This window comes from Callithrix jacchus, chromosome 3, assembly GCF_049354715.1.
Source record: "Callithrix jacchus isolate 240 chromosome 3, calJac240_pri, whole genome shotgun sequence".
NCBI lineage: Eukaryota > Metazoa > Chordata > Mammalia > Primates > Cebidae > Callithrix > Callithrix jacchus.
The window spans coordinates 134,577,508-134,649,596 of record NC_133504.1 but is presented as its reverse complement, the minus strand read 5'-3'; the positions used below and the strand labels follow the sequence as shown (position 1 = coordinate 134,649,596).

General features: G+C 34.9%; 1 long non-coding RNA gene across 1 annotated transcript; it reads right to left on the bottom strand.

Moving 5' to 3' along the window:
* Positions 1 to 30,870: 30,870 nt before the first annotated feature.
* LOC103792022 (uncharacterized) lies at positions 30,871 to 36,008 on the bottom strand. The gene is made up of 3 exons (XR_618627.5): positions 35,875 to 36,008; positions 34,114 to 34,296; positions 30,871 to 30,994 (listed from the first exon to the last, which is right to left on the bottom strand). It is a non-coding gene; the product is annotated as an uncharacterized LOC103792022 (long non-coding RNA).
* Between the last annotated feature and the right edge of the window lie 36,081 nt (positions 36,009 to 72,089).

Genomic DNA, 72,089 nt, shown 5'->3' with positions numbered 1-72,089 from the left:
TATATATGTCTGTGTGTGTGTGTGTGTGTATGTATATGCATATATACTATATATATTCATGAATCAGAGACTAGTTAGAGGAAATCAAACCAGTAGACATTAAGGAAATGGAAGAGATAGCAAGAGAAGAAAGAAAAGTATTTTAATGAAAGTTAGGGGAAAAAGTATCAATGGAGAATATTAGGAATGGTATTGAATTCTAAGAGAAGCCTACCAAGGAAAAGGTCTAGTGAACTTGGCCACTATGATATAAAAGGTGGGGAAACAATTCTAGGATAACTTATTTAAATAAATGTTTGAGGATTGTGATGATGTGAAATGCAAAGAAGTGGGAGTACTGAACTTGAGGCTAGTGTTTATTACACTTAATAGTGAAATAACGAAGTACATTAGGGTAATACTAGTGTTACTTGTTAAGGGTGTCCAGGTTCTTGGCATTTTGAACAAAGAATTGGACAAAATGCACAAACAAAACAAGGAAAGAATGAAGTCAATTATCTATCAGGCATTAAAGAATATTTTACTATCTGAACTTTTTCCACATCTTTCTCCCCTACTTACTGGTTTGTTATTACATTATTTCATAAATAACCTTTTCAAATCTGTAATTTGAACTAACTTTTAGGTAACTTCTGAATTAAACAAAATTATTCTTTTTCTCACTAATAACTCTTTCTGGGACACTGAATATATGGAATTATGTGTTAACTAGAATTCTTATTCTTGGTAACCTGTAAGTTTAGTGAAACCCTAAAAAGCAAGAAATCCTGAACTATCAGATTTCTGCATTTATATATAAGAACTATCAGATTTGAGCATTTATATATGAGAACAGTTCCACAATTTTAGCAACAAATTTCCCCATATCACAACTCTTTCTTAATTGGAAATGACCCAAATATTCAATGAGCATTAAAAATACCAAAGATTTTAATTTATATGAAAAGCTTACTGAAAACATTTATCCTATTCATTGAACTCAATTCTTTCACTTTCAACAGTTTTTCTAGACTAATTCTATGAACTGAGATATTAGACACTGTCATTTAAAGTTAGTTATTTCCTTGTTAACATATGTTGTTACTAGTCAGCCAACATCAGGTGCTCACCTAAACCTAAGTACTAGTCTCCAAGTTAAATACACAGGTATTTTTGCCAATAACTCAGGAGATTTAGCTAATATAAAATTACTCTCATTTGTTTAAAAAAAAACATGCAAAGCAATATTATTTTGTTTTGGCTGGGTTTATAGTTTCATTATCTTCTATGCCAAACCCTGACAATTCAAAATATCTAGCAGAAACAAATATAGAATCCAGACAAAAATGTCTGCTGATAATTCTGAAGGCATTTCTATTTATATTTTATCAATAATTTAATAACCAGCTTGTTTAGAAGTTATACTTAGTCATGTGAAAATTGGTGCACTCCCACCAAGGGTCCTGAGTTGGAAAGAAAAGAGAGAGAGAGAGAGAGAGAGAGAGAGAGAGAGAGAGAGAGAGAGAGAGAGAGAGAGAGAGAGGGAGATTGATTTTCCTGTAAGGAACAGAAAGAAAATGAAGAGAAAATAAATCTCAAACTTTGGGTTTATCTCCTAGTTGGCTTGCCAAAATATGTTACCAGTGGAGGGTGTTTAGTTTCATGGAGTTTTGAATGAATAATTGGAAAAAACATACAAACAAAGCAAGGAAAGAATGCCTCAACAAAAGCAGAGATTTATTGAAATGAAAGCACACTCCAATGGGTGGAAGTGGGCCCAAGCAAGTGGCTTAAGGTCCTACTTACAGAATTTTCTGAGGTTTAAATACCCTCTAGAGGTTTTCATTGGATACTTAGTGCATGCCCCATGTAAATAAAGAGGGTGAAATGAAGTCACAAAGTCATTTGCTCAGTGTATGCCCTATATAATGAAGAGAATATTTCCTGTCATAGCTGAAGTGTTTCCGTTTGATTCAGTTCTAGGGATGTCCTTAGGTTTCCTGCCTCCAGGCCCTATTCTCCTGCCTCACTAGCATCATCTGAAAGGACTTGAATGGTAAGAATTGGAAAGTGGCATGGTTTTGATGAGGAAGATAATGAATTGATAAATGATGCTTCTTTGGACAACACCCTAAGAAGGTGGCATATATTCAATGTGAGAGTTATTGGAATTAAGACCTAAAAGATTATTCATCTTTAGATCGGAAGTAGACAGATATATTTATGAAAATATATTTAGGGTTTATTCCTGAGCTTTAAGGGGTAAAATTAGTTTTATTGTTTTTGATTTGTCTAGGTATATTTGCTTTTCATTTTTTATGCAAATGTTTCCACTGTTGAACTGAATAGTAATCTAAATTCTCTGAAACAAATCACACTCAGAAGTATCAGAAATAAATGAGTACTGAACAAATTTATTAAATCAATTATGTTGTCTCAGAATAAAACTAAAAATTAGCTGCTTTGGGGAACTACACTGTGACCTCATAGCGCACAATGTAATTTTCACTTTTAGTCTATGACCCTGCATTTTATGTATTATCAGACTGATCTCTTTGAGGATAAAACTTTTCATTCATGATTTATAAAAGTAATAATTTGATTTTTAGTTCATCTATAAATATGAAGCAACAAGTGACACTTCAGCAAAAAATAGTAATTTTACTTTCGCCATATGTTAATATATACATTCAGAAAGTAAGTTATGACTTGATTTTTAAAATGATTATTCTCAGAAGCAGCATTGCTTAGTAGATTAGAAGGCAATAACAGCAGCGTTAGTAGGACAGGGTATGCTGTTGATATATTTACTCACTATAATGATCATAGCAAATTGTAAATAGACAAAACAAAAATCAGCCATAGGCTATTATGAAAATGTCACAAAATTTTAAAAAATACTTTTGGTTGAATCACAAAATATAATCTGTAAACCTAAAAGTATCTGGGATAAGTTGCAATCAATTTAGAAAGTTTATTTTGCCAAGGTTAAGGATGTGCCCTTTACACAGCCTCAGGAGATCCTGGTGACATATGCCCAAGCTGGTGGTGGTGGTGGATGGGCTTGCTTTTGCACTATTTAGTGAAACATATATCAATCAATACATGTAAGATTTACATTGGTTCAATCTGAAAAGGCAGAACCACTCAAAGCAGCAGTGTGGGGGTGGGGCAGTCAGGTCATAGGTAGATTTAAATATATTGTAATTGTCAGTTGGTTGAAAGAGTCATTATCTATACAAAGAAATGTCTAAGTTACAATAAGGGATTGTGGGGGCCTAGATTTTATCATGCAGATGAAACATCCAAGTAGCAGGCTTTAGATATAATAGTAAATATCTCTTATCAGACTTAATGACTGTGTTGATGTTAATGCTGAAGGGATATAATAAGGCATGTCCAACCCCCACTTCACCACATGGCCTGAACCAGCTTTTCAGGTTACATTTTAGGGTGCCCTGGTGGAGGAGGGGGTCCACTTAAATGGTTGTCTGGTGGAGGAAATTTGAATTTTGCTTTTGGTTTACAAATTTATGGATCTGGACTTCTCAATACTTAAAGACACATGGCTGTGTTAAGAGAAAGAGTCAGAGAGGAAGTTTGGAGGGAAGAAGAGACAAATGCCTAGGCTGTGCAATTTGCACTCTGGATCTAGGATGGACAGGGTTCTACCACTGTTCACAGCTCCTAAGACTAGGACTCCAGACAATTTATCAGGGTTATTCCTCCCTTAAACTTCCCAGTGAACAAGGACCAGTGCCTTTTTATGCCCATAGCACTAGTCTCCCGAAACGGCTAACTGCATAAATTACATGTCCTATTACCTTGTAATGTCAAAAAATCTTGTACCAGAATAAAACAAGTTAAATGTCTTATGTTATAAATGAGAATTAACAAGCTTAAAATGCAAATCTTCCCTGGGAAGACAACAATTAAACACCGATTATTATAAGATTTGCTTTTGTTTTGAAGCTGAAGATAAGTGGAATGGAGGACCGGCATATATTAGGTTCAGGAAATTAAGAATGATGACATAAAGCCAGAATTAGCCATCAGATAAGACAATTATACCTGGGTTCCCACTCAATTATACCTGGGTTCCCATTGAAATTCAGGTCAACAGAGCCAAACGTGAAAGTATTTTACCTTATAGAAGCAAAATGAGAAGGTCTTCATTCGATTTAAGATTTTTAAAAAATTTGCTTGCTGTTAACTGGTCTCATTTCATAATGAAGACCTTTTTATTCATACACTTGTCAATGTACAAAAGAAGTTATTATACAGACCTCCTAAAACCATATTTTATTTTGCATATCTGATGAAGTGAAAGTAACCATAAATACCTTGGTAATTTCATCCCTCTGTCAGTATAATAGGCCTTTTTTAGTTTGCTAATCTTCACACATTGAATTTAATAATGGTTATTTGCAAGGGAAGAACATACTATCCTGGTGTTAGAGGAACTTTTCCCACCTCTGGCCAGCTAGGGGTTTTTGTTTTCAGTTTTCCCACCTGTGGCTCTCAGGGCCTTTGTTTAAGGGAAGGAAGCTTTCCTGCCTCTGGACCCTAGAGGTGGAGGCTCTGTGACTCAGGGTTTGAAAATGGTAGCCAATCTGGTAAAGGACTCAAAAGATCAAGCCAGACAAAGGTTGAAAAAAATCCCTCCCATTGGACAAGAACAACAATTGGGAGGGAATAACTCAGGGGTATAATCTCCAGCACTGAGCCTGCAGTGGCACCCCTCCCAGTCCCCTTCCACGGTGTGGAAGCTGTCCTTTCACTCTGCCTACTAAACTGGACTACCAGACACTCTTTGGGTCCATGAGTTCTATCTGAGCTGTAACACCCACTGTGACATGGAGGCTCCCTTTCCCATTCTTTGGGCTTGGGAGGCCAAGAACCTGAAAATCCAGTTGCAGCCGATCAGGTTATAATCCCAAATGATCACAACTGAAATGCAAATATAGTTTTCTAATGTATAAGAGCAGACACTTCAGTGTCTCTTAATTCCATTTGCTCTTCTTACTACTTGTAAAACTTTAGGTAACTTGCAAATTGTAAGCTGTGGTTTTCATATACATTCAACAACACTTCATGGAGTTTTAATCAATATGAAATAATATTGTTGCAGAATTTTGCCCCATAGTTCAGTTAAAACCAGGATCTTGTCACACAACCAGGAAAATTTAGGCACAGGGACACATTGACGGGTGAGTAGAGTAGGATTTTATTGGATGAAAAGGAAAATAAAACTAAGGAAAGTGAAATGGAGTCCTGCTAACAGGTTGGGATTCCCAGGTCACCACATGAGCTCAAGAGAGTAGACTCCTTCCCTGCATAAAGCAGGAATTCCCCATGGCTCCACCCACTTCCTTCAGTGTGCTCCAGTCAGCTGTGGGTGTGTCCAGACAAGCCCTGAGCAGGTTCCCTCATATGCACAAAAAGCATCTTATATAAACACTTGTGGGGCAGGTTGGAGATTCTCTGGGGATCCCTTTTTATCTGCCTTAGCATTTGGCTGTCTCAATACAATGCATTGTAGTACACAGTGAATCCTTAGGAAATGTCAGTGAAGAAGAATCTTGACAATGATAAAGCAGTGAGTTGCTTGCCTTTTAATAATAGAGTAGCATGTATTGCTTATTAGAGTCATTTGGGAAATGACGTTTTTCTTGGTCTTAAAATACTTTTGAAAGAATAACTACAGAGTCAGTAAATTTTTGTACAATATATCTGCAGGTTATTTACACATGTGTATGTGGCACAGCTTTAGTGGCAGAAAATGCTGTTTCTACTAGATTCAAAACCTTGTTTTAACTAAGACATTATCTTTACCCTAAAATTCTATTTTCTACAAGCTGTTCTGTTTTTTAATAAATACTGATAGATAAATGGAAAAAGTCCACAACACTGGGCTTCTGGAAATAGGTGAGGTTAGTGAAAAGAACCCTTGAAAATTTTAAGTAGACAGTATTTGCGCCAACAAACTGGAATGGTGGGAGCCAAGGTTAGACATGCATAACATGCATGGAGTCAAAGTTCAGTGCTGAGCCCTTATCTATGTCCCATAAATTGTTAATACTACTTCTTAGATGTAGGAAGTGACAAGACTTCAAGTGATTATTGATGCCTACTTTCATAAAATCTACCAGCTTGGATAGGAAAACCAGACCTATATTATTTCAGAGAAATGAAAACCTATTGTTTTGCAATACCACTAGAGAATGTATACTATTTACAATAAACATTGTTGCAAGGAATTTATACTTCCAATATAACCAATGTGTTTCATAAATAATCATTTATTTATTATGTACTAGTTTCTGCACATTTTGTATCACAGTTTTATTACATCATCACTGTATCTCTGCAAGGGCAGATTTCTTAGTCTCATTTTGGTGATGAAGGCTTTGAAGCACAGACAGTTTAATGGTTTTGGCTGAGAATACACAACTGGTGGATGGCAAAGCACAATTCCATTGTTAATGAGTTATTGTGATTGTATATTCTTTCTTTATTCTCTCTGACAATAGGTAACTGATTGTATAAAACCACTTAATTAATCTTCTTATATGAGCTAAAGTCTCAGTCATTCTTCTTTCCTATCAAGGAGAATGCTTGCAATGCAAATAATTAAATATGAGTATTTTTATTTGTTTAATAAAATAATTACAATGGACTCATTCTCAGTGGGGCATTTAATTTGAACCTTACTCTTTACTTGGGATTATGTGTATTGATGACACATTTTATAGTTCAGCAGCAAAAGTATAACAACTCATTATAGTAGTTAAGAGTATAGCTTTGAAACTCAGCAGGGTCGAAATCAAGTATCATCTGCATTGCTTTCTATCTAGGTAAATGCTATTCTAAGTAAATTTCGCTCTAAGTTCTGAATCTCTCTAAACCATATTTTTCTCACATGTGAAAAAAGAAATATAATACCTGGACTATTGTTAAAAGTTTTGCATGCTGGATATGGTGGTTCACGCCTGTAATCCCAGCATTTTGGGAGACCGAGAGGAGTGGATCCACCTGAGATCAGAAGTTCAAGACCAGCCTGGGCAACATGGTGAAACACCATCCCTCCTAAAAATACAAAAATTAGCTGGGCATGATGGCAAGCACCTGTAATTCCAGCTATTCAGGAGGCTGAAACAGGAGAATTGCTTAAACCTGGAAGACTGAGATTGCAGTAAGCCGAAATGATGCTACTGCACTCCAGCCTGGGCAACAAGAGTGATACTCTGTCTCTAATAATAATAATAGTAATAATAAAGATTTTGCTAGAGGAGACACTAGGAAAACAAAAGGTAAGCATTTAACAAATGATACCATGCTTATTATTTTTAACAAATTGTTTGAAAGTGTTGTCGATTTGGTTAAAGACCAAGTCACATTTGTTTTTCTCTTATATTAATATATCTCATTTTCTAACAATGAAATAAAATGTATTCCATATTCCCAAGCTTGCCCAAGTGCCCAAATCGAATAGCCCGTGAATTAAAGTATTTGTTTTAAACAGGCATTGACAATTTTTTTTCTGTAAAGTTTATGTAAGTAAACATTTTAGGTTTGGTTGGTCAGGCAATCAGATCAGATGCAACTACTCATCCCATCACTGGCCTTATAGCCTGTAAGTAGCCAAAGATAATATATAAATAAAAGGTGTTGCTGTATTACAAGAAAAATTTATTTTCTTTCTTTTTTTTAAACTTTTATTTTAGGTTTGGAGGTTCATGTACAGGTTTGTTAAACAGGTAAACACATACCATTGAAGTTTGTGGTACATGATATTTCATCCCCCAGGTATTAAGCCCAGTACCCAAGATTTATCTTCTCTGATCTTCTCCCTTCTCCTAATCTCCCCCTTCAAGTAGATTCTGGTGTTTGTCGTTTCCTTCTTTGTGTTCATAAATTCTTATGATTTACTGCACACATTGTAAGTGAGAATATGCTGTATTTGTTTTTCTGTTCTTGGATTAGTTTGCTAAGGAAAATAACTTCCAGCTTCATTCATGTTCCCACTAAAGATTCGATCTCATTATTTTATATGGCTACATAATATTCAGTGGTATATATGTACCACATTTGATTTATCCAATTTGTCATTGATGGACCTTTAGGTTGATTCCATATCTTTGCTATTGTAAATAGTGCTGCAATGAACATTCATGTGCATGTGCCTTCATGGACTCCCACCAACCGTGTATGTTTCTTTTTCTCTTCAACCTCACCAGCGTTTGTTATTTTTAGATTTTTTAAGTAATAGCCATTCTGATTGATGTAAGATGGTACCTCATAATAGTTTTGATTTGCATTTCTGTAATGATCAGTGGTATTGAGTTTTTTTTAATATGCTTGTTGGCTGAAAGTATGTCATTTTCTTTTTCTTTTTTTTTTTTTTCCTTGAGACATGTCTATTCATGTCATTTGCCCACTTTTTAATGTAGTAGTTTGTTTCTTTCTTATAAAATTAAGTTTCTTATAGATGCTAGATAGTAGATTTATATATATGTATATAATTATAGTTTAGGTTCTGGGATACATGTGCAGATCATGCAAGACTGTTGCATAGGTACATACATGGCAATGTAGTTTGCTGCCTCCTTCCCCCCATCACCTGTATCTGGCATTTCTCCCCATGTAATCCCTCCCCAACCTCCCCACCCCCTGGTGTCTCTCCCCAGTTCCCCCCAACAGAACCCAGTGTGTGATGCTCCCCTTCCTGTGTCCATGTGTTTCGATTGTTCAACATCACCTATGAGTGAGAACATTCAGTGTTTGATTTTCTGTTCTTGTATCAGTTTGCTGAGAATGATGGTTTCCAGCTTCAGCCATGTCCCTACAAAGAACATGAACTCATCATTTTTTATGGTTGCATAGCATTCCATGGTGTATATGTGCCACATTTTCCTTTTCCAGTCTATCATTGATGGGCATTTGGGTTGGCTCCACATCTTTGCTGTTGTAAACGCTGCTGCAGTGAACGTAATGTGCATGTGTCTTTATAATAGAACAATTGATAATCCTTTTGATATATACCCAGTAAAGGGATTGCTGGGTCAAATGGAATTTCTATTTCTAGGTCCTTGAGGAATTGCCACACTGTCTTCCACAATGGTTGAACTAATTTACATTCCCACCAACAGTGTAAAAGTGTTCCTTTTCTCCACATCCTCTTCAGCATTTGTTGTCACCCAATTTTTTAATGATCGCCATTCTCGCGTGAGATGGTATCTCAATGTGGTTTTGATTTGCATTTCTCTAATGACCACTGATGATGAACATTTTTCCATATGTTTGTAGGCCTCATATATATCTTCTTTTGAAAAGTGTCTGTTCATGTCAGATTTTTGTAGATCTTTGTTGAATGCATAGTTTGCAAAAGTTTTCTCCCTTTCTGGAGGCTATTTACTCTGTTGATGTTTCTTTTGTTGTGCAGAAACTTTTCTTTTTCTTCTTAAGTTTAGTTGGATCCCATTTGTCAATTTTTGCTTTGATTGCAATTGTTTTTGATGTCTTTGTCATGAAATCTTTGCCCATTCCTAGGTCCAGAACAGTATTGCCTAGGTTGCCTTCCAGGTTTTTCATACTTTTGAGTTTTACATTTAAGGCTTAAATCCATGTTGAGTTGATTTTTATGGATGGTGTAAGGAAGGAAGGGGCCTAACTTCTCCCTGTTCAATAAATGGTGCTGGGCTAACTCACTAGCCTAGTTTTTTTGCTTTTTGTTTTTTTCCTATTGCTTGATTTTGTCAGCTTTAAGATCAGATGGTCATAGATGTGTGGCCTTATCTGGGTTCTCTATTTGGTTCCATTTGTCTATGCACCTGTTTTTGTACCAGTACCATGCTGTTTTGAAAGGTGATGCCTCCAACTTTGTTCTTCTCTGATTGGAGCAGTGTTTTGTAATTCTCTTTGTAGAGATTTTTCACCTCCCTCATTAGCTGTATTCCTTGAAATTTTATTCTTTTTTGTGGAAATTGTGAATGGGATTGCCTTTCAGATTTGGCTTTTTGTTTGGCTGTTGTTGTATAAGAATGCTAGTAATTTTTGTACATTGATTTTGTATCTTGCCACTTTGCTTAAGTTGTTTGTCAGCTGGAGAAGCTTTTAGGCTGAGACTCCGGAGTTTTCTAGATATAAAATCATGTCATTTGCAAACAAAGATAGTTTGACTTTCTCTCTTCCTATTTGGATGCACTTTATTTCTCTTGCCTGATTGCTCTGGCTAAGACTTCCAATACTATGTTGAATAGAGGTGGTGAGAAAGGGCATTCTATTTTATTTTCAAAAACAGACTGTAAGTAAATTTGGCCTGTAGGTCACAGTGGTTCATTCCTGTATAAATTATTGATAGTCATTGATTATCTACTGTTATTCAACATGTATCAGTAGAATCACCTTATATCTATGAACAATTAAATATCTAAAAATAAAATGTGTTTAAGAATTAAATTATGTATTTGTATATGTTTTAAAAATTAATTAACATATTTGCATTTGAGAATTGCTTATTTTATTGGCACCATTTCACATATTAGTGTCTTTCTATTTCTCCGTCTCTTTTTCTCAATCTTCTTTCTGGATTCAGAATAAAAAAAAGAAATAAGCTAAAAAACTTAAAAATATGTAATATATAAGTTAGCTGGCATAAAAAAAATTTTTTAGATCCGCAATAGTAATGCCTTTTGCAGCATAACCCAGCATTAAGTTACATACATACACACATGTGTGTGTGCATGTGTGTTAAACGTTGATCTATTTTATTTCATGCTATTACATTATATTCTTTTTTAACCAAAGATAACATAAAACTAGGTTCACTAAAATAATTCATGACCTGCTAATGAATTATAAACTATAGTTTAGAAAACTAAGATAAAGATCTAAAAACTAAAGGAGTAGACCTTTAGTGGATTCCTATCTTAAAGAAATATTTTCCCACACTGTGAAACAACAGCCGGGTTTCTGTGCCTGCTCCACAACAATAGACCAATACACCAAGACAACAGAGTTTGCAGCAGAGAAAGAGTTAATAATAGCCAGACCACTGAGTGAACAGAATCCTCAAATCCTGTGGTTTTTAAAGGGATTGTGGAGGATGAGGGGCTGGAAAATTGGGGTCATTGATTGGTTGGGACAAGGAAGATTAAATCATTAGGATGTGAAAGCTGTATTTCTTGCCACATGGAAAGAAGAAATGAGGAAGAAGCAAAAGTGGAAACTCCTGATAAATCCTTCAGATTTGTGAGACTTATTCACTTTCATGAGAATAGCATGGGAAAGACTGGCCCCCATGATTCAATTACCTTCCCTGGGGACACTCTCACAACATGTGGGAATTCTGGGCAATACAGTTCAAGTTGAGACTTTGGTGGTGATACAGCCAAACCATATCATTCAACCCCTTGCCCCTCCAAATCTCATGTCCTCACATTTCAAAACCAAGGATGCCTTTCCAACAGTCCCACAAAGTCTTAACTCTTTTTAGCATTAACTCCAAAGTCTATAGTCCAAAGTGTCATCTGAGAAAAGTCAAAGCCTTTCCACCTATGAACCTGTAAAATCAAAAGCAAGTGGCAAGGCATGGTGGCTACTGTAATCCCAGTACTTTAGAAGGCCAAGTCAGCTGGATCATGAGGTCAGAAGTTTGAGACCAGGCTGGGTGCGGTGGCTCACGCCTAGAATCACAGCACTTTGGAAGGCCGAGGTGGGTGGATCACAAGGTCAAGAGATCGAGACCATCCTGGTAAACATGGTGAAACCCCATCTCTACTGAAAATACACAAATTAGCTGGGCATGGTGGCGCAGCCTGTAGTCCCAGCTACTCAGGAGGCTGAGACAGGAGAATTGCTTAAACCCAGGAGGCAGAGGTTGTGGTGAGCCAAGATCATGCCATTGCACTCCAGCCTGGGTAATAAGAGTGAAACTCCATCTCAAAAAAAAAAGAAAGAAGTTTGAGATCAGCCTGGCCAACATGGTGAAACTCCATCTCTACTAAAAATAGAAAAATTAGCTGGATATGGTGGCACATGCCTGTAGTCCTAGCTGCTCAGGAGGCTGAGGCAGGAGAATTGATTGAACCCAGGAGATGGAGGTTGCAGTGAGCCAACATCATGCCACTGCATTCCAGCCTGGGTGACAGAGAAAGACTTCATCTCAAAAAAATAAAAAATCAAGAGCAAGCTAGTTACTTCCTATATCCAATGGGGAGACAGGTATTGGGTAAATATGGGTAAATACAACCATTCAAAACGGGAGAAATTGGCCAAAACAAATGGGTTACAGGACCAATGCGAGCCCAAAATCCAACAGGGCAGTCAAATTGTAAAACCTTAAAATGATCTCCTTTGACTCTAGGTGTCATATCTAGCTCATGCTGATGCAAATAGTGGATTCTCATGATCTTGGGCAGCTCTGTCCTTGTGGTTTTACAGGGGACAGACTCCTTCCTGGCTGACTTCACAGGCTGGCGTTGAATGTCTGTGGCTTTTCCAGGCACACCGTGCAAGCTGTCAGTGGATCTACCATTCTGGGGTCTGGAGGACATTAGACTTTTTCTCACAGCTTCACTAGGCAGTGCTCTTGTAGGGACTTTGTGTGGAGGCTCTGAGCCCACACTTTCCTTCTGTACTGCCCTATCAGAGGATCTCCATCAGAACCCTACTTCTGCAGCATACTTTTGCCTGGGTATCCAGGCATTATCACCATATATATTCTGAAATCTAGGTGGAGGTTCCCAAACTTCAATTTATGACTTTTGCGCACCCACAGGCTCAGCACCACTTGGAAGCTGCCAAGGCTTGAGGCTTGTACCCTCTGAAGCCATGATGTGAGCTCTATGTTGGCCCCTTTCTGCCATAGTTGGAGCATCTGGGACATAGGTCACCAAATCCCAAGGCTGCACACAGCCTGGGGGATGGGCCCACAAAACTTTTGCCTCCTGGGCATTCAGCACTGTGAAGTGAAGGGCTGCCATGAATTTTTGTGATATGGCCTGAAGACATATTTCCCATGGTCTTGGGGATTAACATTAGGCTCCTTGAGCTGGGCATGGTGGCTCATGCCTGTTATCACAGGATTTTGGGAGGTCAAGGTGGGTGGGTCATCTGAGGTCAGGAGTTCAAGAACAGCCTGACCAACATGATGGAATTCTGTCTCTACTAAAAATACAAAAATTAGGCAGGCATGGTGGCTCACACCTATAGTCTCAGCTTCTCAGGAGGCTAAGACAGGAGAATCACTTGAACCTGGGAAGTTGCGGTGAGTGGAGATCTTGCCACTGAGCTCCAGCCTGGGCGACAGAGTGAGAATTCATCTCAAAATAGATAAATAAATAAATAAAATTAGACTCCTTGCTACTCACACAAATTTCTGTAGCCAGCTTGAATTTCTCCTTAGAAAATGGGTTTTTCTTTTCTATTATATTGTCAGACTGCAAACTTTCTGACCTGTTATGTTCTGTTTTTATTTTAAAATGAAATGCTTTTAACTGCACCCAAGCCACCTTTTGAATGCTTTGCTGCTTAGAAATTTCCTTTGCCAGATACCCTAAATCATCTCTTTAAAGTTCAAAGTTCCACAAATCTCTAAGGCCGGTGCAAAATGCTGCCAGTCTCTTTGCTAAAACTTAACAAGAGTGACCTTTGTTCTAGTTCCCAACAATTTCCTCATCTTCATCTGAGACCACTTCAGCCTGGACCCTGTTGTTCTTATCACTATCAGCATTTTTGTCATAGCTATTTAACAAGTCTCTAGGAAGTTCTAAACTTTCCCACATTTTCCTGTCTTCGTCTAAGCCTTCCAGACTGTTCCAAACTATGCCTGTTACCCGGTTCCAAAGTCACTTCCACATATTCGGGCATCTTTTCAGCAATGTCCCACTCTACTGATACCAATTTACTGTATTAGTTCTTTTTCATGCTGCTGATAAAGACATACCTGAAACTGGAAAAAAAAAAAAAGGTTTAATTGGACTTATAATTCCACTTGGCAGGAGAGAACTCAGAATCATGCTGGGAGGTGAAAGGAACTTTGTATGTGGCGGTGGCATGAGAAAAATAAGGAAGAAGCAAAAGAAGAAACCTCTGATCAATCGAACTCATGAGACTTATTCACTATCAGGAGAATAGCAAGGGAAAGAGTGGCACCCATGATTCAATCACCTCCCCATGGTTCCCTCCCACAACACTGGGAATTCTGGGAGATACAATTGAAGTTAATATTTGGGTATAGACACAGCCAAATCGTATCAAACTGTTTGTGGAATCCTTAAGAAATTCATTTTTTTCTCTATTTTGAAATATAGAACTGATTCTCACTTGATATCAGAAATGCTATCTCTATTAATAAGTTGACAACTGTTCCAAAATACTTATTTTTGGAGAACATTTTTGAGTTGGAGAAATAGACAGGAAAAGAAACATAAACAAAACAAAAAGTAGAACATGAGCCATTTTTAAAATTTTTTTTTTTTTGCCTAGTGACAATAGGAAATTAGGCAGCAAATTTGTTTCTTTTCAAGAGTCTTTAGTCAAATGCATTTTTTTTTCCAAAATTTATAAAATTTCTTTCTCAGAGCATTTTTGTGTTTACACAGAAATTAAATTAAGTCCAGATAATTCACATATACTCTGCCCCAGACCACATTCCCTCTGTCCTCAACAGTTTTTATTAATATCTTGCAACAATGTGAAATACTTGTTACAAATGATGAACTTATATTGATATAATTAACTAAAGTCTGTAGTTTGTATTAGGACTCACTTTTGTGTTTATATAGTTCAATAGCTTTTGACAAATAAGCTTAAAGTCATGCATTCATCATTACAGCATAGCACAGAATGGTTTCACTGCTCTAAAAATATCCTGTGCTCTGCCCATTTATTTCTTCCTTTCTTCCCTCCCTAACCCCTGACAACTACTGACGTTTTTACTGTTTGTGTAGTTTTATCTTTTCCAGTATGTCATGTAGTTAGAACTGTATTGTATGTAGCTTTTTCAGACTGATTTCTCTTACTGAGAAATATGTATTTAAGGTTCATCCATGTTCTTTCATGACATGATAGCTCATTTACATTTATTACAAAATATGATTCCACTTACCATAATTTATTTATTTACATGCTGAAGGACATCTTGATTACATCCAAATTTTGGCAATTGTGAATAAAACTTAGATTAAAAATTGTATGTGGGTTTTGTGTGGATGCAAGTGTTCAACTTACTTGGCAAATACATAGAGTATGATTGCCTATTATATACTAAAACTATATTTAGTTTTGAAAAAACTGCCAAATTATTCAAAAGCAGTTAAACCATGTGCATTCCCAGCAACAAGGAATGAGAGTTTCTGCTTGTCTACATATTTATCTGCCTTTGGTGTTTTCAGGAATTTAGATATTAGCCACCTTAATAGGTATGTTGTGCATGACATTGTTTTTAATTCACCATTTCCTAATGACATATGATGTTGAGTGTCTTTTCATATGTTAATTTGCCATCTGTGTATACTATCAGCTGAGATGATTGCTCAGATATTTTGCCTACTTTTCAATTGGATTGTTTCTTTTCCTATTTTGAGTTTTAAAAATTCTTGCATATTTTGTATACAACCTTTTATCAAATATGTGTTGTGCAAATATTTTCTCCCAGTCTATACCTCATCTTTTATTTCCTTAACAGTGTTCTTCTGAGTAGTTTTAAATTTTAGTATAGTTCAGCTTATTAAGCTTTTCTTTCATGAATCTTGCTTTTGACGTCGTATCTAAAATCTCATTGCTAAACTCAAGTTTACCTAAATTTTCTCCCATTTTATCTTTTAGAAGCTGCATATTATCTGTAATAGTCTATTACATATTATCTGTGAATGAAGACTATTACATATTTTTATATTATCTGTGAATGAAGACAGTTTTATTTCATTCCTTCCATTTGCATGCCTTTCCCTTTTCTTGTCTTATTGCATTAGCTAGGACTTCCAGTATGATGTTGAATAGGAGACGTGAGAGGCATATCCTTGCCTTTTTCTCCTGATCTTAGGGATAAATTCCTTCGTTTGTCACAATTAAATGTGATGTCAGTTGTAGAAATTTTTTGTTTAGTTTTGTTTTTTGATTTTTTTGTGTTTTGTAGATACTCTTTATCAAGTTGAGGCTTCTGAAAACTTTCTGCATTTCTTGGCATGTGGCCCCTTCCTTCACCTTTCATGTGCATCACTCCAACTTCCACTTTTATTGTTATATCCCCTTTGTCTGACTTTGATCCTTTTGCCTCTCTCTTATTAAGGTCCCTTGTAATTACACTGGGTTCACCATGATACTCCATATTAATCTTCTAATCTCCAGACCTTTAATTCAAATCACATATGCAAAGTTCCTTTTGCCACATAAGGTAATCCATTTACAACTTCTGGAGATTAGAACCTAGACATCTTTGGGAAAGGATCTTTATTCTGTCTACCACAGTAACATTCCTTGTTTCTATTTTTTACTATTTCAACCTGTCTTTTACATTCCTTTAGATTTACTTATAATATCACTTCCACAGTGACATTTTCCCTGAACCATTTAGTGAGATTTATTTTCCTCTTTTTTTATACTTCATTTGTATCATTCTTCTGGCTTTATTATTTATATTCATTAAAAGTCTCTTTACCTCTTCTTGTTGTCTCCATACTTTTTTTAAATTAACTTTCCATTTCATTATTACAATAAGAGCTTCAGAATACTTATTCCTAAGCAGGTGCAATGGGTCATGCTTGTAATCCCAGCACTGGGAGGCCAAGGCAGGTAGATAACTTAAGGTCAGGAGTTCAAGATCATCCTGGTCAACATAGTGAAACCCTGTCTCTACTAAAAATGGAAAAAAAAAATTGAGCCAGGCATGGTGGCGAGCACCTCTCATCCCACCTACTCAGGAGGCTGAGGCGGGAGAATTGCTTTAACCCAAGAGGGGGAGGTTGCAGTGAACTGAGATTGAACCACTGTACTTCCGCCTGAATGACAGAGTGAGACCCTCTCTCAAACACACACACACACACACACACACACACACACACACACACAAACTTATTCCTACAAGTATTTATTTTGTTCCTATTATATGTAATTCCTATAGTAGGCACTAGGATTTTTAGGATATGCAAAGGAGAATATTTTTTTCTTAATAGAGCTTACAAATCACAAAAATGTTTAATTATAATGTGACATAAATTTATTGAAGATGAGGTTAAGTGAAATTTCATAGTTCACCTGAGCTGATCTGGTGAGGGAGTGGTGGTGGTAGAAGTTAAGAAGAGGTTAAACATTCACAAGGATTTTAAAATGAGACCTGAAGCTTGGAAGATGTTTCCAGCAGAGAAAAAAGCATACAAAAGGGATTTACAGCAAGAAAAAATATTCAAAAATGTGACATTAGGTCAGATGAATTGCATATGGAGAAAGAGAAAGAATGGCACAGGGTGGGGCTTTAAAGGTAGGCAAGGGCTAGATCTTAAGGAATTTTGAGCCACGTTACAAGTTTTTACTGGTAACTGGGTTTTAAGTAATGAAATACTATGGTTTCATAGGGTTTTAAAAAGATCGCTATGATAATTCATTTCATTTTAAAAAATACTTGATATTTCTTTACAGCTTGATTATATCCCACAATACTTTTTCACACTACATTCTATATAGCCTTACTGATTAAGAATATTTTGTCACTTCCTACAGTCTTTATTTTTGGAAAAATAATGCATGTATATTAAGCATGCTTTTTTATGCTTTGAAAAGTTCTTACATTAGGAATATGCCTATTATTTCTCCTTCATGTTTCTCCCCACTCACTACCCTCCACACATGCACACAATATCTGTCTGTCTCTCACTCCCCCACCTTACATACACACACACACACAAATTGAGAATCTCTTTATTACACTCTAAAGTCTAAATTCATGAGGATTTCATTTCATACTCTCCTATTTAATATTCATTTGCTTTTATAGTCTTATACTTCACTGTGGGTTTCTCTTTATTAGTATTCAATCTCATTGTACTATTTACATTTTTTTCTAATATGTCATAAACCACAGTGTAAGTGTTTATGAGATTCCAACTGCATTATGCTATTCACCGACATTAAGGTAAAATCATTATATTTAATTAACTATTGTGTAAATACTTCATCCTATACATTGTCTATGTATTGAGAATATATAAGAAATAGTTCTCTTACAGCCTTACCCACTTCTACTAAATTAAGTTAGTCATTACCTCACAGACATTGTATATATTGTTAAATATTGTATTTCTCTTTTTTAACTTTGTTCTTAGGAAGCTTAGAGTTTTATTTGAAAGCCAGTTTGAGCAACTGTATTGATTTACTAGACAATATTATTGTGTGTGTGACTCTGACTGAAAGAATTATTATTTTCTGACCCTTTTAAAAATTCTTCTAAGCATACATGACCTATTATTTTAACCCTTTTATACTTCATGTGTTTTAATTTTTTATTGTGAAATATAACATGCATAAGAAAAAGTATACAAAACAGCTGTCTGAATAATCAATTAGGATTAAACACATAACCACCTATGAAGACGAAAATGGCAGCATTGTAAGTCCGCTAACAACCTCCTGCATAACCCTTCCAATTGACAGCTGCTCCCTTCCATTCCAGGATATACTCAATATCCTGATATTTAACCAATATTTTGATTTGTATGATAATTAATTCATTGCTTTTAATTACACTTTTACCTATATAGAGTCTTCCAATATGTATTCTTGCATGTCCTATCAGATTATTTTTATTCTATCTTGAAAGTTTCCTGTTGTACTTTCTTTTGTGTAAGACTAGTGCTGGCAATCTGCTTTTATTTTATAAAAACAACTTTTCAAACTTTTCTTGAGGAAAGACATATTTAACACAAAATTTTAGTTGTAAGTTATTATTGTACCTTGAAGTAATCACTGAACTATCTTCTGGCTTCCATGTTTTTATTCCCATGTTGGCTATCAGTCTCAACGTTGTTCTTTTGAATGTAATCTATTCCTATCCGATTTTCCCAGCCAACCATGTTTCAAGATTTTTATCTTTATATTTCTGCAGGTCTACTTTAATACATTTCAGAATAGACTTGTTGTGATTGCTGCTATTTAATGAGTTTGAAGTTTTTGGGAAAATAGTAGTCCATGGATTTTAATACCTTTTGAAAATTCTCAGCCTTTTTAGATTCAAATGTTGCTTTTCTTCCGTTCTTTCTCTCTTTTCTCTTTCTGGATTTCTAAATGTATGTCTTACATTCTGTCTGCATCTTCTTTGTCAAGTACTTTGTCTTTTTTTTCTTCCTAATTACATTTTCAAAAATTAACTTCTTTCATTTGATTTATCATTTAAACATTTTAAATTAAAAGATTTTAAATTCAATTTTTACTTACAGTTTGAAAAGTAAGATTTTGTAATTTTAAAAGCTGTTGTACAAAATAGTGCAACAAGATATTTTTGATACCCTTTGCCTAGTTTTTCCAGTGATAACATTTTATAGGATTATAGTATCACACAGTATTGGCATTAATAGTACAAACTGACTTTATTCAGACTTCCTGTTTTATTTGTAAAAATGTGTGTGCATATGTATATATTTATGCTTCTTTTTACAGACTTTTATTTTACATACATATATTTCTGTTCTTGAATTCTTTTCTACTTTATCCTTTAAATATTCTCAAATATTTTTCTTTACTCTAGTCTTTGTTGAACCTGACCATAAAATTTTTAGTTCAGATTATTTTTAGCTGCCCTAATGTTTTATTGAATTTTTAAAAATACACTACAATTTTTAATAGCTGTAGTTTCTTTCTAAAAGTTTTACATTTAACATTTTTCCATAAAGAAAATGCATCATTGTTTTTAAATGCTCTATGTCTGATAGTTCCAATCTCTTGTATACTAGTATATCTGTTTCAGTTATTTATTATTTCTACTGATTCTCATTGATCCTGCCATATTTTAATGTTTCTGGTTACCTTTATTACCTGCTAATGATGAAGTTTGAAAGATTATAGAAATAATTCCAGGTATTGGATGATATTTTCTTCCTCTAGAGAAAATTTTAGGTTTCCATAGACTGGACCACTAGAAATATGCATTTATCTGGAGAGTGACATTAGGAAGATAGCAGAATATAAAGTCTCCTGCTTGATTATTCCCAGAGCCACAATTATTTAGAAGTCATCTGTAGACAAAAATTCTTTCGTGAGCATTTTGGGATTCAGGCAGGAGGTCATAAAACCTTGGAGGATCCCAAGACCTAAGTGGGCCATTTTGAGAGGACAGACTCATGCCGAGGTGGTAGATTTGCCGATCATGGTCCTGGCTCTAGACCCAGAAAAATATCCCTGTTCCTATGCAGACCCATTTGTCCTTGATTCTACTACCAGAACCATCCACCAAGACATCATTCACATTGACTTGTGTATTGATGCTGACCTCCATCCTGGCTGTGATCTCAATAGACACAGAAAAGCTGTTGGCAAAATCCAACATTCTTTTCTGCTGAAAAATTTCAACAAATTAAATGTAGAAGAAATGCACTTTAACAAAATAAAGGCCATATATGATGAGGCCATACCAAACATCATATTCAATGGTGAAAATTTGAAACATTGTTTTTCTTAGACCAGGAAAAGGATAAGCATACCCACACTTAACACTTCTATTCAGCATAGTTCTAACCAGAGCAATTAGGCAAGAAAAAGAAATAAAAGGCATTAAGGTGAAGAAGAAGTTCTCATTTTCTGTTTGCAAATAGCATGATCTTATACATAGAAAATCATAAAGACTTTGCCAAAAACTGTAGAACTAACAAATGAATTTAGTACATCTGCAAAATACAAAGTCAACACACAAAAATCAGTTGCATTTTAGACATTTACAAGCTATATCAAAGAGAAGTTGAGAAAATAATCTCATTTATAATAGCATGAAAACAAATAAAATATTTGAGAATAATTTAAACAAGAAAGACAAAGTACTGTGCTTTGAAAATTATGAAACATTGATGATGAAAATTCAGGAAAACACAAATAAATGAAAAGATATTCCATATCAATGGACTGGCAATATTAAGAATCTTAAATTATCCATACTATTGAAAACAGTCTGCAGGTTAATTGCAATCCCAATCCAAATGCAAGTGGCATTTTTTACAGAAAAAAAAATTTGTACAGAATCACAAAATACACATAATAATCAAAATGACCCTGAGAAAGAACAAAGCTGGAATTATTACACTACCTTAGATTTCAATATAGTTTCACATCTACACTACTATAGATTTGAAACTATATTGTAAAGCTATGGTAATCAAAACAGTATAATAGAGAGTTCAAATATAAACCATATGTATGCGATCAATTAACTCATCTTCGACAAGGACACCAAGAATACACAATGGGGAGAGAAAATGCTCTTTCACAAATGGTATTATAAAAATTGGATATCCACATACAAAAGAATTAAATTGGACCCTCATCTTATATACAAAAATTAACATAAAGTGAATTAAGGGATTAAATATAAGATCTGAAACCATAAAATTTTGAGAAGAAACATATGGCAAAGTTTCCTGATATTGGTCTTGGCAATAATTTTTGGGATATGACACCAAAAGCACAAACAAACAAACACAAGCCGGACTACATCAAACTGAAAAGCTTACACATCAATAGAAACAGTCAACAATATAAAAAAACAACTTACAGAATGAAGAAAATATTTGTAAACCATGAGCTGTGGTATCAGTTTGTCTCCTAAAGTCCATATGTTGGAAACGTAATTCCCAATGCACCTCAAAAGTGTATAGGTCATGATAGATTGGCCCTCATGAATAGATTAGTGTTATCACAGGAGCGGATTGGTTATAAAAGTGAGTTTTATTCCTGATTTCCCTTCTCTACTCTTGCCTTCTTTCACCCTTCTGTTTTCCACTATGGAATGGTGCAATAAGAAGATTTCCAGATGCCAGCATATTTAAATTGGACTTTTCAGCCTCTAGAAATGTGAGAAATACATTTATTTTCTTCACTTATTACCCAGTCTCTGATATCATGTTATAGCAGCACAAAACAAACAAAAATTGAAAATTGGTGCCAAGAAGTGGTACTGTAACTGTAACAAGCAAAGAAAATGGAAATAACTTTGGAACTGGGTAATAAATAGAGGCTGAAATAATTTGAAACAGTTGGTTGGGAAAAGCCTTGCTTGCCATAAATACAGTGTTAAGAGTCATTCTGGTAAGAGTCAGAAGGAAAGTGCTGTAGGGAAAGTCTGGAACTCCTTAGAGATCACTTACATGATCATGATCAGAATGTTGGTAGAAATGTACTCAAAATACATAATCATCAGAGAAGTGCAAATCAAAACCAAAATAATACATCATTCATCTTCTAGGATAGCTATTATGAAAAAGACAACAGACAATAAGTGTTGGTGATAATGTGGAGAAAAGGAAACCCTTCTGTACGGTTGGTAGAAATGTAAATTAGTATAGCCATTACAAAACACATTATGGCAGTTTCTCAAAAAATTAAAAATTGAAACTAAATTCTATAGGATACAGCAGTTCCACTTCCTGGTATGTATTTAAAGAAAATGAAATCAGTATCTCAAAGACATAACTGCATGCCCACATTTATTGCAGTATTATTCATAATAGCCAAGATATGGAAACAACCTAAGTGTTTTTATGAATGAATGGAAAAGAAAAAAATATATATAATATATTATTCATATTATTATGTGGAATATTATTCAACAATAAAAAAGAAAATCATATCATTTTTGACAGGAAACATGAAACTGGAGGGCATTATACAAGTAAAATAAACCAGATGCAGAAAAATATATACAATATGATCTCACTTGCATGTGAAATCTAAAAAGTCAAACTCTCAGATACATAAAATAGAACAGTTACCAAGGGCAGGGAGCTGGGATTGGGAGAAATAGAGTGATGTTGGTCAAAGAGTACAAACTTCAAATTTTAAGATCAATGCTTTCAGTGAATGTAATATATAACATGGGTCGTGATGGATATGTTAGTTAAATTGATGGTGGCAATCATTACACAATGCATAAGTACTTCAAATCTTCACATTGTATACCTTGAATATACACAATCTTTGTCTATTGAATATTTTAAAAAACGAGACATAAGAGATTGCCTAAATGTAGGGCTTGAGGTTTGTGAACTACTCAAATCACTCAGGATGAGTTTAGGCAAGAGCTAATTTACTTCCAGCTTACTTTTACTCTCAATGTGCCAAACATTGACAACACACTCCTAAGGAAAGGGTTGCATATTAGCTATTACAGACATAACTATGTTATCACTATTGGTTAGCATGAAATTGCATCTTTTGGATTTAAGTGTCAACATTTTTCTTCTGTCTTCTAGTCATCTCTTTTGAATCTTTAAATGGCCCCTGGGTAGTAGTGATCTCAGCTGACAGACTCACCTTTCCTAGTTTTTAACTTCTTTAAGATCTTAGTTTTAGTTATTATTTATTATTCTTATTAGTTCTTTAAAATCCTAGGGAGATACATTTCTTTGTTTTCCACTTTTGAAGGCTGGCTTCAGTGGGAACATTGGTCTAATTATCTAATCTGCCACTACTCAAATTGAGTTTTCCTTCTTTACACATACATTTCAATTAGCAATCTCCAAAGCCTTGTCAAGTGATGTGACTTAAAATATATATAGCATATGTGCATGTGTGTGTGTTTGTATGCATCTGAGTGGTTCTTAATGTAACAAATACTGATCATCAACTGTGTGCTAGTAAGTCTAGTAATTACTTTACAGTATAGGTGATATAATTATTGAGGAGTTTGTGATTTAATTACATGGCTTACTATGTTTTATTTATTATGCTAAAGTTCAGTCTTCTGAAGGAAAAAGAAACTTATCAAACAGAAATGTACAAAATTGTCCTAGGATTATATATGATTATGTATGATCATTCAGCAAGTACTTTTAAAGGTATAAAGGCTTCCTTTGCCAAAAATACAACTGTAGTTCATTTTATGTATATTTTGCAAGCATCATGCATGACAACAGGTAGCATAGATTACTAGTTAAGGTCAAGACTCTGGAACCAAATAAATAATCTGTATTCACCACTCACAGGTGGAATGACAGGCAAATTGCTTAAATTCTGCATTCTTTAATGTCCTTATCTATGCAATAGTATTTGTAGTAAATATATTTACTTCAGAAGGTGTTATTAATATTTATAAAGAAATTAGTGCCTAACATATCGAAGTATAAATATGTTATAGGAGAAGGCAAGATTAGAGAAAAGAGAGTGAAAATAAATGAACAAAGCCTCTACGAAATGTCGGATTATGTGAAAAGACCTAATCAACATTTGTTCAATGTACCTGAATGTGACAGGGAGAATGAATCCAAGCTGGAAAACACTCTTTGGGATATTATCCAGGAGAACTTCCCCAACATAGCAAGGCATTCAAATCCAGGAAATACAGAAAACATTGCAAATATATTCCTTCAAGAAGAGCAATCCTAAGGCACATAATTGTCAGATTTCAGGTTTGAAATGAAGGAAAAAGTGCTAAGGGCAACCAGAGAAAAAGGTCGGGTTACCCACAGAGGGAAGCCCATCAGACTCACAGTGGATCTCTCAGCAGAAATCTTACAAGCCAGAATAGAGTGGGGGCCAATATTTGATATCCTTAAACAAAAATACTTTCAACCCAGAAATTCATATTTAGTCAAACTAAGCTTTGTAAGTGAAGGAGACATAAAATCCTTTATGGGCAAGCAAATGCTGAGTGTTTTCATCACCACCAGGCCTGCCTTACAAGAGCTCCTGAAGGAAGCAATAAACCTGGAAAGGAACAACCAGTACCAGCGATAGCAAAAATGTGCCAAAGGGTAAAGATCATCAACACAATGAAGAAACTGCATCAACTAATGGGCAAAAGAACCAGCTAGCATCAAAATGGCAGGATCAAATTCACACATAACAATATTAACCTTAAATGTAAACAAGCTAAATGCCCCAATCAAAAGACACAGACTGACAAATTGGATAAAAAGTCAAGACCCATTGGGGTGCTGTATTCAGGAGACCCATCTCATGTGCAAAGACACACATAGACTCAAAATAAAGGTATGGAGGAAGATTTACCAAGCAAATGGAGAGAGAGAGAGAGAGAGAGAGAGAGAGAGAGAGAGAGAGAGAGAGAGAGAGAGAGAAAGAGAGAGAGAAAGAGAGAGAGAGAGAGAGAGAGAGAGAGAGAGAGAGAGAGAGAGAGAGAGAAGCAGTGATTGCAATTGCAATCCTGGTCTCTGATAAAATAGACTTTCAATTAACAAAGATCAAAAGAGACAAAGAAGGGCATTAAGTAATGGTAAAGGGATCAATGCAACAAGAAGAGCTAACTATCCTAAATATATATATACACACACCCAATACAGGAAAACCCAGATACATAAAGCAAGTTCTTAATGACCTACAAAGAGACTTAGACTCCCACACAATAATAATAGAGACTTTAACACTTCGCTGTCAATGTTAGACAGATCAATGAGACAGAAAATTAACAAGGATATCCAGGACTTGAACTCAGATCTGGACCAAGCAGATCTAATAGACATTTACAGAACTCTCCACCACAAATACACAGAATATACATTCTTCTCAGCATCACATCACACTTATTCTAAAATTGACCACATAATTAGAAGCAAATCACTCTTCAGCAAGTGCAAAAAAAAAATGAAAATCACAACAACTGGTCTCTCAGACCACAGGGCAATCAAATTACAACTCAGGACTCAAAAACTCATGAATAATTACACAACTGCATGGAAACTGAACAACCTCCTCCTGAATGACTACTCTATAAATAACAAAATGAAGGCAGAAATAAAGATGTTCTTCAAAACCAATGAGAACAAAGGCACAGTATACCAGAATCTCTGGGACACATTTAAAGCAGTGTCTAAAGGAAAATTTATAGCAATAAATGCCCACATGAGAAGCGAGGAGACATCTAAAATTGACACCCTATCATCAAAATTAAAAGACTAGAAGAGCAAAATCAAACAAATGCAAAAGCTAGCAGAAACAAGAAATAATTAAATCAGAGCAGAACTGAAGGAGATAGAGACCCAAAAAACTCTTCAGCAAAATCAATAAATCAAGGAACTGTTTTTTTTAAAAGATCAACAAAATAGATGACTAGATGACTAGCCAGACTAAAAAAAGAAAAAGAGAGAAGAATCAAATAGATACAATAAAAAATGATAAAGGGGATATCACCACTGATTCCACAGAAATGCAAACTACCATCAGAGATTACTACAAACAACACCATGCACGTAAACCAGTTAATCTAGAAGAAATAGATAAATTACTGGACACTTACACCCTCCCAAGACTAAACTGGGAAGAATTTGAATCCCTGAATAGACTAATAACAAGGTCTGAAGTAGAGGTAGCAACTAATAGCCTACCAACCAAAAAAAGTCCAGGTCAAAATGGGTTCACAGCCAAATTCTACCAGACGTACAAAGAGGAACTGTTACCATTCCTTCTGAAACTATTCCGAACAATACACAAACAGGAAATACCATAACTCATTTTATGAGAACAACGTCATTCTGATACCAAAATCTGGCAGAGACACAACTAATGAAGAAAATTTCAGGTCAATAACTATGATGAACATCAATGCAAAAATCCTCAGTATAATACTGGCAAACCAAATGCAACAGCACATCAGAAAGATTATACATCACAATCAAATAGGCTTTATCCTGGGGATGCAAGGCTGGTTCAACATACACAAATCTATAAACATAATGCATCACATAAAGAGAACCAAAGACAAAAACCACAACATTATCTCAATAGATGCAGAGAAGGCCTTCAACAAAATTCAATAGCCTTTATGCTAAAAACTCAATAAACTAGGTATCGATGAAGGTATCTCAAAATAACAAAAGCTATCTATGACAAACCCTCAACCAATATCATACTGAATGGGCAAAAACTGGAAGCATTCCTTCTGAAATCTGGCATTAGACAAGGGTGTCCTCTCTCACCATTCCTATTCAACATAGTGTTTGAATTTCTAGCCAGAGCAATCATGTAAGGAAAAGAAATAAAGGATATTCAATTAGGAAAAGAAAAAGTCAAATTGTCTCTACTTGCAGACAACATGATTGTATATTTAGAAGACCCCATCATCTCAGCCCAAAATCTCCTGAAACTGACAAGCAACTTCAGCAAAGTATCAGGATGCAAAATCAATGTGTGGAAATCAAAGCATTCCTATACACCGATAACAGACTTAAAGAGAACCAAATCATGAGTGAACTATTCACAATTGGTACAAAGAGAATAAAATACGTAAGAATACAACTAAAAGAGGACATGAAGGACCTTTTCAAGGAGAACTACAAACCACTTCTCAAGGAAATAAGAGAGGACACAAACAGATGGGAAAATATTCCATGCTCATGGTTATGAGGAATCAATATTGTGAAAATGGCCATACTGCCCAAAATAATTTATAGATTCAACATTATCCCCATCAAGTTACCATGCACCTTCTTCACAGAACTGGAAACAAAAACACCTTAAAATTCATATGGAACCAAAGGAGAGCCCACATAGCCAGGACAATCCTAAGCAAAAGGAACAAAGCTGGAGGCATCATGCTACCTGACTTCAAACTATGCTATAAGGGTACAGTAATCAAAACAGCATGATCCTGGTACCAAAACAGATATAGACCAATAGAACAGAACAGAGGCCTCGGAGATAACACTGTATATCTACAACCATCTGATCTTTGACAAACCTAACAAAACAAGCAATGGGGAAAGGATTCCCTGTTTAATAAATGGTGTAGGGAGGTTGGGAAGGGATAACATGGGGAGAAATGCCAGATATAGGTGATGGTGGGATTGAGGCAGCAAGCCACCATGGCATGTGTATACTTACATAACAATCCTGCAAGATCTGCAGATGTACCCAAGAACTTAAACTATAATTTTAAAAAAGATATACATGTATATGTATACACACATATATGTATATAGAGAGGATATATATGTATGTATATAATGTATATACATATAAATATGGATATGTACAATTTCTTCTTTCTCTCCCCTGGAATCATCTCCAGACCAGTAATGTCCTGAACATCTCATCTTTTGTACAAATACTTACAACACATAGAAAACTTCTAAACTACTTCTCTTTTTACATTACCTATCATTGGTATGCAGTTTCTCAAACTGCAACTGAATCCAGGTCTTTCGTATTTCTTTGCTTTGTATATGTTCTTCTGCCCTACCCTTTTTTTTTTTCAATTCTATAAGTCTAGGTCATCTTTTTGAGATTTTGTTTAATAAACTCTTTAGTGAAGTCTTCTTTGATCACCCTGATATGTCTCATACTCCTCAGAACACTTTAATTTAATGTATATACCTACATTAAATTCATATTATAGCTAGCTCAGTGCCTCATGCCTGTAATCCCAGCATTTTGGGAGGGAGAGGTGGGTGGATCACCTGATGTCAGGAGTGTGAGACCAGCCTGACCAACACAGACAAACTCCGTCTCTACTAAAAATAAAAAAAAAAATTAGCCAGGCATGGTGATGCATGCCTGTAGTCCCAGCTATTCTGGAGGCTGAAGCAGGAGAATTGCTTGAACCCAGGAGGTGAAGGTTGCAGTGAGCTGAGATCGTGCCATGCACTCCAGCCTGGGCAACAAAAGCGAGACTCCATCTCCAAAAAAATAAAATAATAAAATAAAAAATAAAAAAATCTTAAACATGTTGTGATAGATAACTTTCTGTATCAATTTGGCTGAGCCATGCTGCTCAGATATTTGCTCAAATGTTATTCTGAATGTTACTCACGTTAAATGTAAGATTTTCATTTGCGTCAGTGGACTTTGCATAAAGCAGATTGCCTTCCATAATGTAAACAGACTTAACCCAATCAGTTGAAGGCCTGGCTAGAACAAATGATTGACCTCTCCTGAGTAACAGCAAGAGGGAATTCTGCCAACAAAGTGCTTTTGGACTTTATCTGGAACATCAGTTCTTTCTTGGGTCTCCAGGCTGCTGGCCCAGCATGCAGATTTTAGACTTGCCAGACTTTACAATCAATGTGAGCCAATTTTTTTAATTTCTTAAAATAAATCTCTCTATCTCTCTCATACATATGTGTGTGTGTGTGAGTGTGTGCACACACGTTTTCTATTAGTCTTGTATCTCTAGAGAGCTCTAATTAATACTTCCACATTTTTTTCATCATTTTCTTTCTTTCTTTTTTTTTTTTTTTTTTTGAGACGAAGCTTCTCTCTTCTTACCCAAGCTGAAGTGCAATGGCACGATCTCGGCTCACCGCAACCTCCGCCTCCTGGGTTCAAGCAATTCTGCTGCCTCAGCCTCCCCAGTAGCTGGGACTACAGGCACGCACCACCATGCCCAGCTAATTTTTTACATTTTTAGTAGAGATGGGTTTTCACCTTGTTGACCAGGATGGTCTCAATCTCTTAACCTCATGATCCACCCGCCTCAGCCTCCCAAAGTGCTGGGATTACAGGCTTGAGCCACCACGCCCAGCCCTATTTTCTTAATAAATACGTTTACCTGATGATAAGAGGGTTAGCACTATTAATTTTTTATTAGTTTGAACCATAGCTCCAAGCTGTTGTGGTGGGACTTGTATCTTTTCTACTGATAATAACTGTGACAGACCAACTAAGAAGGTGGCATTATGAGGCCTGACACATAATGTTTATGCCTGTCCTCTGGAATGTGGGTGGGACGAAGGACTTGCTCCTAACCGACTGAATACAGAAAAGGTGAGAGGATGTGTGTGATTATGTGCATGTGATTATGTTACATAAGCCCATAGTGCCCATCTGTTGGCCTCTCTCTGTCCCTTGCTTGTCTGTGAGAAAGCAAATAGCTACATTGGGGAATCTCACATGGTAAAGAACTACCAATATCCTCTAGGAGGTAAAGGCTGCCCCAGTCAACAGCCAGCAAGAAAACTGAACCTCTCAGTTCTATAACTACCTGGAGCTAAGTGCTGCTAACAACCACCTAAGAGAGGAAGCAGATTTTTACCCAGTTGAACCTCCAGATGAGAATTCAGTACTGGCTGACAATTTGCAACATGGCAGAGGGCCCAGATAAAAAAGCATGCCTGGACTCCAGATCCACAGAAACTGAGAGATAATTAATATATGTCATTTAAGCTGCTAAATTCGTGATAATATTATTGTACAACAACAAATAATCAAATGACATATTTTTGTTATATAACCTCTATAAGAAAGATTATATAACTGTGGACTCATGACATATTTACTTCATTTTACATAATTCAAGTCATGTACATTTCTCAGTGGTCTTAACTTATATTCCTGGGTGATCCTTAAATACTGGATTTCCTCCATGGCCCTTTTCCTAATGTATCTATATCATTATACCTAAAATATAGGATAAGTTGGAGGAGGAGGACAAGGGGGAGGAGGAACAGGAGTGTTAGGTGCTTTGTGTCCTGTGTCAATCTCTATCATGCTACTTGTTAGTTTGTGCTGAGTTTATCAGTTCCTAAATTTTTCCAATAGAATATAACATGGTGGAGACCAGACAAGATATTTTAGCCTTGTTTTTATCCTGAATTACCAAGAATACAGTAGGTTTTTGTTTAATGAATGTAAATTAAATGGAAATATTTAATTCAGTCGAAAACATTCTGTGAAGAATAATTTGCTTACACTTAATGCAGGGAACTAAAATATTTCAAACAAAACAATGGAATTTTACCAAGACTTTGGACACTTGCTCTCCTTTTTATTGTCATAGCAACAATGTACTTCTTAGGGTGTCCTTATAATATCTACCAGTTTTCCATTTTGATGTCTTTAAAACTAGGAAAAAAAGCACACTGATCATCTGTAAAGAAAAGGAAATAAATAAGGTCAGCATTAAATGTAATTTAAAATAATACATGCAATTATTTTTACTGGGTGTTATTACATCTACAAATAGTAAATACTAAATAGCATATATAGTATAATAAATCACATTAGTCTTAAAACACATGAAACAATAAAATCTTATGTTATTAACCACTCAACATGATGATTTTGAGAGTTTGTGACTTTATTTACGTAGGAAGCCATGGTAACTTAGCTACTGGACTTTCTGATAGTATCACAAACTTCAGATTATATGCAAATCTCAAGTATCCTTTTCATAATGTCATGCCTTACTTATTGTGCCAGACCCCTATGGCTGTTCTCTTCAGAAGGATGTGTTCACAAAAACTATGTTAATTAATGTTAATATGTTTATTACATCTAATTTGCTGTGTAACTGATTTAAAAGGACAGTTCTCATTTTAATAACATATAAAATCAGGAAGAAGTAAACTTAGTATAATAAAAAGGCTTATCATTTATTTCAAAATGAGAAAGAAACAGAACTTTGCACATGTAGAGTGAAGGAAGGAGACGGAGGTTTGTTAAGTAAGTGTAAGTACATATACATGTGCTCATATGTATATATTATATGTATATACACACAGACACACATGCACATGCATTTAAGTTGTGTATACATAAGCATATAAATATACACATATATAAGTGCAATATATGGCATATATACACATAAAATAATAAACATGTAAATTAGTAGCATGAGACTAATTAAGCATAATCCACATAATAATTATCCACCTTGAGCCAGGCATGGTGGCTCATGCCTGTAATCCCAGCACTTTGGGAGGCTGAGGTGGGTGGATCACTTGAGGTCAGGAGTTTGCGACCAGTCTGACCAACGTGGTGAAAACCCATCTATACTAAAAATACGAAATAAACTGGGCATGGTGGTGCATGTCTGTAATCCCAGCTACTTGGGAGGCTGAGCCAGGAGAACTGATTGAACCCAGGAGGCAGGGGTTGCAGTGAGCTGAGTTCGCTCCAGCCTGAGTGACAAGAGCAAGACTCCACCTCAAAGAAAAAAAAAATATATCCACCGTGTTCATAGAGCAAATATTTTTTTTTTCTAGTTTGGTACAGAAAAAAGAGAGAAGTTATTGTATACTTATTTTGTTGATATTATAATGACGAGTATGTCCTTTCAATAACTTTGTTTCAGATTTATTACCTAAAAAAACATCGGGGAGAGAGGAGGCAGTTTATGCTAAAAAGCCCAAAGATTATGAAGCCAGGGATAGTGCATTTGACCTTGTGCAGGTTTCACAATTGCTTCATTATATAGAGTATGAACGATGCTGATTATTACCTTGTAGCATTAGTTATTTTAAGGATTAATTGAAAAAATGTTTATATAGTGATCAAAGGATGCTATTCCTTCTGAATTTGAGATTAAGGAACAAAGATGTTAAGAGTTATTTGAGAGTAAGTCATAATCTTCAGTATCTCTGTGGTTTTACTTTAAAGCCAATTTTAATATAGATGGAAAAGAGAGATGACTATGTGATGTGATTTTAAAACTGCCAAAAATTCTTATCCATGGTTTGCAAAAATAGCAATTATAATATGTGAAATTATTATATTACTTAATTTCTTGGTTTCAAGACCATGTAGACACCAATAAACTGATAATTATTTACATTTGTTCATGCCTTAAAATTTACAAGATGTTTTGGGCCACATCAGCACTGAGCTATGAACCCAATGCTTTTAACCCTAATGGGCGTAAGCAGTGGTCTTTTCAGATAGCTATAGCTGACTGAAAATGATATCCAGAAAGATTTTCTTCCATGAAGAATATAAGGCAAATTAAATCAGTTTCTATGATCAAAAATATACCCATGGTGAGTGGACACAAAGAAGACTGTGATGGAAACGTCCCAAGAAAATTTCACATTATGAGTCCAAAGTCTAGAGGGAAATGTGAATTGAAGTGTTGATTATAACCTACTATGTTATCATTAGATTTCCTAGATCTTCGAGGAGACTGAAGGAGAAAAAGTAGCATTAAAAAGTGCCATTAAGGAGCATTTAAAGAGTCTGTGATCTAATCCTATTCCAATTCATGTCTCTCTTGTCTGGCTTGCATTTTGTAATTTAATTATTAATTCCATCATTCATTCAATCAGTATTTACTATGTTTCAGAAACTGTTCTATGTACTTGGGATTCAGCGGTAACCAAAACGATGAGTCCTACTCCCCATGAAAGTAAAATTGTAGTGGGAAATATTAAAAAAGCTGTGGGTGCCCCATAAACCATGTTTTTTTCACTTATGACTCTTCTGTCTATACTACTTACTAATCTTTAATATTTTGTTTAATTCTGACATTTTTCAAAGTCTTCCTGAATCTTCCAGTCTCATCATGGCCTTATATCTTACATGTGTGTATAGGCCTCTACTATTACACCTAAAATATTTCTTTACCTTTGTTAGCATTCTTACTTAAGAACAGGATTGGGTCTGCTTGGTATGCATATCCATTGCAATCCAAGACCTTATACACATGCATAAAAGAGATTTGTTGAATGAAATAATAAACTTAATTTGCAAATATATCCAAGAGTTAACTTTACTTTTTCAGCATATTCATCTGCTTTGCTAATTGAATTTTGGTAAATATTTCACTCAATTTTTTGGTATGTTAGTCTTCATTGATCAAATGCCTAGACATCTACCAAATTTCTACATCGGCCCGAAACCCTTTAGACTTATTCTTTCCTGTTTGTAAAGACCCTTAAAATAGGCAAAGACATATATAAAACAATCATGTTAAGAGAAACACAAGAAACCATAATATTCACAATTAACATAAGTAGCACTAAATAACTATTCTATCTATACCTTTCAATTCCGTGTTGTGATAGTAAGACAAACTGTTTGTGAATTAAATATACTTACATGTATGTACATACACATTATACACACACATGCAAATTATATATGCATACAGATGGACACACACAGAACTAATGACTGACATTTTTACTACCATTTTCAAAAACTTTGATCAGAACATTAGCTCAAAGGTAATAAAGAACAAATTTCAAACCCATTAGGGAGAAAAATTACCTATGGAACTGGAGTAGATCTGATATATCCAATAAAATTGGGGATAGCAACTTGAATTATGATCCGGAAGACTGACAGAGTGATTGATAGATTTCTATAAACCCATGGGTCTCGGAGAGGATTTCTTTCCTCTCTGTCTGGAGTCACAGCAACTGGCATCGTTCTTTAATCTGCAGCTGAAGCCTATGAGAATATATAATGAATTAACATAGACTTTCTTTCCTTTTCTGTCAGTTTTAGGATAATAGGAAAAATACAGTTAGACATATACATTAGGCTGCCAACTTGTATTTAGTAATTATTCCTTTCATAATTGTTATTTTTTTACTTATTTGCTATTACTTCTCATCAGCTTAGTGAATTTTCTTGTATTATGCTAATGAGCACCATTTAAATAATTGCTCAGGGAACCTGTTATTCTTCACCCTTCTCTTCATAGTTCTTGTTTTATGAACAAATAGTCCTTTCCTCTTACGAACAGCATACATGGATTGACTTTGCTGTTCTGTGACTTACCAGTTGGGTGAACTTGGCCAAGTTATTTACCTCTCTGCCTTTTCTCACTTCTGAAATAAATACCTCCCCGTATTGTTATGAAGATGGATTAATACTGCATGCCAAGAAGCAGAAACTTTCTAGTCATCATTAAGTGTCAGTTTTTTTTCCAGTCCATGAGTATTGCTCTTTAAGTGACTGTGTTCTCATATTATTTATTTTATTGTAACAACAAGCGAACAGGAAAACAAAGCATATATTTAAATCTTAATTTTACATATGAAGAAATATAGTTACTAGCACAGGTTCACTTAGCTAGAAGGGCCTAGAGATGATAATTTAGATTATAACCTGGGTAATCTGGCTTCTGTAATTCATAGAATTTTAGATTAACACGGAGTAGGAGGTAAAAAGGAAATAAGTTTTGGTGCTTATTACGTGCCAGGTCTGTGCCAAGTACTTAATTTTCATTATTTCATATAATCTCCATCACAGTCCTGAAAGGTGGATACTTACTATTTTAAGAGTTCCTTTAGGCTCATGAAGTTATATAGTTGCCTTTGCTCCACCACCCAATAAGTAGTGAATTTCAGATTAAACTACAGGCAGTAATGACTTTAAAATCTGTAATCTTTCTGTATTATCATGCTGCCTTCCAGGTTTGAAGGACTCTTTCTTCAGGGTAATTTATGCCGATTTTCTCCCATTAGACCAAGTTTGGTCTAAAGAAATTAAGTAGCTTATTCAAGGCAGAGCCAAAACTTGTCTTCTCAAGCTTTTAGTTTCATATAGGTTCATTAGTTATTTTTAACCTTTGACTTATTGTTTTCTTATAATGACATTTACATATTTTAACAATTGTTTCCGTGTCTGTAAATCTCTATTTATTTTTAAGTCTGCATGTCTTTAGATCAGACTTTATGTCAAGAAGAGATCACTAGGTTAACATGCAACTTGGGGTCTTCATCTCCTTATATTGGCTTATATTGTGAAGGATGCTAGTGAATGACTTTAAAGTACTCTGCCAAGTAGTAAGTGACAAAACTGATCATAGTTGCCTATGTCTAACGATGGCCATAACAGTGCCATGCTACTTAAAACTACACATAGAAAGAAATATGATTATTATTTAAAATATCTATATAAATCGTCCTTTTATGAGAGAATCTACATTTGTCACGGTTCATATATTTTTAGTTGTCACAACAAAAGCGTCCCTTTTGTTTTCCTTTTATGCTACTTTTTAAAGTTTGATAAAATCTTTACCTTTTCAGATCATTTATTCTTTGGACTGACTGCCTTAGGAATTCTGTATTTCTTCAAAATGATGGCCCTCTTCTCAGATGTATGAAGCATAGTTATCATAATGACTGACTTTTAACACAGATGACATCATTTGAACATCATAATGGAACTGAGAATTCTTAGTTCTGTCAAATATAAAAGAGATGTTAGAAAGTCACAATTTGTAGCAGACCCAAATGGATAAAACCAAACACACTAAAAACCTTATAACTGGGAAAAGGATGTCTTCAAACAATGGAAGAACCGTCTGCTGGTGAGTGTGGAAAGTACCAGCACTGCTAACTTTACATAGGCAGCCACACAGGGCCTACCTCACCATTCCTGCTACAACGGCGATTCTTGTAGCATGCTTACCCCGTTCTACCATTCAGTTTCAAGATCTATAACTCATCCTCCCATAAACTCTACTAGATAAAGTGAGGGATCTCACTCAATGTTACATATAAAGTTAATGATAAAATATAAACCAAAATGGTGAGGATTCAGTAAATGCTTCCCTCTGTCTTCTATAAATATTATTACAGTAAATTTTTCAACATTTCAATACACAGAGAGTCAGGACAAGCATTGTTATGTAGAATAGGGTCCTGTTCCCTGCATATGTTAAATCCATACTGACACAATCTATGCATAGTCACTGTATTCATACACAGGTATTACAAGTATTAATGTAAAAATCTATATATTATTTCATGTCAGTGCTATGATTACTGCTTTCAACATATATTTAAGTTTTTTCTAAGAAATTTGTATTTTAATTTAATATTAAATATAATTTAATAAATTATTTTTTATCATGAATAAATTTGGATAATCTGTTTTATTTTCAAGTATGATCTTTAATTCACTTATTTGAACAAAGGTTTATTTGTGTCAAAACTTTTTATTTATGCGGCTATTTTCAAGTTTTAAATTAATTTCACATTTTCCCAGTTGAGCTTTACAATATATCAATAGAAAGGAAAGTTAGTATTAGTCTCAGTATTTCTATTGCACAGAAAAGGAGAAGGAGATTAAAATTAGTATGAACAAATGTGTGTACTGATTCTAAGGTAGGAAACAGTTATTTTTGCAACAAAATAAATTTGCCAAATATTTATGTTCAGGTAATTCCACAAGGAATTTTTGTGTATAAACATTTATGATTAATTACTATATCATTGAGTGTGAGTCAGACAAGCAAATTTTGGATCTTTCCAGAGGCATTTTTCTAAATGGATATGCAGTATTATTATTGTGGAAATCAGCAATATTTTTTTTCCCCTGTAGTATCAGTCTTCCTCTTTCAGTTTTTTTGTGCTCTTAAGATAACACAGCATCCCTCTTGAGTAAGGATGCAGTCATTGCATATTCCGTGGAGAAGATGTCAACTGTGGACAAATGAAAACTACTGCTGTGTTTTATCTGGCTTCTTAGAGATAAGCACTCTAAGGTCAAGATTAATTTTTATAGTCCTGCACTCTTTATTAATTGCTTTAAATTATGATAAGAGGTCAAAACACAAGGGTCCTTCTAATTTATTTCATAATGATTAGATGTGTATATGTCTGTGTGTATGTGTGCACATGAAATATGTCTGAGAGGAAAAAGGCAAACATATGTATAATGTGTAATGAATTTAGAGACAAGATATGTAAGAGGAGACATGATGCTGACAGCCAGAGAAGTACTGCAGTATGTGTGTGGCTCTACTGGAGGCTGTCCATCAGTTTGAAGAGGAAAAGTCCATGAAACTATTTTGTTCATGGCCTTAAACAAATCTGCAACGCAAGATTAATTTTGATTTGCATAAAGTTCCCATTGCTCATACAATTACTGATTATTTTTTCCTCTAAAGTTCTACATGTCCTTTTAAGGAGCATATTGGCTTGTCTGCAAATATTTAACTAATAGAATATAGTTTGTCTCAACCTAATATATCTCATGCCATTTTTATGCTACTTTATTAAATTTATAATTTTGTTTTCATGCTTGGGCTACATTATATCCCCAATCTTCAAAAGTGAACTCACAACTAAAATGGGGTTTATGGAAGCATAAAAAATGATGAAAAGAGTAACATAAATAGTACAACCCAAAATAACATCATAAACAAAGAGTGAACTGGTCTCCAGTGGGGAAGATGAGATGTAAGTCTGTGTATGCAGAGAAAAATAAACCTGCAAGTGTCATGATTTCACAGATGTGGCAGGAAAGGAGAAGTGCAACTAGAAAGTATATTTACAAATATCTAAAATTTGAATGATATTTGACTGAAAACTCACTTACCACTATTCCCCAGTTCATTTTCAGTTATAAAGCCTTGCCAAACAGGGGAATAAACATCTGTCAGAACTATTACTTGAAGTATAGATTAGGGTGTTTCTTCTGCTTCCTTGTGAAGTCTCTGGCTTGTACTTTGAGCATTGTTCCCACTCCTGGACCACACGAGTAAGGGTAATCATCCACTTCAGAATCATGAACAAAAAAATCTAAGATCATTCTGGAAGGGAAGAAAATAAAAAAGATAAAAGGGAAGGAATGTTGAGGTAGATGAGAGAAGGGATGGAGAGAACAGAGAAGGAAAAGAGAAAAAAAGGAGGAAGGGAACGAGGGGCTCAAAAGCCCCTGATTTTGTCTGAAGGGTACAGAGTAAGAAAAAAATACTTTTGCTTTTAGGCACCAACAGCCTACATCAATCGGGATCAACTATTGAGCTTTGTTTTTAGGCCCCATTGTGAAGCCCAGCAACATATTAACTACAGCCCTTGAATTTGGACACCTGGTTGCAGTAAAACTGCTCTGTAACCTAGGCATTCTGCTTTAGTTTAGCCCATGCCCTAGTCACTCATCATTTTACAATCTGGGGCACTTGTACACCCCTACAAGAGAGGAGAACATAGATACCATGTCGTTCTGGTGGGGTGGTGGTGATAGTGGTGGATGCTTTCTCATTGCAGGAATGGAGGTGAGGAGAACTGGAAAGACACAGTTGGAAACTCTTTGACCTGGGGCATCTATGAACATAGGATCTCCATTTTAAAGCCATAGGTATTTTTTATTCTGATACACTAAGAAAGGTTTTTTTTTTTTTTTTAAATAACATGCATAAAATAATTTTCTTTCACTAATTGATTATTTTTGTTTCTTTCATTACTTGATTAATTTTGTTTCCAGTGGTATAGAAGAGAACAAAGTAGAAGCACTCACAGTTTCATTCTATAGCAAAAACTACTGATGAAAATATAAAACTAACTGCAATATTCATAATAAATATTATACTTAAAGAGAAAGCAGAAGAAGCTATTGCTGAAAATATTTTATCAAATGATATTCTAATATGATGCATCATACTAATTACATATTAAAGGAAGAAGAATAGTTACTATGTTGTAGGTGCCTGCAGATATTTTGCCTGACAGTTGAATGAAATCAATATGGAAACTGAATCAACTCTCAGCTTATACACAGTGCACATATGAGAGCATCACAGTTGATGACTTTTTGTTCTGCTTATCAATGAGGAATTTGTACTATAGAAAAGAGATTTTTAAAATTTATTTACCATTTATTTTATAGTCTTGAAAAATGAATTAGGAGGAAGGGAAGGGATTGTTGTGGGAATGGAGTTGACAGCACTTTAATGCTAATTTACATTTTATTTTATTCATAGTGAATATTTTGTGGACATTTATATGCTTTCTGACTTTAACTTTGTGTATCAAGAAATAGTAAAAATGTTGATTCAGTCCCATTGCAGCTACTAAATCTGTCACTTGCTAAAAAGTGGGCAGTGAGTTCAAAAATTTGCTTTGCCAGGTTAGTAGATCCCCTCTGTCTTGGGCAAGTACCTGTATGACTATTTGGAAATTCTTGTTGATATTAAGAGACTATATCCAATCTTGTTCCTTAAGAACATTCACATATTTCAAGTAATCTCCTCAATAGCATAACAACTGTGTAGATTACATATGTTAAATTACTTAAGCCTAACTTTCAGGGATAAAATAAATTATTCACTGCTGAGGATTAGATAAGATTTCTTAAATAGATCGTGTAGCAAATTCTTTACCTTTGATGCTCAGATTAATTTTCTACCAGTTGGTTATACTTTTTAGTTGTTGAAGAAATACATCAATGAAATAATGCGAAGTAAAGAAAAAATCACAATAAAACACATTGGAAAATATGCAAAAATTCTAGAAATTATTAATCTGACACAAAATGGATTAGAAATTCACTTATTGTTCTTAAAAGCTACAGGATTTATACCTATTTCTCTCTTATCTTCAAAACTTATTTAGAAAATGAGTCAGGTGCAGTGGCTCATGCCTGTAATCCCAGCAATTTGGGAGGTGGAGGCTGGCGGATCATTTGAGGTCAGGAGTTCAAGACCAGTCTGGCCAATATGGAAAAAACCTGTCTACTACCAAGAAAGAAAAAAATTAGCCTAGTGTGGTGGCATGCATCTGTAGTCCCAGCTACCCAGAATCTGAGGCAGAATCACTTGAACCAGGGAGGCAGAGGTTACAGTGAGCTGAAGTTGCACCACTGCACTCTAGCCTGGGCAACAGAGTGAGATCCTGTTTTAAAAAAAAGTTATTTAGAAAATGAATTATTTTTAAAATGAATACATCTCTTGGTTAATTTTATTTAGTCAATTATTGGGTATGGGGGTACTTTTAATGTCCAAACTTAAGACTGACATCATATCCATTAATTTCCTGTTTTATTTAAGTCTGCACTTCTGAATAGAGCTGAATAGCAGGGTGGAGGAGCAATTGAATAACAGGAAATCCTTACTTCCAAATCCAGCCATTGTTGCAATAGGTGACAAAGTTATATGTAGCATTAACAACTGCCTTTGAACCAAACCCCAGGACTTCGGAATTCCATTGTTCACTAGAAGTCCAATGCGCTATCCATTGTGCCACAGAGCCACCCAGGACTTCTGAAGTCATACTGAGTGCTATTCAATTTGTTGCTTGTGTGATAGCAGATAAATAAAGAAAGTGATTAAGAGCTACTGCATACAAGCACGTGATCAGTGGACTGATCTAATTGAACAACTTAGGCCAGTTTTGGTGTATAGTCTACTCTCCATATCTGTGGGTTCTATATCCATGGATTCAACCAACATATTTAGAAAAGAAATTGCATCTGTACTGTACATGAACAGACTTTCTTTTTCTTGTGATTCTTCCCCATACAAAACAGGGTAACAACAATTTACATAGCATTTACATGGTATTAGGTAATTTAAGAAACCTAGACATAATTATATAGGAGGATTTGCATAGATTATATGCAAACATGATGCCATTTTATTTCAGAAACCTGAACATCTGCAGATTTTGGTATTGAAAGGAGGTGCTGGAACTAATTGCACAAGGATAATGAGGAACAACTATACTTCATCTTGTGGGGTAAAAATTTGTGTGCAGTAGGATCACAATACAACACATATTTTAGTTTGTAAAGTATGACTATAATTCAAAAAATACAAAAAAAAAGTATCATGTGTTTATCTTTTATACTTTACAATTTCTACATCATTTAATGTTTTAGTTACACCTGGTTATAAATTAACAGTTTAACAATATTAGTTAAAAATAAGGAAGTGGCATTTGTATTATGTATTTTGAGTTTTAATTTATGGATAATTAAACATTCTTCTCTGAACTACTTTTTCAAGAAAAGTTTAAATTCTTCTAAATACTTCAGAATGGCAGTTGTTTTTGATCTGAGCGTAGGTAAACTTGATTTAAAAGGACAATTGGCAATGGGAGGAGGGGAGTATTGCAATAGGGTAAAGGAGACTTGCAAAAGGAGAACTCTGACCATAAAATCTGAGTCTCAAGGGTAGGGAAGAAAGGAATTTTATTTAATTGACTGGAGTAAAAATGGCTAGAGGGACTCAGGTATGAGGGAGTGTGATGAGCAGGTGATATGACTAGACAGTTTATCGGGGAACTTCTTTATTTGGGGCTGATTCTTGGACGCATGGCTTAGGAGAGTCATTCTACATTCTGATGATGGCTTAGGATAGGGTGGGTTGAAGCTCAGGATTCTGAGGAGAGGACAGAAGCTTGACTAAAGTTTTGTCTAGTCCAGTTATCAGGTGTTTTATCCAGATTGGCCAGTGTGTATTTGTTGTTCAGCTAATCAAACATGAGACAAAGAATGGGAATGTGGAAGGTCTCTGTCTAGCTTTGTCATAGTGAATATGAAAAGCAATCATGATTCTTATCTAAGTAATCTGGGAAAGGGTTTTTCTTTGAAGTAAGTCCATTTTTTTTTAGAACAGAAAAGAACAAGGGATTTCTTTAAACTTTGATGTTTTTCAGGAGCACAGGGCTCAAGACTAACACTGCCAGTAGTGAACTAAACAATGTCAGTGGAAGTAACTCTGAAGTCCCAAAGAGTTAGTACTAATTTTACTTAGAAATATAATCCCTTCCAAGGCAGGTGGATCACTTGAGGTCAGGATTGTGAGACCAGACTGACCAACATGGTGAAACCTTATCTCCACTAAAAATACAAAAAAAAAAAATAGCTGGGCACAGTGGCAGGAACCTGATATCTCAGCTACTCAGTAGGCTGAGGTAGGAGAATCACTGGAACCTGGGAGGTGGAGGCTACAGTAAGCCGAGATCACACCATTGCACTCCAGCCTGGGCAACAGAGTAAGACTCAGTCTCAAAAAACGAAAAAAAGAAAAGAAAAGAAATATAATCTCTTGTGTACTGAATTCATTTTTGTAGCCATACTTGATGAAGAGATACTAAAACTGCTGTGCTTATTTGTGGGCTTATAATGTGGCTAATAAAGCCACAAACGATCAAAATTTGAACAGTAATTATAAACAAAAAACTTTAAAACAAAAAAAAGAAAATGAAGGGAAACATATTGAATTAAAGGTTGCTAGAAGCAGGTGCTTAATATTTTCCCTATAAACAATAGTGCTTTGCAGGATTATAATAAACTAGCACTTAGCTAAGACTGAAAATATACAATTGCCATGACATTAGGTTTGCTTGGAAATGTTTAGTGAGTTTGTAGCAGAGAAGGTAGTGAAAATACTACATTCCACTGACACTACATTGACATGTTTCAGAACAGACTAATGACAAAGAGGATCATCTTAGGGTACAGTTATAATGTTTTGCACTGCAACTTGCAAATGGCCGGATGTGGCTAATATGACAATTAATACATATGTGTATATGTGTATACACACACACATATACACACACATATGTGAATATATGTATATATATACATAATATGTATACATATATATTTATATATGATTTGAACATAGTAGCTATGGAAAGGAGGCATATGTTTTTCAGCTTTGGAAAACACAACCCTGAAACATAAAAGTATAAAGAATTACATAGTTTTAAAAATGTGGTTTAGAGCTTAAGATTTTTTGAATGTGTTTTGAGGACAGAGCTATGATATCAGAAAACCTTCTGAAGTTATTATGTAGATTAAAGAGTGAGCTTCTGCCAGAATGTAAATCAACACACTACTTCCTTCAAAGAGAGAGATTTGCTGTGGAAAAAAAAGTGCCTAGTAACTTGGTAACATTTGTTAATTATAGAAAGGCTAAAATGTCAAAGTTGAGTGGTAAAATAGAAAGCTGATCATAATTGACAACATTATTTAGGAATCAAATATTCTGTTCGAAATATTTCAATTACTGAATAAACATTTAGTATTTCTAAAAAATAAAAAAAAATTCATTTAATGCCAACTTTTACAAACTATAAGTTAGACAACTAGTTTTCATATTGAATTTATTGAGCATTAATAATTTTTAAAATTTTTGCTTGTGAAGACGTATACAATGCAGCTTTCAATGGCAGATAAACTCAAAGAGTGAAGACAAGAGTTAAAAGTCTAGATGAATCATCTCTACAGATTCCTTAACATGTTTCATAATTTAATGATTATAAGTTAAGTAGAGAATGTTGATATTACATATATATGAAAATTTATTGATATGGTTTGGATTTGTAATCCTAACTGTTGAAAGAAGAGTCTAGTGGGAGGTGATTAGATCATGGGCCGAATCTCACCTTTGCTGTTCTCATGATAGTGAGGGAGTTATCACCAGATCTAGTTGTTTAAAAGTGTGTAGCATCTCCGCCTACATTCTCTTTCTTCTGCTCCAGCCATGTAAGAAAGTGCCTGCTTGCCCTTCGTCTTTTTCTGCAATTTCAGTTTTCCTGAGGCCTACCTAGCCATGCTTCCTGTACCGCCCGTGAAACCTGAGCCAATTAAAACGTTTTTCTTTATAAATTGCTCAGTCATAGGCATTTCTGAACAATTCAATAATTTTATAGAGACATTTGATTTGAATTTTCCAAGAGAATAAGATTCACATATGGAAAATCTTTGAATGAGGAATTGTTCTCTTTGGTTATGAGATAGTTTAAAGTTAATTATAATTTTATAGGATATGTTATTGAAATTGCTTACTGATAGTGATTGAAGATGAATTTTAAAAACCAACATATGTTGCTTTCTTCTGGATAAAAGTTAAAAATAAATATTCTGAGATGGACTAAAATCACTTTAAATTTAACATTCCATTCAATTCAACAAACGTGTATGAGACTGATTTCTCCACCCATGTTATTAAAACAAAATGTAAATATCATCTAGACATACATTATCTTAGGAAGTAATGCAATCATCAATCTCACATCGATTAGATAAGCTAACAAGCATGAAGCAAGCTCATTTATCACGTTAAATACTTTAAGTAGTGATATGCATGGTATTCATCAAAGAGGCTGTAAAGGAATTTAACATGGATAGTCACCATTTCATTTATAACTTTTCATTCATGTATACTTTGACATGATAGAAAGGTAGGCTGTGTTAGTGATTCTCTACATTACCACTTTTGAATAGTCAATGAACATGTGGAGATGTGTTAATTTTTTTTTGTCTATGTCAGTAGAATTTGGTCTTTTCTTTCATATGTCTATTTTACCCTTACATTATGTATTAAGTTACTGTTATATATTTTGCAAAGCTCTCTAACCATAATACATTATTAATTTAAATATATTAAAAGTGGTCTTCTGTTAAATGTAGTTTAAATGAATGTGGTATTAATGAATATTTAGGACATTTATTGATGATATAACATTTATTGATAAATGATAGAACATTTATAGATATGTTATAGATACAGATAGACTATATATAGAATTTTATATATATATATATACACACACACACATATATTCTACATATGGAAGTGATAGAATAATAAATGATAGAACATTTATTGAATTCTGGACTCTCCCCTTTTACCTGTATTTCCCATCAACTTCTCTGTATTCAAAGCCAATGTCTACTTTTGCAACCTGGGTCACTTTAGCCTCCTCTAACGAACTAAAACATCTTCAACTTAAACTCAGCTCCAACAGCTTGCACATTCTCTTCATAATGTTTAGATATGACATGGTTTTGCGTGACCTTTTTTTTTTTCCAGACACTAGTATCAAAAAGTAGGTATGTATCTGCAGTTTTAAAAGTGACAAAAATTGTCTCTAAACAGGTTTCATAAAGTTTACCTAAAACACTATGTGTATTTTTGTACTTTGAACATATTTTTAAACTTTTAACATATAAAAATGACAGTTATAAAAACTATTTATTTTCTATATGCTAATACACACACACCCACACACACACACACACACACATCCAGTATACCCATAAAAAATAAGAATACAGTCAAGAAAGGTAAATAAATATTAAAGCTATTACAAATAAATACTTTTGATGATCCAAAAAATTATGACATGTTTTATAACAAACTATAAGTATTTTTATAATACTGTAAGTATTACAAGCATATAATACAGGACTACAATAGGCTGAATAATGTGCCCCCAGCCCTGCGAAGATGTCCATATTTGAATCACCAAAACCTGTAAAAAATATTACCTTATATGACACAGTGAACTTTGTAGATGTAATTAAGAATCTTGAGATGGGGCATTTATAATGCATTATATTGTTGGATTCGATGTAATCAACTGGATCCTTATAAAAAGAGGGGATCAGAGTTACTCGTAGGAGATGTGACCATGGAAAGAAGTTGAAATGATGAGAGAAAGAAGCCATTGGTCAAGGACTGCAGGTGGTCTCTAGAAACTGGACAAGGCATGGAAACAGATTGTCCCCTAGGTCCTCCAGCAGTAGACCATCCTGCACACACTGGTATTAGGTCACTGGAACTAATTTTGGACTTCTAATCTCCAGAACTGTGAGATAGTAAATATGTGCTATTTTAAGCTACATGTTATAAATAGGAAATGAATACAGCAACCTAATATTTTCTGGTGAGAGGTTTTCCATGATAATTAATATTTAATCTGAAGCACAAAGGAAAATCAAAAACTAGTCAGGTAAAGAGAAGTAGAAATTTCTGGGTAGGAAGAATGTTGCATATATAAAGAATTTGAGGAAGAAACAGCATAGTGAATGTATTAGTTTCCTATTGCTTCTGTAACAAATTCCACACACCCAGTGACTTGAAACAAAACAAACGTAGTATGTGACACTTTCTGGAGGTCAAAAGTTTCAAGTCAGTATCACCAGACTAAAATCAAGGTGTTAACAAGGCTGTGATTCTTCTGAAGACTCTAGAGGAAAATTTGTTTCTTTGACTTTTGCAGCTTCTAGAGGTTGTACATATTTCTTGTCTTGTGGCCTTTTTGTAACCAGCAATCACATCACCCCAACCTCTCTTTTTCTGATTCTTCTGCCTTCCTCTTTCACTCGTAAGGACTCTTGTGATTATATCAAATCTCTTTACTCATGTTGTCCTAAGACTGACCTTTGACCATGTGCACGCAGACTGCTCTCTACTTGGGGGTTGGCAATGTTAATTACCCACTAATGGTGTTTGCTCAAGACCTTTGTCATTTATTATGTACTAAATAAATGCAAAGTGTCTCCACATATTCAGACTCCACGGATGGATTCCCGTCTCTTCTGGGTCTGTGAGGCATGGGGTCCTGTGGCCGGGCTCACACAGGAGGAACACCTGCGTCTGCATACTTCTGTAATCCATTGCTCAGACAGTCTGTCGGTCAGACTTGGCAGCTGGTGGCCCTGTGTGAAGATTGCTGCAATGGATCACTAATCATGATGGAACCCTTGAAAATCAAGGTGAAGAGACTGCACAGTCAGTAAGTCAGTAAGTCATAGGTGCCCCCTCAGGATTTCCATGCTCCAGGGAATCGTCCAGGCTAGGGTTTCCTCATGGGACAACAGCTATCAGCGCCACAGAAACAGTATATAAAAGTATTGAAACAGCTGCTTAAAGCTAATGGAGCCACGGTTTCACAGGCTCAATTAAGGAACCTAATGCAAACTGTTGTTTCCCACAACCCATGGTTCTTGGAAGTAGATATGCTAGACATAGAACTCTGGGAACAAGTGAGAAGAAATCTTAAACAGCATCATGTGCAAGGGTAATGGGTCCCAGTAACACCTTTAATGTTATGGGCCTTAGTTAGGACTGCTCTGGCCCCGCTATACACAGAAGACCCTAAAAAGGCAAGAGAGATGGAACCGTTATCTTCTTTACTGCCTTCTCCCTCTCCCTCAGCCCAGCAATTACTGGTTAAAAATATTAAAGAGGAAATGAAGATTTTGCCTGAGCCCCCTCTCCCAATAAATTGGAAAAAAGGCAAGGGATACACTACAGCTATGGGACCTCGTCTTAGGCAAGTGGCATTAGAAGAGGAGCTGTTGGCCTACCAGGTAATGCAAAATCAATAGGGCCATCAGGTATATAAACTCATTTATTTTGATGCTTATAAAGAGATGAGAAAAGACAGAGAAAATGGAGCTGCTAGCCCATTTATGAAAGAATTAATTGAGGTGGTAGCAGGCAACTTCCATATGAGCCCATGAGACTGCTCAGTGCTAGCTAAAACAACTTTAGACACAAGTCATTACCTTTTCTGGATAGAAGAATTTGATGAATTATGTGAACGGCAAACACTTTTTCTAACAATTATCACTGTTATTCCTCCCCTACTCCTGATGTGGCTCTCTCAAAATCCTATTTGGGTAAAACAGTGACCTTTAAAGGGAGAGAAGTTACAGTGAGACTGTAAATTAGTTGAGGAGCAATTAAAAGCCAGCCATATAGAACCATCAAATAGTCCTTGGAATTCTTCCATTTTTGTCATTCCCCAAAAGTCTGGCAAATGAAGACTTTTGCATGACTTACAGGATATTGACGCTAATTTGTAGCCTATGGAACCTCTTCAGCAGGAGATCCCCTCCCTTATGCCAATTCCTCAAGATTGGCCTATAATTGTTATTGACCTAAAAGAATGCTTTTATCCTATTTTCCTTGCAGAACAGGACAGAGAAAAATTTGCGTTTACAGTACCAGCTATCAATAATGAAAGTCAGCTCACCAATTTCATTGGAAAATACTTCCTCAAGGAATGCCAAACAGCCCTACCATGTGTCAGTGTTATGTAAATCAGGCTTTGCTCCCTAGTAGAAAAGAATATCCTAATTGCAAGATTGTTCATTTTATAGATAATATTTTATGGGCAGCCCTAATAGAGCCAGTACTTTTAAGTTTATGAGCCTCTGTCCAAAGGAATACACAGTTAAGAGGTTTAATCATAGCACCTGAAAAAGTACAAATATCCTCTACTTGGAAATATCTTTGATACATACTAACTTTCCAATCAGTAAGGCCTCCAAAGTTTACATTAAATACTAGTAACTTGCATACCTAAAATGATTATCAAAAACTACTAGGTGATGTTAACTGGCTTTGCCCCACTTTAGACATAACTACTAATAAGTTGTGAAGCCGGTTTTCTATCTTGAAAAGCAATGATGCCCTGGATTCTCCCAGGTGTTTAACCCCTGCAGCAAAAATGGAAATTGAAGAAATAGAGCAAGCTATCTGTCAAAGGCAACTAGATCACTTAGACACAAGATTTTCAGTTCAGTTGTTTATTTTTCCCACTAACTATTCCCCAATAGGATTAAAAGGACAAATGGCCCCAGGACTGCACTTCCTAAAATAGGATTTTGACTCACATAATGGGACTAAAATACTATCTCCCTATATCCAACCAGTTAGTAAAGTCATCTATACAGGTTGCAGACAATGCAATCAGTTGCTAGGTTATAACCCTGATATAAGAATTCCTTTGAGTAAAAAGCAATTTTAAGCAGTATTGCCCCTATTTCTAGATCTTTGAATAGCACTCTGATTCAATCAGCTTTAGGAAAGCATTTTGCTGAAACTTCTCAAGGCATAAAACACTCAGTTTTATGGAAGGATGTAAATAGTAATGAATGGAATGGTCCAAATGATTTGTTAACATTGAGAAGAGGATATATTTGTGTTCACACCCTCTCAGGCCCCCTTTGGTTTCCAGAACAATGCATCAAACCATACCATGGAATGGCTATGATCCAACCAGAGATGAAGAAAATAACCCTGCAGAACCCACAGGACAATGCAGACAATGTGGCTTCCTCAGACAACACAAGCCCTGGACATTACCTGGGGTATGCTGAAGAAAGCAATTCAAGGGACTGAGCAAATCCTGCTCCAAACACAAACACCATTAACTATAGATAATCTGTTTCTTTTTTATTTTTTCACTCTGCCTGTAACCTGTACCTTATACACACTATTGAACCCATCTTCTAAATCTAACTTTTTTCCACCTGTTACTTAGGCAGACACTCCCTTCCCAGACTCTAATGACCTGACTGCTTGGCTAGGAGGAGTTACCATGACTCCAGTGGGGTTCCTCAGTAATGTCACACATTGGACTGAGGTGCAAGTAACACTACATGTCACTCCTTGATTGGAAAATAATGTTACTGACTGTACTCATGTTTGTCTTATGTTATTTACCAATTCTAAGATGCAAAGCTAGAAGATGGCTTATAACTGCTGCACCTAACAAATATGTTACTGTGCACATCTGTACTGTTCAATCAACAAAACCTGGTGCATAAAACAGAAAAGGGGGAGATGTAGAAGATCGTTCAGGGTGGTGGAAAAAATTATGAGAAAGATGTAAACCTTCTTGGAATGCTAAGAGGTTTTGCAAAGCTTGGGAAGAAATGAGTCAAAGGCAGCTATCCTTACCCAGAGACAATTAGATGAGGAGTAGGTACAAAGGAATGTGAGAGAGTTTATCTAAATAATTTGTTTACTGATATTGTTCTAAGGTCAGTCTTTATTTAGATAAATAGCTTGTTTACTGATGTTGTTCTAAGACTGACCTTAGAACAACATCAGTAAACAAGCTATTTAGATAAACCATATGCAGAAATGCTCTTTACTTGAGGGTTCAGCAATGTTAATTACTCACTATTGTGTTTGCTTGAGACCTTTGTCATTTGATCTGTACTAAATAAATGAGAAATATCTCTGACATATTGGGGCTCCATGGCTGGACTCCAGTGTCTTTGGGGTCTGTGAGTCATGGGTCCCCTGGCCGCATGCACTCAGGAAAAAACACCTGTGCCTGTGTACTTCCATCACCCATTGCTCAGACAGAGTCTGCTGGTCAGACTCTGAAAGTTTCAGAAATGAAAATGGCTGCAGTCTCAAGAGAAGAGAGTATGAGAGTAGTCACAAGAGACAGTCTTAAAGTATAAGCCACTATGAAAGGCCTCACATACCATGTTAAAGGTTTCAAATGTTATCCCAAATGAAATTATTTTATTCTATGCTGGAACACCTGGAATATTTCCTAGGGGCTTATTGATTTTCTTTAAAGCAGAAAGGTAATTTTGATTTCCATGTGAGGAACTGATGCAACATAATTAAATAGGAGGTAAATTCAGAGGCTTGGAGATATGGTGGGACCAATGTTGTATGATAAAGGTGAAAAGAAGTAGATAGATTAAGAGATTTTCCAGAGGAATAGGCTTATGGAGAGGTAGAAAGAAGCTTGGAGGTTGAATTTCTTGAGAACCAAGAGTTCAGAGTGTTTTGAAAAAAATATTTCTTATTTTCAGATTTTTTTTTTTTAATTTCTAGTTTATTGAGAGTTATTTATCATGAAAGGATGTTGGATTTTACCAAAGTCTTTTTTTATGTGTCTGTTGAGATGATCGTATTGTTTGGGTTTTTAATTCTATTTATGTGGTAAATCACTTATATTGATTTGCATATGTTGAACCAGTCTTGCATCCCAGAATTATGCATACTTGATTATGATGAATTAACTTTTTGATGTGCTGCTGGATTTGGTTTGCTGATATTTTATTGAGTATTTAGGAATCTATGTGCATCATCAGGTTTATTGTTCTGTAGTTTTTGTTCTTGCTGTGTCTTTGCCAGATTTTGGTTTCAGGATGACAATGGCTACATAGAATGAGTTAGGGAGGAGTCCTTCCTCCTCTGTTTTATGAACTACTTTCAGTAGGATTACTACCAGTTCTCCTTAAGTCTGCTAGAATTTGGTGGTGAATCCATCCAGTCCAAGGATTTTCTTGGTTGGTAGGTTATTACTGATTCAATTTCAGAACTCATTATTGGTCTGTTCAAGATTTCTGTTTCTTCCTGTTTGGTTTTGGGAGATTCTGTATTTCCAGGAATTTTTTCAGTTTCTCCACAACCAACATCATTCCAAATGGGCAAAAGCTGAAAGTATTTCCTTGAGAACTGGAAGAAGAGAATGATGCCCACTCTCACTGCTCCTATTCAACATAATACTCTAAGTCCTAGTAAAGCAATTAGGCAAGAGAAAGAAATAAAAGGCATCCAAATAGGAAAAAAAAGAAGTCAAACTATCTCTCTGTGCCAACAGTATGTTTCTATTCCTAGGAAACTTTAAATACTTCACCAAAAGGCTCCCTGAACTCATAAATCAATTCAGTAAAATTTAAGAATACAAAATCAAAGTAAAAAAATCAGTAGCATTTCTATACACCAATAATATTCAAGCTAAGCGACAAATCAAGGATGCAATATCATTTAGAATATTTATTCTTATAAAAAAAATGAAATACCTAGGAATACACATAACCAGGGAAGTGAAAGATCTCTACATGGAGAACTATAAAACACTGCTGAAATAAATAATAGATGACACAAAGAAATGGAAAAACATTCCATACTCATGTATTGATGTATTGGAAGAATCAATATTGTTAAAATGGCCATATTGCCTAAAGCAATTTGCAGATTCAGTGCTATTTCTATCAAACTTTCAATGTAGTTCTTCACATAATCCAAAAACATATTATTCTAAAATTTATATGGAACCAAAAAACACTCCTAATGATCAACGCAATCCTAAACAACATCAACAACAACAACAACAAAAGTAATTACATTGCTTGACCTCAAACAAGGCTACCCTCACCAAAACAAACACTGGTATAAAAACAGACATATAGACCAAGGAAATAGAATAGAGAACCTAGAAATATAGGCAGACACCTACAACCATCTGGTCTTCAACAAAGTTGACAAAAATAAGTCTTGCGAAAAGGGCTCCCTTTTAGCTGGGATAACTGGCTATCCATACGTAAAACAATGAGACTGAACCCCTCCCTGCCTATCATAATATACAAAAATTAACTGAAGATGAGTTAAAGGCTTAAATATAAAACCTCAAACTATATGAACCCAAGAAGAGAATCTAGGAAATAATCAACCTAGATTCTATTTGAACATTGACCTTAGCAAAAAATTTATGGGTAAGTCCTGAAAAGCAATTGCAACAGAAACTGAAATGGACAAGTGGGACCTAATTAAACTGAAGGGCTTCTGCAATAGACTGTCAATGGAATAAACAGACAATCTACAGAACGGGAGAAAATATTTGCAATGTTTGCACCCATCTGACAATGGTTTAATATCTAGAGTCTGTAAAGAACTTAAACAAATCAAGTGGTAAAAATCAACCCTATTAAAAAGTGGACAAATGATATGAACCAATACTTCTCAAAAGAATACATGCAAGTGGCCACAAATCATATGAAAAAATTCTCAACATCATTAACCATCAGAGAAATGCAAATCAAAACCCAAATGAGATACCATCTCATTCCTGTCAGTATGACTATTATTAAAAAGTCAAAAAATAACAGATGGTGTCAGGGCTGCAGAGTAAAGGGAATGCTTATATGCTGCTGGTACAAATACAAATTTGTTCAGCCACTGTGGAGACAAGTGTGCAGATTTCTCAAATACCTTAAAATTACCACTTGATCCAGCAATCTCATCATTAGTTATATACCCAAAGGAAAAAAAAAAATCATTGTACCCAAAAGACATAGGCACTTATGTGTTCACTGCAGTACTATTCACAATAGCAAAGACATGGAGCTAACCCAGTTTCCTGTCAATGGTGTATTGGACAAAGAAAATGTGGTAAATATACACCATCAAAACCATGCATCCAAATAAATAAATAAATAAACAAACAAACAAATAAATTAATAAATTATGTTCTTCGTAGCAACGTGGATGTGTCTGGAGCCCATCATCCTAAGTGAATAATGTAGAAACAAAAAACCAAGTACTACATGTTCTCACAAGTGGAAGCCAAACATTGGCAATGTATGGTTATAAACATGGGAACGACAGACAATGGGGAGTACAAAAAATGAGAGAGACGCAAGGGTTGAAAACTACCTATTGTATATTATGCTCACTTCCTAGGTGACAGGTTCAATTATACTCCAAATCCCAGCATTACACAATATACTTTTGTAATAATGTGCACATGTTCCCTTAAAAACTAAAAGTTGAAAAAGAAGAAAAAAATGAGATTTTTCCCTGTGATGACAGTTGCTAAGAGTTTAATAAATGAAACTTTTATGGAAGTTACCATATGCTTCTCATTTTAATTTTGTCCTAGCTTTTACAAAATTTGATCGATCTTGTGTTTACCTTTGTTGGGATTTAATTTTCTTCCCATGTTTATTCTATTCATTTTCCCCCAGTACTTCATTATTTCTTTCTGTTGTTCCTTTCATGTTAATCTTAAAAACTGATGCTCTTTTAATTACTTTTAAAAGTCTACTTCTCCATTTCAGTCTTTAAATGTAAAACTTATGAACTTTTAATAATTTTTAGAGTATATAATCACAAATAAGTTACTCTATAGAACTCCTTTTCCATTTACAAAAGTCAGTTGGTTGTTTTCTCATTGTCTAACACAAAAGCAAACCACACCTTCTATTTTTTCCAGTGGGAAAGGATCTCTCCTTCATTTTTTTTTTTTTTTTTTGAGACAGAGTCTTGCTTTGTTGCCAGGTGCCAGGTTGGAGTGCAGTAGCACGATCTCAGCTCACTGCAACCTCTGCCTCTTGGGTTCAAGCAATTCTCCTGCCTCAGCCTCCCAAGTAGATGGGACTACAGCCATGTGCCACCATGCCCAGCTAATTTTGTATTTTAGTAGAGATGGAGTTTCACCATGTTGGCCAGGATGGTCTTGATCTATTGACCTCATGATCTGCCCACCTCAGCTTCCCAAAATACTGAAATTACAGGAGCAAGCCACCACGCCCGGCTGGTTCTCTCTATCTTTTTAATGATGACTTTTAGAAACAAAACAAAATAATTACCACCACAACAAAACGACCAACTTTATCCATGAAATTAAAAATAATGGGTTAATTACTAGTTGAGCTAAAATTCTTTCTTATCACATTAAATATTTGACATACTGAAATTATTTTTTTCTAGGTATTCACAACAGGTAAAGGTGAAAATAAAGTTAAAAAAAATTGTTTCTGACACATTAAAGAACTGAATTTAAAGCAAAATGCCATGGCACATTATGAGTCAGTTAGGAATAGCAAGCAGGTGTAGGGATCTTTCCAGTACTTATACACACGGGCATGGTAAAGATAACTACTAAATGTAACTACATGCATGTTTCTCTCTGGTCTTCTAAATTTTTTATGTTACAATATTCTTAAAGGAATAAATAGTCATACCACATAAGCAATTTTGCTTTCTTCTTGGTTTTATCATTTAATATTGCATTATAGGCATATTTACCAATTAATATTAATAATAGTTTTTAAGTGAATAATATTTAATCCTATAGATGATGTGTAAATTTAAAAATTTTAGAATTATAGAACTCTCTCCTTTAAAATCTTGCATATAATTCATTTTTTATTGGCTATTAGCTTAGAAAACATATAAAACAATTATTGGAAAAAAATCATTTTTAAGGCTCTTGTTACTTATTACCATAATACTTTGCTACCTGATGTATTCAACACATAATATCTCTTGTTTAAACCATGACAAATTAGTCTCTGCTTTTGATTCCTGTGGTTGACTTCTCAGTTCATCTCGCTCCATTGCTCTTGGTTATCCCCTTTCATGCATTCCTTTTTTTCATCACCCTCCTTGGCTACTTTTAAAGACATTGCTCTCGGCATTTGAGTAGGTTTCTGAGCCTGCCATCTGCTCTTAGCAAGTTGGGAGTCCAAGTGTGTTTTTATATTTTTAATAGTCACAGTTTTTTTTTTTAGTCCAGGCTCCCGATGCTTTTGCCTTTATAGCTTCTTCAAAAATATTGTGGGATTCTCTTTATCTGGTTTGAGTCAATTCCATAATCCAAAAGCAATGTTCACTATTCTTTGGGACAATATGCTAAAATATTTTTATTATTATTAAGTTCTGGGATGTGCAGGTTTGTTACTTAGGTAAACGTATGCCATGGTGGTTTGCTTGCACCTATCAATCCATCACCTAGGTATTAGGCCCAGAATGCCTTAGCTATTTTTCCTAATGTTCTTCCTCCCTCTACCCTCCCCCCAGCAGGCCCTGGTGTGTGTTTTTCCCCTCCCTGTGTCCATGTGTTTTCATTGTTGAGTTCCCACTTATAAGTGAGAACATGCCATGTTCGGTTTTCTGTTCCTGCATTACTTTGCTGAAGATAATGGCTTCCAACTCTATCCATATACCTGAAAAGGACATGATCTTGTTTCTTTTTATGGCTGCAGAATGGTGATTCCTCAAAGATATAGAACCAGAATCATCATGTGACTCAGCAATCCCATTACTGGGTATATACCCAAGCGATTATAAATCATTCTGCTACAAAGATATACATGTGCATATGTTCATTGCAGCACTACTCACAATAGCAAATACATGAAATCAAACTACAGGCTCATCAACGATAGATGGGATAAGTTATGTGGTCAACCAGAATAAGAAAGGGAGGGCATTAGTAAGTTATATGGTGAAAGGCAAGGCTATAAAGAGGATAAATATGTGGGGATATTTTTACTATCTACCACACTATAGAAGAAGGAAAAAATGGTATTAGAATGTAACTTGCAATCTCTGCTGTAGTGCTGTATAAAATTCTTAAGCCACAAGCTAATTTTATTTCTAAAATTCTTTATAAGTTGTTTCATGTATGCCTAATATTTAGTATTGCAGAGGACAAGCATTGGGATTATCTAGATTTTGCTTTTAGGCAACCATTTTTATGTACCTTTCTCTTTTGTTCTTTAAATTGCAATGTACATTTTTTTTGTCTTAGGTAGTTGTAACCCTTTTATGTAGTTTAAGAAGAAGCATGAATAGTGTTTTAAATCTGTATACTTAAAAAGTTTAGGGAAGTTTAGAATATTGTTTTTAAAATTATGTCTTTATGAGAAGGTTCTGTTTTAAACTAAAAATGTAATTTCTTTAATAGACACAGCTATATTAAGATTTTTTATTTCTTATGCAGTGGGCATTATTTGTTTGTGTTAATTAAAGTATTTGAACATATTATCTAAGCTGTTAACATTTCCATATTTTCCCTTGATTGTCTGTGTAAGCAATTGGGATATCTCCTTTTTCATTCCCAATATTTTGAATTATTTGATTAGTAATTATTTTTATCAGTTTGGCTAAGGATTTATCAATTTCATTGCTTTATTAAAAGAACCACCTTTGGTTTTATTAATCTTCTTGTGTATGTGTGTGTGTGTGTGTGTGTGTGTATAGATATTCAATTTTTATTTTCTCTTCTCTTATCTTTGTATTTTCCTTCTGTCTGTTTTTAACTTTGTATCCTTTTTTCTTTGTAAAGTGGAAGCTTAGATTATTGATTTGAGACCTAATTTTACAACATAGATATTTAATGGATAAATTTCCTTTGAAGATCTGTTATGTCTCACAAATTTTGGTATCCAGGGTTTTCTTTGAGTTAAATGTAGTTCAAAATATTTTCTAAATTACTTTTTAATTGGTTCTTTGCCTCATAAATTATTTGAAAGTATATTGATTCATTTCCAATTATTTAGTAATTTTAGTTATATTTATGGTGTTGAGTTCTAGTTTAATCTCACTGGGGTCACAAAACATACTTTGTAAGATTTAGCCCTTTGACATGAACTGAGATTTGTTTTATGTTCCAGGCTATTGTCTGTATTGGTGAATGTTTTATGTACACTTGAATGAGTATACTGATGTTACTGGGTACATCTTCTTTCCTCCCCTTCCCTCCCCTCCCCTTCCCTCCCCTTCCCTCCCCTCCCCTCCCCTCCCCTCCCCTCCCCTCCCCTCCCCTCCCCTCCCCTTCTCTCCCCTCCCCTCCCCTCCCCTCCCCTCCCTTCTGCTATCAAGATTTACTTTTGATTTTGGCTTTCAGCAATTTGATATGCCCAGGTGTGGTTTTTTTTTTGTATTTATTGTTCTTGGGGTTCTCTGAGTTTCTTTCTTGAATCTCTGGTTTGTTTTAATTGTTGTTGTTGTTGTTTTCTTCAAAGAAAGTCTCTCACATTGCTACCCAGGCTTGAGTTCAGTGGTGCCATCACAGCTCATTGTAGACTCCAATCTCTGGCCTCAAGCTGTCCTCCTGCCTCACTCTCCCAATTAGCTGGTACAGCAGGTGATCATTTTCTAATTGAGGAAACAGACAGCCATTATCTCTTCATAAAATTCTCCTTCTCCAGTTTTCTGTCTTTCCAGCATTCTGGTCACATATATTTTAGACCATTTGATATTCTCACAGGTTTTAGATCCTCTGCTCCTTTTTATTTTTTCATTTTCTTCTGTTGCTGATTGTTTCTATTTTTATTTGTACAGTCATGCACTGCAGAATGACAGTTTGGTCAACAACAAAGCATGTATTATGACAGTGATCCCAAAAGATTATAATAGTGTATTTTTACCATATCTTTTCTATATTTAGATAATTTGGATATATATATACATTGTGTCACATTTCCTTACAGTGTCCATTACTGTCACCTGATGTACAGGTTTGAAGCCTTGGAGCAGTAAGTTATACCATACTTCCTAGGTGTGTAGTAGGCTATTGGGCAAGTGAATTCTATGACCTCATAATGACAAAACTGCCTAGCGATGCATTTCTCAGAACATATCTCTGTCTCTAACCAATACAACACTGTATTTCAGCTTGAATAATTTCTATTAATCTAACTCAAGTTCACTAATTCTTTGCACTGCTATGCTAAGATTTATAATCGACCTGTTAATACATTTATCTTCTCTGATTTTTCTTAACATTTCCATTTGAATTATTTTATTTTTTATGACTTGCAGAGAAAAGGTCTTGCTATATTGCCCAAGCACGTCTTGAACTACTGGGTTCAAGTGATTCTCCCACCTCAGCCTCCAGAAATGCTGGGATTACAGTTATGAGGTAGATTACTCACCATGCCTGATCTTACTTATTTTTTAATAGTTTCTGTTTCTTTGCTGAAATTCCCCATATGTTAAGAAATTTTTTTTTCACTTTTTTTTTTTAGATTATTTTAGTGTTAATCATAGTTATCTTATAGTCCTTGTTTCATAGTTTGAACACCTGGGCTATCTCTCATAGGGTCTGTAGATGGTTTTCTTTCTTAAAAATTGATACTGTTTGTTTCATTTTATGTGTCTCATAATACTTAATTGAAAACTGGCTGATATGTGCAAAATAAATGTGGAATGTGGGGTAAAAAGATTTATGATTGGCAAGGGTGTGCCCCTTCTTCTCAGGCCATTACTACGGTTGGTTGTGTTAAACTAGTCAGCAGTTGAGCTGGGTTGGAGTTTTGTTCTTGGTATATATACCTACCCTTAGGGTACCGTGAAATTCAAATTCTTCCAGTAGTGGCTACTTCTGGTTTCTGCTTAGTGTGGGTGTATTAGTTTCCTGGGACTGATGGAAAATAGTACCACAAATGGAATGATTCATATAACAGAATTTTATTGTCTCAAAATTCTGGAAGCTAGAAGCCTGCCATGTTCCCTCTGAAAGCACTAGGGAAGGATTTGTTCCAGTTCTCTTTCTCAGCTTCTGATAGTTCCTTGGCTTATGGCAACGTAACTCTAATATTTACATGGTGGTCTTTCCTTGTTGGTACGTCTTCAAATTTCTTCTTTTCGTAAAGTTATTAGTTATATTGGTTAGGAGCTCTTGTTAAGGTTTTATATCACCTTACCATAACTAAATATATCTGTAACAACCCTATTTTCTAATGTCACTTTCTGAGGTAATTGGGGTAGGGATTCAACATTTGAGTTTTGGTGGGATACAATTTAACCCATAACAGTGAATATGGAAGTGAGAGGTGGTTTACTCTGTGCTCCATCCTCTGCTTTCAGCAAATGCTGCACACCTGTGTACACAGAATTCTCACTATGTGCTCCTGGCTCTTCAGAAGTGGTAGATTGCTGCTGATTATTATATGATGCAAGGCTTATTTAGGGGTCAGGTGTGTTTCTCTTTTCTGCTGCTGCTGATGGTTTTAGGCAGGTATCATGTGCCTGACAATCAGGAGTGAGGCATCTCGTAATTTTTGGTCCTTCCCTCATGGCAGACAAACTCTCTCATATATATATATAATAGAATATATATATATATATATATATATATAATAGAATATATATATATATATATATATATATATATAATATATACTATTATATATGATAGATTATATATAATACATATATATAATTATAATATATAATACATAATTATAACACATATATATATAATATATATAAATTATATATAATATATATATAATATATATATATATATTGCAGGGTCAATATAGCAGTTGTGTTTCTCACTTCTCCAGCCATGGCACCCAAACTCTCCCTTGTGCTAGAGAAAAATATTGGCTCCGAGTGCATTTCCTGCCTTTGCTCCAGTAGCAATGGCTTTTTTGTTTTATCCATGTAGGGTTCTGGGGCCCAAGCAGATTTTCTGCCTGCCCCAGTAGGAGATGGCTCTGGATTGTTATTTCAGGGCGGAACTGGGGGGAAGTGACAGGTTTTCTATTGCTCTCTCAGAGGCATCCAACCTTTTTCTGGAGCCAAAGGTGAAAGAATATTCACTCTTACTTCAACCAGCAGATAGCATTAGCTTCTCCCACTCACATCAGTGGAAGGCAGTCTTTGCCTTGGACCTGGGAAAGGGAGGATTTTCTTCCCCTCCACTGCTACAGTCAACTTTTCTTGTCAAAGTACCATTAAGTTCCCGAAAAGAGTGGATAATTTTCCCCTCCTCTAAGAGCAGTTTGCTTTTGTTTTGTTTCAGAAAGTGGTATGACAGGTTTCTACCCTGTCCCTGGGCAGCAGCTTATTACCATCTTGCACTTATGGGCAGCCTGAACCATTGATGTCCTTCTCTAAGTATGACCATTCCATTCTCAAACCTTGGCAGGCCCTGAAAGCCAGTGTCACAAAGGAGATCATCCAGTTTTCTTGCCCTCCCATCTTTATCATTAATACCTGGTGGAGGCCTCTAGAAAAAGGCTGCAAAATGGAAACAAACTCTTCTATATGGGGGTACCATGTATTCTATATAATAACTTTAGCCCATGGAAGGGTTTGTCACCCTTTGGAATTAGGTTTTCCTTATTACCTTGCAATCTCAGTTCCCCAAGGAGCTAAAAAAAGGATTACAGGTTATCCAGACTTTTCTCATAGTTAGGTTTGGAGTGACCCTCTGTTTCAGATTTAAATATCTTAAGTGTTGGCAGAACCCTTTCTAATTATATCTATCTTGAAATTTTCTTCCATCCAATATTTTTGGCTCATTCCTTATAAACACATAATTTTATATCAGATTTCCATTCTCTGTCTTTCATAGTTCTTATAATTTCTTTCAAAATCTTTCTTCTTTTTCATTTCTTCTGTATTTTCTATGTCAGATCTTTGATGATAATTTTTTGTCAATAATTTCTTTACTGCTTCACTGGTATTTTAAGATTTGGCTTTCATACTTCCTCAAGACAAAGTGCTATCTTCTAAGTTCAGAGTATTGCCTTTGAATCTCATATGTTGTCTTGCCTTTGTGTATAATTCGTCCTGCTTTTTGCTTCTATTTCATAGTGGTCATATCTCCTTATAACATATTGAGGACAATTTAAAAAGTTTTCTAACATTTGTTAAGGTTACACTACAACATTTCTTCTTGATACAAAAACTTTTCTGTTGAGTTTCTGGATGATGTTCTTTTTACTCCATGCTGTATGTGTTTTTCAGTGTCCCAAAATTTGCTTATTTTTAAATTATTTTTGTTTAGAATTCACATTTGCACTCAGGAAGCATGCATGTGACTCATAGTTTTGCTTACTGTTCTTTATGGTTTTGGTAAATTTATCATTTTATTGCTACCACTAGAAGGCAAGCTGTATTACAGAAATACTAGGACAGTTCCCAGCTTATATAACATGCAGACATTTCATTTGGTGTTCATTGGCAGAGGCTATGTCTTTCCTGATCTTTTCAGATTAGTTGATTCAAACCAACCGAATACATGGAAAATGAAAATCCCCCGAATAAATAGGCTTTGTTTCCTTTTGTTTCTTTTCTTTTCCTTTTATCCTCTTTCTAGAGCTTTACTTTTGGGGGACTATGCTGCCCAGGAGGCACTGTGTTCTATAATTTATAGTGTTGACTGAGAATGAAAGCTTCCAAATGAATCTAGAAAGTAAGATTTTGCTAATAGGAAACGGTTATGAGGTATTCCAGCCAACACCAAAATACATCTACACGGATGATTACAGTTCTGCTGCCTTCTGATCAAGAAATCAACTGCGGACTGGAGTCACTTCCTGCCTACCTACTTCTGAGAAACAGCAATCTTGTTTTGTTTCACTTGATAGAGCTACAAATGTGGTTTAATTAAATTTGCCAATGAAGCTCTATGGCTTCGATTACTTTAAGTTCCTCTTTAATTTTGGCAGCGAGTTTAGTGATTTGGTTTTGACATCATTTTATAAAATTATTTTCTTCTTTCCACTTACAGGCATCTTGGGGAAAGTTAAAAAGTTGGATCAGAGACTGCTAGTCAGACTTCATTTTCAAACTGAAAACCTAACATCAAATTTTTAGAAAATGACATATATTCTATGGTCATCATATTGATGCTAAATTTGGTGACTTTTGAGAAAGTAAAAAAACAGCTGTTTGTTATAGATATGGCATATGAGGTGTATGGTGCTGAATCACTTAACCACATCTGTAGTTTAATCAATTGTTGTCATATATTTATTGAGTGCCTAGCAGGCAGTCTGAGCTATCAAACCTCCACTGTGGCATCATACTATGAATTTCAGAGTTCTGCAATTTAACAGAGCTTTCTTAAAACAGCCATCTTTAAATTGGACTTTCAGGCTGTTACCTAGTTAGATAAAATATAACTTTTGTCAATTCTAATCTGTACTGGGAAAGAACATCTAAATTAAAATCTAACAAAAATGGTGTGCTCATTTCCCTTTCAATCTTTCTTCCAATTTAGAATATATTTCACTCTCTACGTCTGGAAGATACATAGCAAAGCTCTGTGCTGTGATGCTAGGTTATCTGTTCTACATTTCTAGGGACAGTCCAGTTGGATCTGAGTTCTTTGATTGGGCTTGTAGAGTTAGCCGTGGGAAACTAAAATCTGCCATTGAAAAGCAGTGAAAAGCAGTTCCAAAAGTAATGCACATAATAGATCTGAATTATAAATTGGAGCAACTGAGTAGATGTTGGAGCTTTCAGAATAAACCAGATGCATGTGAAAACCTTTATACATTTTAAAGTTCGAGGTAAGTGACGTAGTATTTATTAGTTGCTAAAGCAAATGTTCCCTCCCAGATTTCTTAGGTTAATACCTTCATAGACATTGTTCCTATTTCCCACTCTTTTTTTAAATTAGGTTAACCTATAATGTGAAGAGTTAAATAAATAGCACTATTATAACTGGTGACTGGTAAAGTCACATTTTTCCCTCAGGTCTTCATGGGTACAAATACTGTGTTCTTTCTTTTTTACTGTTCTGCTAACAATATGTAGGATTTCAATTATATTTTCAAGTTATAAATGTCTAGGTTGACTTCTTAAAGTTTGATGTCTAGCTGGGAGACTAGGATATATAAACAGCAAATTTGTATAAAAGGTAGACTATGAAAGGAATTATTCTAATAAGGGAGGAAATCTTATAGGAGAGCATATTCATGACTGGGGCAGTTGGGTAGGTCTTTGAGGTTTAGAAGGAAATGATTAAGAGTTGCAGTAAGTTCCAAGTCTTTGCTATTGTGAACAGTACTGGAATAAACATACATGTGCATGTGTCTTTATAATAAAATGATTTATAATCCTTTGAGTATATACCCAGTAATGAGATTGCTGGGTCAAATGGTATTTCTATTTCTAAATCCTTCAGGAATTGCCACACTGTCCCACAGTGACACGGATAAAGCTGGAAACCATCATTCTCAGTAAACTCACACAAGAACAGAAAATCAAACACTGCATGTTCTCATTGATGAGTGGGCGTTGAACAATAAGAACACATGGACACAGGGAGGGGAACATCACACACTGGGGCCTGTTGGGGGCTGGGGCGCTAGGTGAGAAATAGCAGGGTGTAGGGGGATAGAGGAGGGATAGCATTAGGAGAAATACCGATGAATGCAGCAAACCACCATGGTATGTGTATACCTATGTAACAAACCTGCACATTCTGCACATGTACCCCAGAACTTCAAGTATAATAATTTAAAGCAAGATTTGCAGTAAGTGCTGAATGATCTGAGAGTCTCAAGAATGGATCCAAACACTAAAACAACAAAAACAAAAATATTTAGATTTATAAGTTGAAACAGAAAATGCTATGCTAAATTATTTTCTAGACTAAGATTAAATATGCAGTCTTTATCTTCTATGTTATTTCTGTTTTCACTCCAGATGTACAGCCATGTTAGAGCATTTTAAACATTTAGGTAACTTGGTGAACACAGTTATGGGATTGGCATTTTCCTGGAGCAGCCTAAACATGTGATGTGTGTGGAAGCTCTTTAAAGGATCTAAAAAGTCACTCAGCATTTGCAGCTTACAAGATTTCAGGAGAAAGAGGCAGTGAGTAACATCTTAGTTCTTATACAGGCATCAACAGCCTAAGTCTCCTACAAAGTTACAAAATATCTTTGATGTTCTGCAGCAACTTTCATAAATATATTTTAAACATTGAAATATTTATTACTCAAAGGAAAGGATAAAGAAGGAGCTTTAAGAAAGGAAGTTAGTAATGAACTATAGGGTTTATTACTAACCCTGATGCAAAACTGATGACAAATGCTTTTGGAAAATAAATGCATCTTTGCGCTAAAATGAATAGGTTCAATTTTAGGTGTATTTGAACATAAGTCCTGAAAGGTAAGTAGTAGCTTGGTTGTGAACGATCGGGTTAAAACGTTTGGATTTTTCATTAGGTGATTGGGAACAATAAAACACTTGAGCAGTTAAAGTGAGAGTTCGAGTAGTATTACAAGAGGTTAAAACTGGCAGGGGTGCATTCTATCAGAGGAAAGAAAGCCTAAAGGCAGACTATTAGTTTTTGTAATATAACAAGGAACCTCAAAATATCAGTGGCTCAAAACAATAAACATTTATAGCTTCTCTTTCATAGTTTTGTAGGTCAGCTGAGGCAGCTTGTTTTTAGCTTGCAAATCTTCTGGGCTTGCTATTGACTACAGGTTGGGTTCAGATCTGCTTACAAGTATCTCATCCAGGGACCAGAATTTACAAGGGACATTTTTTTCTTTTCTCATGGCAATGACATAAGTACAAGAAAAAACACCTGCCGACTCATAAAGCCTCAATAGAGAGGTAGTTATTGTCACTTCCTTTCACCTTTCTTTGGTCAAGCTAAGCATCAATGAGGTGGGAAAATTTTCTTTGCTCATTCTGGTGGTAATACAACTTCACATGGCAAAGGGTGTAGCAACATAATTGTGATTCAGGGAGGGGCTGAAGAATTGGGAACAAGAATGAAACCTACCACATAGAAAGAGACTGTTTAAGGACCTACTGCAGCAATCTAGACTTGTAGTGACAAGAGCTTTGACTAGTGTAGTGACAGAGGAAATTAATATGGATAGAAAGGGAAGAATTCAAGAGGTATTCCTAGTAGAGAAGGAACAGGATTTGCTGCCTGACTAGGTGTCAGGAATCTGGGGAAATTATTTCAAATCACTATGAAGTACCAAGACTGGTGACTGAGTAGGTGGCTGAGGATACGTGATTTGTCTTAAAGACATGAAATGAGAAAGTTGAAGCAATGACTCTGAAACTCAAGTTTAAGTAGCTCCAAAATCCACAATTTCTAACATCATGTTGTACTTCTACAAGTCATATTATTGCCAGAAATAAAGCACAACGTGGGTTCCATGTGTGGGGAATCGGTCAAGTCGTTTTTGCTCTTAATTGGAACTGTTGGTTGACTTCCTCCTTGCACCGACTGGGATATGAAAATGACAAGCTAAAGTTTTAAGAACCAAAATCACACATTCCTTTTCAGAAATGGCTGGTTTAGACATTTCAAAACAAATGGAAATTATGAAGCTTCCCCAAGAATATTTTAGCTTTGTTTGAACCCAATTCTGTGGAATTAATTTTTTGAATTAGACAATTTAACTTGTTTATTGGTTTTGTGAGCTATTTTTTCTTACAGCTTCCTTATATTGTGATCTTTTGGTGTATTGTTTTTTTTTTTTTTTCTTGGCTCCAAGCTAATTATGTATGTGTATAAATAATAAAAAAAGAGAAAGATAATAATAGTGTAATACGAAAACATTGAAAGGATTATTGCAAACATGAGGCTAATTATTATTACCTAAATAGTTCAGAATACACTATGATGAATATATAAAATAAGTAGTGGAAATTTGAAAAATGTTAAATAGATCTTTAGACTTTATCAATTGACAATTTTTTTTCAAAAAATCAAATGAATTGACTATATTTTGTTTATATCTAAGCTTAATTTTTAATAGCTACTTAAGCAAATTGATGCTAGTTCTATTTAACATGGTAGCTATTATGACTATGAACCCAAATTTGGATAATTTAATAAAAAAACGCATCGATAACATCATATGACATCATGCAGAAAAATCAATATGTTTCTTAAATGTGTTTGTCAATATTCATTTCAGTGTTATATTGCTACAGTCTAGCACTACAGCAAAAACATTTCTGTGTATTTTTCTCCTCTCCTTGAGAATATTTAACATCCACTGCTGTTTCCCAATGACTATAACAAAATAGAAAAGGAGAAACACTATGGCATTTTTTCCAGAATGTTACTACATTCGTGACTCTTTTACTTGACTTTAGCATCTCACATAAAGGAAGGTTATATATATGATAAGTATAAATAAACCATCAGTAGAAATAAAAATAATATGTTAGAATAAAAGAGTAATTACCAAAAGTACTTTTCTTGAAAAATACAAGTAAATCAAATATATTCACGAGTATTTGCATTGCTGCTCTCAAATCAAAATCTGAAAGAGTAAAATGCAGAACTAAATAAAACTGTAACTGGAAATCCAAATATTTTTCAGGCACAGAGACCTTAACTTGTGTAAAAGTTAAATTTTTAACCCTTTAGTGCCGTTCAAGAACAATATAAATTGTTGAGTGGCTTGGGCTTAAATTCTAAAGTCAAACTCAGGAAGTTTGAATCCTTTTCCAGTGAAGCTGATTTTATACTTAACCCTTGATATTTCCTTATAAGGAGGGGTGAAATACTTAAACGAATTGAACCATAAGAGCAGAAATTGATTGTCCTCAACATGTCAGTAAGTGTTATGTTTGCACATGGCTAAAGCCTAAAAATTCTTAAAGTCACCACGGATTAGAATATGAAATTGTGTTTAGAAAGAAAAAGATAAAAAGAGATTCTGCATTTTAAAAGCAGTTATAGTTTTTCTTGAGTCCTTGGCAATTCCAGTGGATCAGTAGTGAAAAGAGAGACGGATGTACTCAGAATTTTCAGAGTTGTCTACTGTTACTGGTGGTGGGATCTCAACCCTCAATAAATAAAACTGATCAAGAGTGAGAAACGGGCTTGAAAAGGGCAGTTTATTGTGGCCTTCAGTTCTAGCAGAAAGAGAAACCACAGGAAGGGACATGCTGCTGGGTCCCCAAAAGCAAGTTATTCTGGCTTTTATGCTTTCTTGAATCTTCCCAGGTGGCACCATTGCATATTTGGGGTGTGTCTGTTGGTTGTACCTTCATAGACCTGTGTCATGCTTCTGCTATATGCATTGCATGTTTCATTAGCGTCTCAAATTTCCACCCAGGGATGTGATTTTGACTATTAAAATGAAGCAAAAGTTAGGTTAGGATGAGCTGTGATATTACATTGTTTGTGTACTTGTGGAGAGTCTCTTGAAAAATCCCTATGGTTGATGGCCAGGAAATTTGTGGTTAGAGTGCTTCATTTCCCTCGTGTCTGACTGGTTGATTTGATGAGAGAAAGTGTTTGTGGCCACAAGGCTGTGAGACCAGCACAACCAGGAGCATGTAAGAAAAATGGGGAGGGGTTGCTGTCATACTTTCCCTGTTTATCTCACTTTTAATGTGGTTGGAGATTTAATTATCTGAAATGATGTAAAAAAATGTGAATTTTTGTGTTTTTTCATTTAAAATTTTATTATTATAAATTAACACAGTAGATGCTTCAGATGTATTTGAACATCAAATCTATAATTTTTGTTTTGAACCATAAATTGTCCAATTTCAGAGCAGTACATTTCCCTACATTTTTAAAATCATTTATGACACTGGTAAACTCTTAGGTATACAACATGTAAGATTACCTTTTCTACTTTAATCAGTAGAGGAAAAATGCAATATAATGTCAAGATAGAAGCATTCGTGTTGTTTTTATTTATTATTTAAAAACTACCTATGCATTCTGAACTTCCCTAAAGATATTATTTCAAAATTAAAACAAAACAAAACAAAAAACAATTAGCCATTAGGAGACCCAAGTTTCAAAATGATGAAGCAATTGGGAGAAAATGAAAATTCTGGATAGTCTGAGCAAGGAATAGGCTATAAAATACTCTATTTCATTTGTGGTTTTGATATTTTATGTTTTATTCTATGAAAATTATGGAATGAACATATACTTAAATAGGCCATAGGAAATTCATTCTAGATATGAACAGATTAAAACATTTATAAGAGGAAAAAACAGTTTAGCTGGAGTCACAAAGACTTAAGCCGAAACTAAGATTTTTATCAGGCACTGATTATGTGACTATAGGTTGGTTATTATCTTGCATCTCTTAAATGAGATAATTTTTTTTAATAAAACTTTCATGGGATTATTTTTTTTACTTACTTTCAAAAAACTAACAACAACAACAAAAACTTTTGTGGGTTTAATCTGATGACAAAAATAAATTGTATATATGTTTAATTTAGTTCTATAGTATTATACTTGACATATAGTAAACTAAGTAAATGATTGCTATTTTTTTTATTATTGTTCTCAATGCAGAAGTATACTGAGTGCTAATACCTAACACCTGAGACCTGATAATTTGAAGACCAAAGCATTAATTTTGATGATTTAGCAGTCACTTTCTATATTGTTTTAGCATTTCAGAATCTAACTTATCTACACTATTTTCCTCCTAATCCTCATTTTATAGATTTTATTTATAATCTGTACAAACATATTTTATATTTATGTTTCTGTACTAAAATTTTCCTTTAAATGTTTTTTTTTTTTTTGCAAGATCCATGCTTTATGAACACATTATTCTCACACATCTGGGCGACAGGTTTGATACACAAGATCCTTAAAGTCATTTTACATATTCTGAAACCAAGTTGTTCAAAAGATGAATTCTGAAAACATAGTTGGTGTAGCAAATGAATATATCAAAACAAAGAAAAATTTCATCCAAATATTTACATTTTTTAAAGACATTAAAAAAAAATAGGCTACTTTTTAAGTGTGCTTGAACAAACCATGTGTGGAATTGAATTCCATTCATTATGGAGTTAATTTCTGCTAAATACTTACTGATGCTACAGTAGACCCCTGGCATCTGAGGATTTAAGAGTTCAACTGATCTCAATCTATGCTAAAAAAAAAAATAAAACATGACAAATAATGAATTCTACATTTCTGAGGCACTAATTTGAACTTCAGAAGTGGGAGGGCTGCTATGTAAGGCAAGTATTCTACTGCATATGTGACAAACCAACTTGTGTATCTTTCATGCCTATGTTCAAAACTGAACTTTTGATCAGATGCATAAACTCCCTTCTCTCTAAAAACACATGAGCACACCCACATGCAATAGTAACAAAAACACTAATCCACTGTTCCAGTTACTGTGGCTTAATAAAACACAACTCAAGTAACACCAAAACTCGGTGTCTTAAAGAATGATGATACATATCTTGCTGATATATGTGCATTCTAGGCAGGGCTTGGCAGTGATGGTTGTTTTCTGCTGCATTTGCTGTCAGCTAGGACCATTCCAAAGTTTGGGATCTGGAATCACCTGAAAGCATTCACTGTCTTGTCATTTGGTTGTTAGCTTTCGTCTGCAGTTTTAACTGGGGCTGTCAGTCTGAACACCTACACAGCCTTCTATGTAGCCTTAACTTCTATATAAACTGATGGCTGGCTTCCAACAGTGAGTCTCCTATAAAGACTGTCTTTAATGAACATTGCACATTGCATTCTATTTGTTAATGCAGTCACTATGATCCAGCTGGGTTCAAAGGTGGAGAAATAAACTCTTTTTCTACATGTGGAGTTGCAAGATTCTGGAAATGGGTGTGTGATCAGAAATGTTTCTATAGTTATGCTGGAAAATACATACAATCTTTCACAACAACCAAAAAACAAAGTCCAGTTTCTTTGTCAATGATCCTAATCTAAGTAAATGTCACTATCATCTTCCTCTTTGCTCAGTACAAACACCAAGGAATCAACTGGACTTTATCTTTCCTTTTTCTTTGACTTCTCACATGAGAAGTCCAGTTGTTTTAATCACACACACACACACACACACACACACACACACACACACACACACACATATATATTTTGAAACTGGTCTCACTCTGTTGCCCAAACTAGTACAGTGGCCCAATCACTTGTAGGTTCAAGTGGTATTTTCACCTTGGCTTCAGGAGTAGTGGGACTACAGGTGCACCTACCATGGCCAACTGTATTATGTACCTTGAATCCTTTTCTTTCTCTCCTTTTTCTTTGTCCTTTACAAATACCAACATATTATTTTTCCCTCTAAATCTCACCAGCAAAATCCTAACACATGACCTGCTACTACTTTCTGGACCTGTTAAATTTATTCTTCACATAAATGCAACTTAGCATAAGTAATGAAAAATAGCTAATGTCACTTTTTTTGCTTAAAACTGCCACACATAAGAAGGAAGTATTTCTTAGTTTTTCCACATGGAAGTGTGATATGTGTATATAGAAGGTATTGCTTGTGTAGAGTGGAAAAGAGTACCATCTCAAACAACTGATTGTTTTAAGATCAGCAGAAAATACTTTCAGTTGCTTTCTGTCTTGAAATAATATGAATGAAAAAAAAAAGATTAGATGTGTTTTTTAAACACTCGGAAAACCATGTTTTCTTTTGTTTGTATTTCTCAAAATGTGTATTTTTGTACACTCTCAAAAAGTGATGGTATTTTCTCCTATAAATAAATATACAGGTTATAAGTTTTTTCCCTCTCTAACCACCATTTTAAAATGGATCTTATAGCTTATTTATTTATTTATTTTACTTATTTTTTGAGATGGAGTCTCACTCTGTTGCCCAGGCTGGAGTGCAATAGAGCCATTTCAGCTCACTGAAACCTCCACCTCCCAGGTTCAAGCAATTCTCCTGCCTCCTGATTACAGGTGTGCACCACCATGCCCAGCCAATTTCTACACTTTTAGTAGAGACGGAGTTTCAATATATTGTTCAAGCTGGTCTTGAACTGCTGACATTGTGATTCACCTGTCTTGGCCTCCGAAAGTGCTGGGATTACAGGCATGAGCCACTGTGCCCTATGGGATTTACTTTTTATATGTATTATATGCATATTTAATATTTTATGTATTTTATATCCAGTGTATAATTGCATAAGACAAGTAGCCATTCTGAAAATACATAGACTATTTATATATTATTTGCTGTTTTCTATTGTATTGTTCCATGTTCTCAAAACCCTCTATATTTTTATCTGTTTTGCATGCTTAATTTTCCTTATGCTCAATGGTATTAATACATTTACACAATAAAAAATCCCTTCAAATATCATCTATAAGCTGTAATCTGTGATACAAAATGCATAAAATATTTATAAATTTGTATTTATTTATACACACACTTCTTTGGCAAGAATTTTTGGTTGCTACACTTTCTTTTCTCCAGTGATTTCATATTCTATGTAATGAAATTCACACGAGTTTAAAAACAGTGTGATTTATATTTTATAAAGGGTTATTTTTCTTTTCTTTCTCTTTTGCTAGTGGCAGGCTTCCTAGTGACAGTTTTTAATTTTCTTCCAAACTGTGAAATAGTATGTATTGTGTATGCCTGGGGCATACATGTATGCCTTTCAGCAATATGTGGACTGTTCCTGCTTGATGATCAAAAACTGCACAGATATGCTAAATTTACAAGTGAGATTTTACCCCTTTTCAGCTGATAGCCTTCTAATAATTCTTTAGCTATCTCATACATTTGTGTATTATTTTAGTTTAATTTAAGGCATTTTGTATTTAAGTTATTCATAAAGCAAATGACTTTTGAAGAGATTTTCTGACCTCAATAAATTTTGGGCCCTTTGAAAATGAATGATTTTTTTTAATGAGGTGTTTCAGTGTTTT